Source organism: Rhamphochromis sp. 'chilingali' (genome assembly GCF_963969265.1).
Source record: "Rhamphochromis sp. 'chilingali' genome assembly, chromosome: 22".
In the NCBI taxonomy this organism is placed as follows: Eukaryota; Metazoa; Chordata; class Actinopteri; order Cichliformes; family Cichlidae; genus Rhamphochromis; species Rhamphochromis sp. 'chilingali'.
In genome coordinates this window covers 5,349,412-5,410,359 of record NC_137950.1, presented here as the reverse complement: position 1 = coordinate 5,410,359, position 60,948 = coordinate 5,349,412, and the positions used below count along the sequence as shown (strand labels likewise).

The following is a 60,948-nucleotide window of genomic DNA, read 5'->3' as shown; positions in this document are numbered from 1 at the left end:
ACAGTCACCTCAACACATCTAATTATAAGTCTCATTTTGGGTTATACTAAATAAATTACTACGTCCATTTGTTAAACCATGGTCAGTAATAGAATATGCTCATTGTCACCAAAACCTTTTCACTCCAGCCTCAAAGGAATGTCACAGCAATTACTGCGTATGACTATAGCCAGACCCTTTGACACCAAGGGACAACCTTTGGAGCTGAGAAATGAAGCCAGTGTGGAAGTACAAAAAAAATAGTTCTTCTACTGTAATTTTTTTGCACTTCCACTCGTTCACATAGGGTCATGTTCAATTTGGTCAACTTTGCAGAATGAAATATGTTTAGAGTTTGGTACAAAAAAAGGGGGTTTTGGTTTCTGTGAATAGTTTTTAAGATGAATAATGATACTGAAAATGTTAGCAGACACTTTTATTCCAAAAAATAGATTCCCTAATATTTGTTATGTGTGGAGTTGTTTATTTTCTCATTTACATTCTGCTCAAATCAACTGGTTGTTGTGTTTGTTTCATTCAAAACATGTTACAGGGGACGTTGCAGCATGCCTTCTCATGGAAAAACTATGCGTCATTAGCACTAATTAAATGGTTGTAGTGTTTCTCACGTTTTTCATGTGTCTGGAGTCATACATACAAATCAGCAAATAGCTAATATTAGGAGAGAAATCCGTATCCAAATCTGGGATGTGGTGTCTTGCTGAAAGGTGAACTTCAGTCCTTCGTCGTGACTCATTTTTGCTGTAGAGAAGCGACTTCTTACCATGATCCTACCACCACTGCGATTGTAGTAGTCAGAAGATATGTACAGCTTTGTATTTACCAGATATTCTTAATGGGGGTGGGTGTCAGTTTTAAAGTTTTATTTGATTGTGCTTTGCCCGACCCTCTTTGACTTTAAGCGTTACAATAAAATAAGTTGTGTTCAGTGTTTGTTGAGAATATTTATCCCCATAAAAAAAAAAAAAAAAAAAACACACCCCGAGTTCAAATGTGGTTCAAAACTTCAAAACACACAGAAAAGGGTGCAAAAATATTTATTGCTAATAAACCTGTAGTCAGTTGGTGTATATTTGCTTTATATTTACAATAATAGAGTACAGAGGAATGGGAATGTGAAAGAAAAATCCCAACCACTTAAATAAATACAAAGGGACTGCCACTGAACAAGACTACAAACATAAACCAACTCCAGCAACTCCTATACAGTTGGACCAATGATTGCAGTGAGAGAAAAAAAAATCTATATAAACTTTCATATATATTTAAATTATAGTCAGTGAATCTTGTCCTGATGCATTCAGCTGTCGCGCACTGATTTTATCTGATTTTTTTCCCCAAGACTGCAGAAACATCTTTGATGTTAATTTCAAAGTAACACAAAGCAGCAACATGGGTGAGCACTTTTTTTCTAATGCAGACAAGCACTTTTGTTCTATAGCTTGTTTACTGAGCAACACTTCCATCTGTGCTGGAATGATAACGGAGAGGAGGAGCGTTAACGTGCAGACTGAACGCCAGACTCATTCCTACGGTTTTGTTATGCAAGTATTACTCGTCATTATGTAGTTGTAGTTTAGCCATTTAACATCACATTTATGCTTTTGGCTAGCAACAGTCTAGAGAGTTAAAACAGTAGCTTACACAGTCATAGTTCTAGTGTATGCATGAAAAATGCTCATTTAAAAACAGTATTTACAGTAAGGAAAAAAAATACAAAAAAGTCACAGTTAACTGAAGTGCATGGAATGCAAACTAAACATGAAATTCAAACTTCATAGCATGTTTTTAATAATAAATGATCTGTGTTTGGTGACCAGTGTGTAGTTGTTACTAAATAAGTCATTACAGAGCTAAAATATAGTGGGCTTCTAAACATGCAGCAAGGTAGGGGGACGTGACGTGTCACTGTCAGAACTCCTTAGTGTCTTTATTTTCAAACAGGTGGAGTCTCTGCTCCGCTGTCAGCCCTTCCTTCAGACTCTGGTGGGATGAAGAGAGAAAAAGCAGATGCTAAATAAGTTTATGATGAACCCAACTCTGGACACGTGTGCTGTTTCTGAGCAAGCAGTGTTTCTCCCAGTGTAAACCTGATGTCACCCAGTGAGTTATCCCTCTCAAATAGAGTGTTAACACACCACACTACAACTGATAGCAAACCCTTCTTTAGCATGTGTGCTATGGAGTCCCAAAACTGATAAAAGGTTGCATAAAATGGGTTTAACTCAACTGTTTTACGTCAACACTTTTCCTTCACCTCGAAGTTTCTCCATTATAACTTATACATATATAAGTTCTTTTAATGTTCAGCTAATTGCACATATTCAAAAGCAGACGCCAAACCTCTTTGTTCTCACTGTTAACTTGCATTTTATTTTGCTCTTTTCACTGTAAATCATATGTTGCTTTTTAAGCTTTTACTTTGTGCACATTGAATTAAAAGTATAACAAAATGTGCAATAAATAAAATGACCATTGTGATTGAAGTTCATATCTTGGCCAACATTTTATATTTGATTTTACATTTACCTTTGTCATGAAGTCACTCAAACTGAAAAAGCATTTTCCAAGCTAGGCAGCTTCACATCAAAGCACTGTGGCAGTTAGCAAGGCTGTGACCTCTTTACTTCCTCCCTTATTCATTCACAACTTCCCTTCATAGAGATCGTGCTGGTTAGTCGCCAACCGCATCTTTGAACTGGGAACTGATGCATTGGTGCATTAATAAAATGTGTTTAACCAACAAGAACAACAAAATATTGAGTCGACTAGATGCAGACACTTCTAGTATTATTTTACTGTGAACATTAAACTATTACTAAGACAAAAACTCTCATGTTAACAAGTCTATTTAAAGATATTCAAGCAAAATTACTTTTTGATTTTATTGAGAAAGTGAAGATGAAGGAAAAGTTTTTCCACGTTGTTCTTGTCATTTTAATCATTCACCTGCCTAACAGTGCTGATTAATTAAGAGTTCAGGTGCATCTTGACTTGTCTGACAAACAGCTTTTTATTAGGTTTGGGACTTCATTGTTTAGCACTGTGTAAGTAACCCCCTCATACAATACAGTTCATGGCTGATAAAGTGAAAGGACCCACATATTAGTAATCAAGCCCAGTGATAAGTCACATACACAGTCACTCTACCAAACCTGACATTCATTCTTCACCACCATGCAAGTGTGGAGTATTTGTGCATACTAATGTGCAGAATCTGATCTTTTGAGTGGCTTGAGAGGTGGAGGACAGGAGGGTGTGCTTATCCACCCATGGGTGCGTCTGGTTTGGTTTACCTAAAGGAGAAGGGGGAGGAAGCTTACACGTCGTCAGCAGCCCTAACTGTCCCAGGGCATGTCTCGACTCACAGACTGAAGACAGAAGGGGGAAAACACACAGGCAAGTGTGTGTAAGACTACTGCGGTGTTTCATTTGCAATACAATGCCTACAATGCAGTTCTGATGGGAGTCACGACATGGATCAGGAAATTGCAGCCGGTTTGCATGCAATGCTGCATGCAACTTAGCAGGTGACCTGTAGGTGGCAGCAAGTCACTGGAAACAACTTCTCAGGCTTTTGAAGGCTGGAGTTAACCACTTTCAATATCTGCTGTTGCTTGAGCAATGATACAATGGGTGATAGAGTTCAATGAGAAAACCTGAATTAACACATCTGATAAAACTCTTTGCATGCCCCTTCACAGGACACTCACCTTTGACCTCATGGTGCGCTCTGAGCGTTTCGCTGCAGCAGCTGCCATCTTGAGGATGTCAGGGTTGCTTTTGGACTTCATGATATCTGGAGGAAAAAATGTGTCGGTCACAATAAGATAAGAGTCTGGGTGCGAGTCGATTCCAACATGAGGTGTGTTTTGCGGCGCGTTTTCGTACCATAGCCCCCTCGTTCCACCTCCTCCAGCGCCGGCTCCCCGAGCGCCTCATGAGCCAGCTGCAGCTGGTCTCTGAGCCGGCCCAGATCCCGCTCTGCTTTGGCCTTGACAATGCTCAGCTCTGTGTAAATGTCCTTGTACTTATCTGTTGCATATTTCTTATCCTGAAAGCACATTGTTTGGCAGTTCAGAGAAAGGATTTATCTTTAGATCTGTGATGAATTTATGAGGGGGAAAGAAAAAAACTGAAATGTACTCTTTGGGCTGCTTGCAGTTCATCTTTGAGGGAGTTGATTTCCTGCTTCAGGTACTGGACTTCAGACTCCTTCACTCGCAGCATAACCTGGAAAACAAGACGAGGAAAAAATTATGCTAAAAATATGAGCCAAGTCACCTTGAGGGTGGAAACATTTCCTGAGGAGAGGCTATTAAAACCTTACTAGCAGAGACTCGTTTTCATACGTTTCACATCCAGGAACTTATGCGACTTGAACCTTACTTCTAACTCGTAGAGCTCCTTCCCCTGTATTGTGGTATTTGTGTCTCCCACTCCATCCTCAGAGGTCATGGAGCGCATCTTAGTGATTTCTGCTGCCAGTCGGTTGTTCAGCTCCTGAAAACATCCCACAGAAGCAAATCAGAAGACTCAGAATGACAGTGCACTTTCATGCCCACTGGGGCAGTTATAACACAGTTATTTGTGCGCTCAGGTGAGCAGTGTGCGTTTCTGTCGGCACCTGGTTGTGCGCGTTGAGCTCCTGGTTCTCTCTCTGACACTGCCTGAGGGCCTGTCGCTCTGCCTCCAGTGCCTGGGCCAGGTGGGCGTTTTCCAGGCACTTCTGGGAATACTGTTCCGACAACACCTCAATCTCCCGCTGGAAGGAACACAACTCCTCCCTGAAATACAATTCAACACCGTGCTGAGAGGAAAAAAATACTTCAGGAGTGAAAAAAACCTGAAGGTCAGGCAGTTCTTTAGCATCTGTTAGTTTGGGGTTAATGCTGAGTACTTTTATTTCAGAGCAAATAAACAGCACCAAACTGTTCCCTGCAATAAAAAAAAAAAAAAAGAGCTTCTCCTTTTATCCGGCATCAGAGTGAAAATAGAGAATGTAAAAAAATCTAAGCCAGTTTAAATGCAGTGTGATTTATAGTCAACACCTGCACTTCCACACATGTTCCTGTGTGAAGCATCACAGGGTGTCAAGCTGCTGAACACAGTGCATGCATGCATGTCCCAACAAGTCAGCAGTGACACCTGCACAGTCAGCAGAAACCTATTAGTACAATTATCTTACACTCAGAGTCGAGCTACACGAACCATTACTTTTTTCAGTCAACTCTTAAATACATGTGGAACATTTGTACAGACAATTTTAACCTTGGGCTCAATTCCAACAGTTTTCTCCTTTTTAAGTCATCTTGCGGATTAATCTGAATTTTTCCTCCTGTCCAGTGGACTACTTAGTCAACAGGAATATTCTTTTATGTATCCATGACGAGCATGATTGTTGGGATTTTCTCTACATTAATGAATTATTAAGGTCTGTGCCTAACAATATAAAATGAACTGAATTTTATTTCTTCTACAAAAAAGCAGTCTAATGCTTTGATAGCTAGCAATAGGTGTTCAGCTCAGCTGAGATTTGAGTTGAGGACAGCTGTGGCCAGAACATAACTCACATAATATTCATCCTATAACCATTTGCATGGAAGGCTGCTTTCCTTCAATGTCAGGGACATAGACTCAAACCGTGCCAGCCAAAATCCACCACTGCATAACAGACTTCCACACCGTACGGAGTAATGGTTCAGTTTTTACCTAAAATTGTCTTTATAAGATATTTTAAGTATACAGCGGTCCCTCGTTTATCGCGGGAGTTAAGTTCTAAAAATAACCCGCGATAAGTGAAATCTGCGAAGTAGCCTACTTTATTTTTTACAGTTATTACAGATGTTTTAAGGCTGTAAAACCCCTCATTACACACTTTGTTCAGACAGGAATGAACATTTTTACACTTTTCTCTCTTGTTTAAACTCTCAAAGTTCAAACCTGCTAGAAAAATAAGACCAGTATTATAGAATGAAACCAAAGGCACCTGCAGGTGACGACGTTTCATCGACATTGTTGTGTTTGTTGGGGAGAAAACTTACAAACACGGTGCAGCACTTCAGAGTCACGCTGGTAGTGATCAAAGATTTATGTAAATTTGACAAGCTGAACGCGTTCTGTACTGTACAGGAGACACGGCACGAGATTGATTGACAGTGGTCTACAGCCAATCAGGACACAGAATACAATGCACTGTATCTTGTCAAACAACTACTTCACAGCATTTTTGACATGTCCCACCAGGCATGATCACTGGTTCAGCCAGCCTGATAGTTTGTCAGCCCTCATCAGCTGAGATGAGAGAGGGGTTACAAACACTTTGGTGCTTATGGGTATGAGAAGAACTCACTCATGCTGTCTGCGGATCTCCTCGATGTCTGCATTCTCCGTATTGCTGTTGGTTTTGCGAGCCTTTTCCAGCTCCTTCTCCAGCTCTGTACGGTGGGCGTTTTTCATTGCTTCAATAGCTGAGATAACAAACAAAAAGTTTATTTTTAATCAAAACTTACTGTAACGCATTGTAAGCAAGTTATGATGAGCTAAAGATATAGTAGGAAAAAGATACAGTTGGTATGACTTTTTCTATTTACCTGCGATGGTGGCTGCCGTCTCCTCGGCCAGCAGCCTCTCCTTCTCCTCCTTCAGGTTCTCCAGCTCTCTCTGGTGTTTCTTCTGCAGCTCGTCGATCACTTTCTGGTGAGACTCCTCCATTGCAGCGAAACCTCTCTCACAGGTGGCCTGTGGCAAAAAGCGAGCACACTGCAGCTGTGAGTTTACAGGTCACCTGAACGTGGGACCAAAAGGTTCTCCTGATCAGGAGCTGAGCAGGAGGAAAAACCTCCTGGACCTTTATATATAATTATATGTCAGCAAAGATCATCAATTTAGTTATAGCAATTCACTTGCAAGCTTGAGCTTGTCAGCCATGAGCAAGTTGAGCCTGTGTGAGTACAAAAAGGATTAAAAGGAATGACAGGATACACAACGCACGTAAGAAAAGGGCAAAGACAATGAGAGAGATGTAAGAGAAAAAAAAGCTGCCATTTCCTGTCCACAGCACAATATCCGAGCTTCTGGAAATCCGGACTCCAAACAGCACTTGTATCCTACAGCTAACACACAAATCCTAATCTGCCTGGAGGCCAAATCTTTGGTGGAATGTGTGGTTAAGCTGACAATTATATAACTGGGTGTCTCAAACATTACATGTGTCATAGGACATCCCAATCAGCTTGCAAAACTGCCACTTCTGGATGGTGAGAATAAAGTGAGGGAGAATAATAATCCTCAATAAGAAGAGATTTCAATAGTCTTTGCACTTGCCCAACCTAAAACCTTGCCCTACTTCCGTCCTGCATTCGCTGCCACTAATCTGGGTGTTTGGTTGGTGGCTGTGCCCCGATCCAGGTCCTTCGGTTTGCCTGAAGTCAAAGAGACTATATGAGGAGCCAACACAAGTAAAACTCACTGGTGTGCTACAAAGCTGTGTGAATGATGAATTAAAATGTCATCTTCATAATGCAATCTTGCTACTATACTAGTCTGTATTGCTCTATCCAAACATACCTATTGTCATTGGGGCCGAGCAGCTCAGTTTTACTCTTGTCTGACCATATACAATGTTCTCCAGAGGCCATTTGGCTTCCAAATTTATAGCTGCAAATTTGAGTGGCGGTTGAAGGCTTTGATTTTTGAACAGGGGCTTCTTTCTTTGTTAACTCCCTCCTAGTCCGTGGCCACATAAAGCTGGCTTCACTCTGGACAGTGACAGTTAGCGGTTTCCAGCTCATGGCAGACTTGAGCCTTGCTGGTTCCTGGGCTGGTCCTCAACTTTCTGGCCAATTTCGTATCACGTGATGGTGATTCTAGGTGTTACTGGTCAATCCAAAAAATACTGGCAAAGAGAAATTACCAGCTGCAGTCAATCATGATCGCTAATAAATAACTAACAGTAATAAGCCTTGGTGTTGTCAAGTTAAAAGATATATTAGAACCTTTGTGACCACTTCTTAAAGGTTTTAATGAATATATGTTTATATTTGAGCCTTTCAGAGAAAATCCAAAATGAATTTGAAATTGTTCACCCAATTCTTGTTTATAAAGTGAATAAAGATGTATGCTATACAATCATTCCAAAAGAATTCATTATTAATAACAACACTCATATCCACGATGAGTGTAAATAAACTTTTGACCAAAGCCGTATGTCCATTCCCTCTTTTAGACATACAAAATTATAACTAGGTCCCGTTTGCCCTGTTAAAGTTGAATTGTGTTTTTCTGCAACATCTACTGAATTCATGGTGTCACAGATTTCATTATCACAGAACGTACTGTAGCTGTGATCGACAATTACTACCTCAAAACTGAAACTTAGCAGACACAACCCCAAACACTCATTCATGTAAGCATATCAAATTAAACATCCCTGCATTAAGTGCTCAGAAACTGTGTTTAATAAACAGGTATGGCTGATTGTGTTAATGTATTTGTTTGTGCCTCTGATAGCAGGATGATTTATGGGGGATGGTTTTATTTACTTTTAGCTCTGGTAGTTTATAAATGGCAATGTGAGGCCTAACATAGGAACAAATAACCATTGGAAGCCTATCCTATCTGGATTCAGGAGTTTTTGGAAGCATACCTTTGCAAATTAGGGTATAATAATGGAATTTGTATTAAACCTTCTCCAATACAAATCCTACTGAAAAACTAGGAGCTGTTGTCCTTTATGTTCAAGAAAATATCAAATAATTTCAGATCAAGATATTTATTCAGTGACGTCTTGTCACTGAGGGCATTTTCCCCATTGCAGAGGTGTGCAGTTTTGGGCAGCTCTTGGAGCCAAATGGGAAACCCGCCCCCAACCCTGTATATGAGGACAAGCCTTTATTATCTTAGGAATGGCATTTAATTTTTCTGCTTGAGAAAATATTGGGTTTCATCACAAGTGCTGCCAATTAGCTGCTGACAAGTTCAAGGAAAAAAAGCTAGTACTCAGTCACAGTATGGAATAAACAGTAGAAACGGCAAAAGGAAAAGAATTAAAGTTAATATTAATCTGAAAACAGAAATGGTCTTTTTAAAATTCTTAACTCTAAAAGACTTCAAGGTGCTGCAAAGGATCAGTTATTTGCTTTGTAACTAAAACTGCCGAGATTAGATCAGTAAGCACACTCAACTACCAATAGAGGAACTCATTTCACAGAACAGTCGGGCACTGACAGATTTCTGAAGCCCAAATTCGAGAGAAGCCATCAGCTTCAAACTCCAAGTCAGAGTTTGAGGCTTCAGTCTTGTATTCATTAAGGTAACTTTGACGAAACATCAACAAAATGGGTTCCTCAATAAACAACTAAAGCAGCATCAGTGATAACATAAACCTGCAGCAGGTTAGTTTTCATGCAACACAAAAGAAAATTGGTTTACGGAACAAAGAGCGAGAGATGGGAGTAGATGTTGGGGAAGGGAGGGGGATCTGGGAATGCCACAAAGGAAAACAAGGCATCACAGATGGAGGATGGCAAGGACAAGGAGCACTTCCACCTTCAGGTTTTCCAGGTCTTTCTCGTATTTCAGCCGCAGAATGGTTACGTCGCCCTGCTCTTCGCGCCGTCTCATCTCTTCGGTCATGACTGAGACTTGGGTCACCAGCTCTTGGATGCGCTCTTTCAGGGTCAAGGCGTGATCCAAAGGTACGTTGTCATCTGCTTCATTCCTGCCTGCAGTTGCTAGATTCATCATGCTTCGCAGCTCTTCCATTTCCCGGTCAAACCTCTCCAGGAGACGACTCATCTCCCTCTCGTGCTGCTCCTTCAAGTTCTCCATACAGTTCGTCAGCGAGTCAATCTCTTTTACATTCTCTTCTGAACGGAGACGAAGTGTCTCGTTGGCTTTTGCTATTTCCTGCCTCAACTTATCAACTTCCTGCTCGTAGCCATCTTTGACTTCTCGTAGCTCTTTCCTGTGCTCGGCTATCATATCATGAAGCTCAATGGTTTTATCGACTGAATCAATGGATTCTCCTTCAATCTGAATCAGAGTTTGAGACCCTGGGGCAGCTTTCAAATACGCCTCAGATAGTTGACTTTGAAGATCTGCCAATTTGGACTGAAGCCCACTGGCAACTTCTCTTAATTTTGGACAATTTGGACAATTTACGCCAGGCATCTTTACTTCTTCCTCTTTTTTCTTTAGCCCTTTCTCATACTGGACATTGAGCCTAATAATCAAGTAAGATATGTATGCTTCTTTGAGAGATTCACGCAGATGTTCAGAAGATTGTGTTTGTTGGCCAAAGCTTGCTAATGCCAAAGAATGGAGTTTGTCATCTTTATCAAGCTTCAAACTGGAGGCAATCTGCTTAAATCTCTGCGACTTTTCCTCCAGAATTTCTTTTAACTGTTTAAGAATCAGAGCATTTGTTTCATTATCAAGCCAGCTATACATCGATCCCAAATCTGTCACTCTGTCACTTCCAAAGTCTGCCTGCGAACAAATCCTCCTAATCAAGAGCATTAAGCTCTTCTCTGCCATCATCTGTTCTTCTACCCCTCTGTCACGGCTCTGTCCGTCTTCCTTTGATTTTGCTACAGTGGTGCCCAACAGTTGGCTCCAGAACTCTCCCTTTAACACGAATGACGCATCTTTTCCACTCGGGTAAAATGTCTCTTCCTCTGAAGAGGAAAATAAAGTGCTTTTTAATTCACCAAGCATACTCTCAACATCAACATCTACCTGTTCTAACATTTCCACAACCTGATTCATCGATGCAGACCTCATCTCAAACTCTTGTACTACTTTCATTAAAAGTCCTTTATCATCCACATGCTTCTCTTCTGCCTCAACAGATTCAGCATCCTTTTCATCTGTACTCATGCTCATTACCAACTTCTCTCTTAGCACCCTTATTTCATTTTCTGCTTCTTCTAGCTTCTCTCTGCTGACCTTCTCAATTTTCTGATTTAGTTCAACTAGTTGACTGTTCCTAGTTTCTAGTTCCATACAGCGCTGCTCTGTAGTCTGAAGGCTTGACTTGGTCTCAAATAACTTTGCTTCGGAGGCTTCAAGCAGCTCTTGGAGTTGCTCTTTCTCTGGGTTTAATTCGTCATCTTCATAATCTCCCTGGAAGCCCAGACCTTTCAGTGTGGCCTCTCTTAACTGTAGCTTCTTTTCAGTGTCTTTAAGGATGCTGCCAAGCTCCTCCAATGTAACGAGCGCTTCATGGAGCCTCAAGGACTTCTCATTCAACTCCCTCTCGTAATACTCCCTGTCTATGGCATTGGCTTGGTTTTCAGCCAGTTCAGCTTTTAGTCTTTTCAGCTCCTCCAAGACAAGGTGATGCTGTTTGCCACCTTGCTGGCTGATGAGTTCAGCTTTCAGTCTGTCTATCTCTCTGTCAGCCTCAGTCAGTTGATTTATTATCTCCTGACATCGCTGTTTCAATGCTCCATTTTCACTAGTTAAAAGTTCAATCCTCTGAGACAGCATTCCAATAGTTTCATCACTCGACTCTGAGTAGTTCTCAGTTTTGGACAGAAGACTGTAGGAGCCCTTTGGGCTTTCAAAACTTTGCTTGTGAACTTTCCCCACCATGTCCTCCATGGTTAGAAGACGAGCTTCATATTTGCGGATGCTCTCTCCAGCTCTAGCTAAACTCTTTTTTATGGTTTCATTTTCTAACTCCTGCTGGTGCTTCCAGGTCTCCAGCAGCTTCTGAAGTTGATGCTTCTCTGCTGTGTCTTGATTACAGCTATGTAATTTCAACACTTTCGCCAGCTCCTTTAGAGTCAGAGGATTGTCATGCGTTAAGTCCTCTAGTTCTTGAATAGCCTCTGTGGTGTCCTGGATTAAAAAGCTAACTGGTTTTTGGACAAGTTCAGGGGGAGGGCCTTCCAGGATGGATGTTTTGTGGGATTCAGAAAAGTAAGGGTCCTTGATGGGAAGGTGAGAAAGCGAGAGGCCAAGCTGTGCCTGCATATTGCGCTTTTTCAGCTCTTGCAGCTTCAGGAGCTCTTTGGTCTCCTGGTACTTCTTTGTTAAACTCTGCGCTTGAGAACTAACCAGTTCGGGCCTCTTCATCTGGGGCGTCACATCAGCCTCCAGACCCAAAGGTTGCTCCAGCTTGGAAAAGGGGACCAGACAGTTGGTTAACACACAGCAGGGGAGACACAAAGCTTGCTTATAATTTCCAGCGCTAACTACTAATTATTTCTCTTTAAATTATTATTATTAAATTAAAAAGTGACATTACATTAAGCATTCCCACATAACAATACCAAATTATGCAAATGAACAGATTCAAAACAAATCCAAAAATTTCTTTTGGTTTAAAGGTGTAAATTAAAAGCAACTGAAAGATTTAAATAGCTGGGGTTAGTTAATACCAATAGCATGCACATTTAATGGTTAAAGGTTACTTTAAGTGGTAAGTAATGCAATATTAGTTTCAGCTGAGTGGTTTATTCAAGGATAGAAAGGCATACCAGGTCCTACAAACACACATTTCACAGGTTTCACGTCCAAGTCTGAGAGGAGATAATGAAATGCATTATGCAGCTCAAATCTAATGCTTCAAACACCCTCCCAACTTTCTCAAAATAATTCACTGTCTAGAGTAAGAGCACTATACTTGAAATCTGCCAAAAACAAAATTATATATAATTTACATATATATGTATTTAAAACATCATTCAGCCTCACTCTGTAAGAACCCATCCATACATCAAAACACAGGCAAAGAAATCGACATCATACATTTATGTCAGTACACTTCTACATATAAAATTTGTTAAAAGAATAACAAATGGATGTCTTTATAGCAGTTAATAGAAGAATCTGATGTCCATGCAAATGAGTAGAATACAGGCCAAGAGGTTATTATTCCATGTCAAGACAAACATTTCAACAAGTGAAGCAATCGTGCCAGAGACTATGCAGGAAAATGTCACTCTAAACTCAAAGACAAAATTCTCTTCATGAATTCGGCAACAAACAACTGAAAAATGAATCAAAAAGAAAACAAGTTCTACTCAAGTTTCGCTTTTTCCATTTTCTATTGCTATAAATTCAATGATGAAGTCGAAATGCAAAAGAGAAAATTACAAGGAGAAAAAAAAATGCCATCATGTCACTTCCGCTTTTCTAATTTTGATTTCATGTTCATCTTTTTGTATTGATTCTATGAGAAAAAACTCAAATACGGTAAATGTTTAAACACACTTCAACATTATTCTTATATTTGTGTCTGTTTATCACTTTTCACATGTAATTAACACTTACAGTGAAATAACACCTCTCCAGAAACTGCAAAACTACAGTCCTTTGGTCCAAAATCAAGAAAATTACTCAAATAACTCCTTGCATGAGTCCTGATAAAGTAAAAACCTACAACACAAAGCGAGCAGATTAACTAGTATAAGCCAATTTAGTAATGAAATCTTATCGTTTTCCACATGCAATGAAGTCATGCAAAGGCGTTTATCTGTAGCCACGTTGTAGCTTCGTCAGTTTGGTTGCGATTTTCTCTCGATAAAATACAACATGCAGAAAATGTTACGAAATGAAGTAGAAACCACTGCTCAGTTAAGAATGTACTGATCGAGTTTACAACAGGACTTCCCATAAGAGCAGAATAAAGGGACAACTCACCGGAGAGATGTAACCAGATCGGTCATCCTGCTCTCTCTCCAGAGCCATTCTCAGCTGGATCTCCAGCTCCTGTTTGTGCTTATTTGAGTCCAGGAGCTGCTTGTGACAGCTCTTCAACTGTGCCTTCAGGTCCTCAATCTGTAAAAACGGCAGGAAGAATATTAGAATATAAAATATATAATGTAGTGTGTGTATATATTATTATATCCATCCATCCTCTTCTGCTTATCCAATTCAGGGTCACAGGGGGGCTGGAGCCAATCCCAGCTGCCATAGAGTGAGAGGCAATTTTGAATCACCAATTATCATAACCTCACTAACTGCAGCAAACGCCCAGTTATTGGTGCTGTGGGAGAAGGCAGAGTACCCAGAGAGGAGGGAGGAGACCATGCCACCCCCCACAGAAAGGCCCTGACCATATGGTTATTTGAATAGGAGACTTAAAGACAACCTGAATAAATGCAAACACGCATTTTTACAATGATGACTTCATTTATTAAAGAAAAAGCTACGCAAATTTACTTGGCCCTATGTAGGAAAAGTGAATTCCCCCTAAACCTAATAACTGGTTGTGCTACCTGGTGCACCAAAAACTGCAACCAAGCATTTGCAAAAACTGCAATCAGTCTTTCACATCACTGGGGAAGAAATTTTGCCCACTCTCCTTCTTGTTTGAGGTCTTGCAAAAGCATCTCAATAGGATTTCAGTCTTTTTTGTTTTTGTTTTTAAGAGCCCCACACCATCACACTACCACCACCGTGTTTGACTGTTGGTAAGATGCTGGCTTCATTGGATTCATCTTTCACTTGTTAAGCAAATACCTAAACTGTTACACTACAGAGTTATTATTCATGACTATGTTATACTGTATGCAGCAATCAATTCAATGGCAAGTTTAAATTTACTGAAGCTCTTAAACCGATTAAAACTAACCAAATAAAATTTAAAATGCATTTTCCCCCTGAAGCTTAAATACAGGCTTAGCTCTGTACTTGCTGACTGGATTCTTCACTTTGTATATTTGAATTTCACTCAAAACAACAGCAACAATCTAAATCAAACAAGGAAACATACCCCTTGCTTATAACTCTCCAGTAGCTGCTCCAGCTCTACAGTCTCTCTAGGTTGCACTGCGGTGGGCAGCGGCACCCTCCTTTCCTCCCGCATGGGCGTCTTCTCTACCTGTCGCCAGTGTTCTTCGATCACCTCCTCCACCATCTGCTGCCTCTCCAGAGATACGGGACCTAGCGAACCCGGAGGTTCGTCTCCCCTCTCATCGTCGGTCCTCCCTCCTTCTTTAACCGATGCAGGGTCTGAGCTTGTCACGTTCTCGTACCTCTTCCGTCTCTCCTCTCTTCTCCGACTGCGCTCGAGCTCCCCCATGTCTGCCTGGAGACTCTCGGCTTCCTGCGCCCGCTGTTGAGCCAGAGCCTGGGCTATGGGCCTGAACTCTGCCCAGTCAAATGTCTTAGAGCGGCCTTCTCGCCTGCGCTCGCGAGCTCGGCTCTTAATGACTCCAGAAGTGGCTTCTTTGTCTACAGATGAGGCCTCAGAAGAAGGAGAGTCCTGAGTGACATCTGGTCTGACGAGACCCTCTAAAGGAGAGAATGAGCCATGATCCTCGGTCGAGCTAAACGGCGAAAGAAAGCAAAGTAAGTTTCTGCTTTCCTGTTCTTTTTTCATCTCTAAACTTTGAAATCTATCTTTTAATGTATTAATATACATGAATATTACACGAAAGCATTGAGTTTCTTGATAACTGAGAAGCATGTTATAACTGTGACTTGTACCCACCTTGCCACATCAGGGGCAGTGGAGGGTCTGACATTCTTCATGACTGCCTGGATCCAGTTCCTACGTATGCCTGCTGTCATGGCAGACAGAGTGTGCACTCCTTCCTGCGTCTAAACATCAAAAAGCACAGTGAAGAACACACAGAGTGATGAGAAAGAGCGATATAGAGAAGAGATGTAGCAGCCAAAAAAATCCTGAATAGAAATCTCTCTTTATCGTAGCAGATTCATTAGCGCTTCTCTAGTAGCAAACCTGGAAAAGTAAGAAAACCCAAATAATCCCGCATCACTACAAATACAGTGATTTCTGTTTTTGTGCCTACAAACACAGCTGCAGCACGTTCATAGATGTCCAATGAACAACAGCAGTTCAGACTAAGTTATACACTTTCATTGTTTCGTTTTTACGTGCGCTGCTGCCATCGTTGATTGTTAAGTCAGAGTTGATGGAGCTGCCCCAACTTTCCAAGTTGGAAGCCTGACTTGAGGGGGCGTTCCAGTTAAAAAAAAATTCCAACCAGGAAGTTGGAAATTCTGACTTAAAGTTGAACGCACCACGTGGAGACATCAGCTCATGGAGCTGTGTGGTTGCGTATAAGGAGTACTAGCAAAAGTGCCTGCAGCACTTTCCAAAGCCTTCATTCAGTATTTAGTGGCGACTCAAGGAAAATTAATATAAAACAGAGAGATGTTAGTAATGTGCGTGTGAGACAATATTCAGGGAAAGTTTCTTGCAGATTGGAGGGTACATACACACTCTCTTACATTCTGAGTCACCAAGCAGTTTTTAAATTGGATCGGTGATTTTATGACTGCATTTATAGAATAAAGCAAACAGACAGCCTCACATTACTGTTCACACATAAGGGCTTAAGATGACCACTTGGTGGCCACTTTTTTTCAATGCCTTTGAAATAAAATAAAATGCATGAAATGAAAATGTTCTTCTTGTTTAAACTAAATACTGAGTGACAAAAAACACCCAGATGATGAGACAATATGACATTTTACTGTGGATATCGAGTGGAAAATCTGGCATTTACCCCAGAAGACGAGCAAAATTACATGTTAAGTATTGCTAATGGTTAAGTGCAACAAAATCTAGAATCAAACACACGAACTGTTACAATGTCATCACACTGAAAGATTTTTCCTTGAGCAGAAAGGTTTGAGACAAAACAAGCAAAGCCTCTTACATGAATCTGAAAGCCATAGTTTCGCTGAGCCTGGTATTCAGTTACATTGTAGCAGGTGGACAGGTCAATCTCACCATCCAGGTCAGAGGCCTGAGTTACACAGAAACAAAGACGCATTTTAAAGGTAGAAGGAAATAAAAACACAAGGTGTGAAAGAGAACAAATAAGCCCACCTCCTCTGCAATTGAATCCTTGTAGTATCTCAGGCTGTGATCAGTCAGCACAAACCAGTACTTCTTCCACTTGAGAAAAAAATTTACAGTTTAAAAACAGAGCTGTGTAATACAGCAAGGTAGCATAGCAAGTCACATATCGAGTGTCCACACAGTCCTATGTGTCAGTGTAGAGTTTGTCTCTTTATATATCTTATAAACAGTATTTTAAAGCTTCCTAGCACCACCCTCGTCTTTCAAGTCCATTGAAGATGGAACATCAAAGTGTGGCCACAGGTGTGTAAAGGCCATCGAACGCTACAGACAGACAGTGACTCAGGTTTTTGAACTCTTGATTTTTTTGAAGACTCCAGCAATCATTTTCATTTAGCTTTCAATGGTTAATACCATTTTCAGTTTCCTCTTTACGTTTCTCCTAATTAGCTAATAAAAATGGTACCTGGCCTTGCTCGTCAAGTTTCACCATCCAGCCTTTCTTGAAGTTCAGCAAGTCCGGCTAAAAAATACAGAAATAAATCGATAAAGAGAGGATACAGATTCTAAGAAAACGTCACAAAGCAACATGTTTTTCATTCATTGTTCTTTATTAATGTGTTGCAGCAGCAAACTACCACCACCCATCTTCATTTTAAAAGAAAGCATCAATAAGGACTTCAACTTTTCTCACAAACAGCGCCTAAATAAAACGAGAGGTAATGCAGTGGCAGTGTGTCAAATTCAAGTTCAATACCTCACTGCTAGCATTCAAAAATCAGCAGCAGCTAAAACACATGCTCACTCAGTCGGCTGCAGGGAGAAGTTGACCCTGCCAGCGGATCAGACAAGGATGAGGATGTAAATGTGGACCGCTGACTGGGGCCAACTTCTGCCACATGTGTTGCAGGGCTGTGCTGCCCACAGAACCCAAGTGCTCAGCCTGACACACACACACACACACACACACACACACACACACACACACACACACACACACACACACACACACACACACACACACACACACACACACACACACACACACACACACACACACACACACACACACACACACACACACACACACACACACACACACACACGTGAACAGTGACCACAGGAAGCAGTAGGAAGTTGTGACGGGCTCATACACACTCAGACATAGTCTCTTTTTTCCATCTTAGATCTAGCAGAATGAATTCACGCAGCATAACAAACTGCACACAGAGAGAGCAGGATGAGAAGAATAACCTGGAGAGCAGGGGGAGAGCAGGGGGCTGCGCCGCGCCCTGCAGCACGGGGGTTACAGCACCCTTGCACCACCACAACAAGGCCAAAGGAACATTAGGAAAGAAATCACACATTGATAAAGTTTGTCAGAGGTCACAGTTGGTTTGTATCAGATATTCCATTTAAAGTCAATCTTATTTCCATCAGACTATGGCTGATGATCAATATAAAGTCAACAGAACTTGTTCCAACCTTATTTTACCAGAAAAAGGCCGATGATAATGGATTTAGCGCTACGTCGTGAGCAGCAGCACATGTGCTAATGTTGGGCCTGCTGTAGTTTTACAAACCAACACATTAGGAGCATGAGTGAAATAAACAACAACATGACAAAACCAAATGCTAACGCTCCCATCAAAGCAGCCCTCGGCTCAAAAGACGACAGTGTTGAAAAAAAGGTAAGTGGAATTCAGTAATGTGGAGAGATTTTACATATTTAAAGTCAGAAGAAGGATCTGAAACAGTGCTGTCCTTGCGCAGTTGCCCGTTTACCTGCACAATAAACTGCAAGGACAGTTACTTTCTCCTGTAAAATGCTGCAGAAGGTTTTACAGGAGAAAGGTTGGATCTGAACAGCTGACTGAAGTCAGAGAAAGTTGATTCTGTTCATCTGAACGTACCATTATCTACTGGAGAAACATTTCACCACTCATCCAAGTGACTTCTTCAGTCTTCTGAAGAAACTTTATAGAAATTGTGATTTTAATCATAGACAGAAAGCAAAAAATTATTACATATTATGTTATATATTGATAGAATGAAAAAATATAAATAAAAAATCCGAACTGTGTATTAGACTGAGCCATACAGAAGAGGATTAGAGCCATTGGAAGAGGAGGGGGGGAGACCAAAATACAAATTGAGGACTTCTTTTGGACTTTTTTGAAATCTGACAATAATCTCAGAATTGTGGTTAAAAAAATAATAATAAAAAAATACTGGCCCTAATCCTCTCCCATAGTTCCAAGAGGCAAACTCTAGGGCTGAAAAATAAGTCTGCTTAAAAAATAAAAATAAAACTGCCAGTTCCTTTAAAGGTCACTTAAGATTTGCTCCAAAAACAGGTCAGTCCCCATAGACTCTCATTACATACACCATTTAGTTGGACTTTTGGGGTATTAAAAAAAAAAAAAAAAGATATTTTTATTTGGTAAGATTTAAAATTAGGGGCAGGGCTAGTTTGACTACTAGTGATGCTAGTACAGCAAGCGGACAGCTATGGGCTAAGCCTCATATGTTGCTTGGTATTAACTAGCTATGTCTATGTGTTGAACATCTGCAGTTTAGCTAAAAAAGACTGCTAGCTGACAACTGAGCGTGTCATGCTCTCATTGAACACTCATCCAAATAGGATACCCAAGATAAGTGTAGCCAAATGCTGACATTTAACCTCCAATGTGGGATCTAGAAACCAGCGGGTATCTTTACGGTGGCTTTGTGCTTCTTTTATTTACAGTGTACTCTAAATGCTCAGTTTCTGACATTTCCCCCCACTTAGATCTAAATGATGCCAAAGAAAGGGAGCATCCTTCATACGGTCACTTCAGGCATACAGTGCTGGTTGTGTGCTCCATCAACCTGTTATTCAAACCTACTGTTTGTGAAGGAATGAGCAGAAAGTTTTAGATAGTGGCTGGAACTGAGGGGCTTCACAAGACCCAGTAATAAAAATCAAAGAACTATTTTGAGCTGTGAGACTACTTGTAGTGCAAAAAGAGTAATATCAAGGTGGAAAAGAACAACAAACCCGTAACGCTCCACTTGCACCATCAGTGTTAATACCCCCACTAAATCTGTCTATAGAATGTTTTCTGTGGCATACTGTTGAGTGATGTCTGCTGAGAGTTTTCTCAATGTTTAATTCTCCTAACTGTGTTACCTAAGCGAATCACGCCTCTTAGGCTCGAACAACAACAAGCCAGCGATCTCTCTCTGCTCGGCTGAAGCCCTGGCACTGCGGCTGACCTCTGATCCTCCGGCTTAACAGAACAAGAGCAGCTTTGTTTACGAGGCCACAGACAGAACGCACTGACCTTTCAGTCCTGGAGCGTTCAGGTCTGAAAATTATTAGGACAAACTTTGAACCTGCTCCTTTATTCATCACCCTATTGAACCATATTCATTACTGGTTCACCGCGGCTTTTAGCAGCAGCATGGCGTGGCTTTAGCAGAGATTACAAAACAGTGAAATAAGACACTTTACTATTTATGGATTAAATATTAATATTAATATTCAACTCCCACTTCAGCCAAACAGTCCTGATAAACTTACTGTTTGCTACCTGCACAAGCGTCAAGCAAGCTTAAAACTACCTTTGCTAAGTTGTTGAAGACAAAACAAGAGTCAAAGTAATAAACTGGATTTAGACGCGATGTGTGGAAATGTGAAACTTCATGCGTACTCTTAGTTACTGTATATGACAGTTTTCATGTTGTTCTCCAGCTTAACTATATTTTAAGTAAATTAATAAATATCTTAACATATTTATTAATATCTAATCTTTATTTAGATATTGAATAATATCTTTAATATTAAAGTTGATTCATTTTTAGGCAAAGGTTTTCCCTAAAAATAATTCAAGATTAAAGAGGACTTATTGCTACCATTTCCTGCTCCATATTTTGTATTCATGGATTTGTAGCGTTTTATGAGTCACAGTGTAAAACATAGATAAAGATTCATTTAATGAGCCTTGGTTCTTCCCCTCAGTTCACACTGACTGAAACAAGTAGTGCTTTTCCAGCAGTACCTACTCGGCAGGGGGTTCCAAGCAATCTGAGGTGATCCGAGAATGTGACGTCGTCAGACTGCTGACTGAACGGCTAGTCAGCAGCTTCATTCGATGAGTCATGAGAGCATCCCCTTCACGAAAATCTAAAACTGTCATTTTTGAAACCAGCAACTCGGAAAATGGAAGAAAAACAAACAACAACACGGGTGTCCCCAAGTCTGACAAAAAGCCACAGACCGAGCAACACATATACCATCGCATACAAATGACGTCGTGTGATGTTTGACCGGGTTGCTATAACTACTCCACTTAGTTAAGTGTTACTTGATGTAATGAAAAACAAGCTGTAATGAGTTGTGATGCGTCAGCTTGCGTTAAGCCAATCTGAAAAGGTACTCACAGGGTTTACTTGCGCTGACATGGTTAAGCTGTACATACTCTGATTTTACCATGTTTAACATGAGCATCCACCCACTGTCAAAGTATACGAGGAGGGAAAGTGTTTGTTTTTTTAAAGGAAACCTACCAGAGTCCCTATAAACGGGGCTCTTTTAGCCCAGTGAAACGTCGCTATGAGTGGCTTTAAATGTAAAGCCAACATTGTTCAATGAATATAAACAAATTTTTCAATCATCTTATTTATTCATTAAAAATCACAAACAGTTTTTTAGGTAACTAATGTGTGAGACAAGCGTATAACACAACAAACGAATAATGATGTAACGCGGGATGACGAACTAACAATTCCCATCAACATGCTGAGCAAACAACAGCAGCTGACTTCTTATCATCTCCGCTGCTGCAGTGACTCTTGCCAATTAGTGAGTAAGGCTGGAAAACAAACTGCTCCCTTTGAGAGGTCAATTCTCCGACAGGAACACTTGGAGTTTTAGCATGATCACAGACTTTACAAAAACAAGAGAACACTCACCGTCATGACTGACTCAGTGGTCCTCCGGTCCAACGACTTGGCTCTTCTCAGAGGGGGCAGGGTAGAGGGAAAGTCCAGACCCTGACCCACGTCTTGCCTCTGTTCCTAAACAACACACGCATATAAACACCCTTAAAGAAGCTCTCAGCAACTTCCAAGAAACTACTGTCACTACTGACACCCACAGCCATTTAGTGAACTACAGTCAGCATTCCCATGCTCAACATCAACAATACAAGTGATGAGTAATTTATAACACTTTGCACTGCATCCTTCACATAGAAAACAGTCCATAGTACAGACGAAAAAAGGAAGCATAGATGCATGTTTGAGTTTTCTGTGAGATTTGTGTAAATTGGCTCTACCAGAATGTTTGCATAATAGTGCAAGTAATAAGTAGCGGGCAAATGTTTTTATAGAAAACACACAGAACAGGCAAGAATCACTGACCCATTCTTTTGTAATCAGGTCTGTTTGAGTGGGTATTAATGAGCTGTGGAGAAATCTCATGACAAACACTACTTTGTTGAGCCCATGTGTTTTATGAGGCCGAATTCGGCACTGAATCAAAGAGGCTGAAAACAAAAATACACACTGTTAGCATGAGGCTAAATGCGTCAGCTGGAAATGTGTGCATTGTTTCAACGCAACAATAAGGAGAACAGAGCGTTTGTGTGCAGTAAGAGACACACAAGCAGTCTTGGCTGCTTTATTTGCGTACGTGTACGCAATATTTTTATGGTGAAACAGATCCAGGGCCAAGTGGTGTCCGAGTGGGGACTCTGTGTCGGGTCACTGTCTTGCTAAACTCAGGCCCGAGTTGCTCAAACTTAGCGCAAGGGGCTAGGGTGGGAAAGGAAAATGTAATCACCAGGGGAATCCCACCACAGAGTGGAAACTGGAAATGAATACAGCAACCCCTGCTGACCTCTGACCTACAAGCAAAACAAAGACAGGACAGAGAGAGGGAGAGGACGGAGGGAAGAGGGTGAGGATAAGGGAAAAGAAAGAGGAGGAGCGGTGGGATAGCAGCGGGGCAGAGGGGGAACCAAAACTTGTCCTGGTAGGGCCACTGCTGAGAACACATCTGGCTTTCCATGTGATGTTGTTGAAAATCACTGTTTACACATATCTATTGTGAAGTGCAGCACAATATTGGCACTGTTGGACTGAACACACCCACACTCACACACGTTACCTCTCTCTGGAAGCGTCTGTGTTCACTTCGGCCTTGTCTGACTCTGCTTCTCCCCGACTCCTCCACCTCCATTTTTTCTGGATTCTCCAACTCCAAGGCCTCCAACTTCTCGATAACACCGGAGCGACTGCAAACAAATGCACACTTTGGTTAAACATGTAAGGCATTCAGTTTCTATAAATCGTCATGAATGGTAATGACACTGAAAGGCTCTCAACTGGCATGTTGACCTAACTTGTACTGTGTTAAAAAAAAACTGTTCAAGACGCTGGAATTGGGAATGAGTTAACTGGAAGAAAATTAGAGATTTTCTTCTACAGCAGCCTGACAAACATTTAGTCACTAATCAGATCAGTTGTCCTAGCTCTGGGATCATCTGCTTGTTTCTGTTCTTACAGTCTTGATGATCACAATGGACTTGTGCTGTTAAGACTGGTTGATTTACAGTACTGACTAACTCATAATAGAGTATAAATCTACAGGTCTGCTTAAAGCAACCTGTAGCATTATAGTACAAATGGATTCCTAATTCAAAAGTGCTGGGCCTCTCTGTGTGGAGACCACATGTTTGCAAAATTACCCCCCAAAAAAAGCGTCATTCTCCAAATACTTAAAACCCTGGGAACTTTTTCCCTTTGGCACTGATCATCGGTGCCAGATACTGGAAGCAGAAACTTGCTTATATTTCTGACCCTGCAGTCAAACAGCAGGTAAAGTTGTTGATGCGTTTAGAAAGCTTTTGCTGCTGCAGGATTAAAGTCATTATGGGTTAATCTTCAGGTCTGTGACACTGTAGCAGCAGGTTTTTAAGTCACGCCTCCTAAGGGGAAATGAAAGCTTGCTCTGCCAGTGCTGTCAAGAAATGTTTCTTTGGGCGAAGGAAAAAAAAATGCAAATACTTCAAATGTAAATGTAAAGAGTTGAGATGTTCCCAGTAAATAGTCATGGGTCTTTGATGTAGTGGACAGGCTGATCATCTGCAACAGATTACGCTAAAGAAACTCATTCACAGAACAATCTCTCAAGGGTAAAATGAGTGCTGGATCACAGATCTGAGAACAGCCTACGCTCGCTCAAGTCCATCTGCAACCTTCCTCAGTCTGTGACACACAACACCGCCTGCTCTGACACATTCCCACACAGGCCTTTTGTTCAATAACAGAAATCTGCATTACAGAGAGGAAGAGGGCAAGAAGCAGTGGGAAATATTATATTACTCTTTTGCTTAAATGCTGCCCTTATTTGGGGACACTTCTGCTACAGTCGCTGCCCTTAAAAGGGAATAAAGCAGAGGGGAGGAGGATGAGGACAGTGTGGAGGCCACCGTTTGCCCCAGTCAGGCTCACATGAAGTTGTCAGAAATACACATCAGATGAGGAACAGACAAGGACCAGGAGTGCACATGCACTTTCTGGCTAAGTGCTGTTGCTTCTGTTACTTCATTTCAGTTAGGAAAAAGAAAAGCACCACTTGGCACGTGCTGTCTTTTTAAAGGGAATTTCCTTGAACTTTAAAATATTATTCAAATTAAAACCAAATGACTGAATGTGAAACGGGGCGAAATGACAAAGGTTCATCTGTTAGGCAGGCAGGCAGGCCTGGACCATGTAAGCCCATCATGCAAGGACAAAAGCTCGTGCCTTTTGATAAACCTGCACGAGGTAGCCAGTGTGAATGATGGAGACTCAAAACTAGCAGAAAACTAACACAGTAGTGCCATGCTGCCAACACTGGGCCATGCAGTCAGCTGTAGAAAACCCTTTATGATCCTTCCACAAGTTTACCTTGTTGCGACATCTACTTCTAGATGGATCTTGCTGACCAGAGGCTTTGCTTCGATCATCTCATCCTGAGCTGAACTAACAAACTCGGCAGTGAATAAGTATGAACTTTCAGGAAAGGGATTTCAGTCGTAACGGGATTTAATGACATTTCTCAGTCAGGGACCACATCTTCGAGTTGTTGTGTCTATTTTCCATCCTTGGCCCAACACTGCAATGTCAAAAAATATAAAGCTGGCTGCTGTTGCTATGCAGATGCCTGCTGTGTTAATGTGCCATTTACATAATGGCACATTAACATTGGTAAGTGTTGGAAAGCGGCTCCTAGGCTGCTCCCCTGGTTGCTGTACAGACAGATGTGTGTTCACTTGAACATGAACTGGTTCAGGACACTAATAATGTTCAAGGGCCACTTTCCTCCACCTCCTTTTCCCTTTGGGCCTGGCAGGCATGGAGCTATCTGAATGGCACAGGAAGCTGGCTCTGGGAGGAAAAAGATGACCCCGCTACCCCTGTAACAACCTCACCTACTAGGTTTGTTTGAAGTGTTGCCCTCACTGGTGTCTGTGTGTGCGAGAGAGACCTTTCACAAACATAACCAGTCGTGGAGAGTCAGATTGCTGAACGGAAAGTACAAAACCTGCACTGTGTGCTTTTTTAAAAGGAGGAAAAAGTTGAAAGGCAGGGGTGATTGTTAAGGAACACATTTTCCCATAAAAACACGGGTAAAAAACTGATGCTATCCAATATAACGCAGAGAGCTGAGATTCTAAGAAAGCATTCCACTGACCTGGTTCATCAGGTTTAATCAGATGCTGATTAAACTGCTAGTTCGCAGCAGGATCTTATCACCTTTGCTTATCAACATGCTACCTGCATGCTCACATGTAGTACTTTTTTCAATCAAGTCCATCTGAGCACAAAAAATACAACTAAGACAGAGCTAGAGTTCATAGTTTGTGTATTATATTTAAATGTCTGTGGACAAATGACAACGCTGTGTGACTTAACCTAATCGTGATCAACTCCCAGAGAGCTTTATTGACAGTCAGGTTGGCTATCGACCGTAGCTACAACCTAGAAGAGGTAGTGTAATTTATTTTCTGAGATATTGGGAAGATGAGACAAGATGGATCCAAAAGACGGCACAATAACTGTACAAGGCTGCACAATTCACCATTTCCACTGATCAGTCTGACTGAATTTGTGACAAAATCAGTCAGATTGCATTAACAGCTGTTTGCATACAAAGAGAGACGTCTTGCGAATATCTGTGAAATCAGATTATCATTAATGTAAAATGAAAACAGCTCAGCTTCCAAATGCTTCACTTGTTGCTGTTTTGCTGGATGATTTGTATAACATAAGAGAAAGTTTAGAAGTCAGTGAACACTGACCTCCTCTCGGGGCTGAAGACGGCCTCTCTCTCCTGCCTGTCTGGGCTCCTGAACCGGCTCCTCTTCTCAGCCTTTCTAGCCTCAGCCTCCAACCGCCGAGACCGCGGAGTGTCGTGGTGGCTGTAGGAGTGACCGCTCCTCTGGGTGGCCGGGTGGCTGTCTGTGCTCGTCACCGTGCTGCCGCTGGCATCCGAGTCGAGAGAGCTGACTGAGCCGCTGATGTGAGAGCCGTTGGAGAGCAGGGAGCTGCCGGAGGGGAAGGGGTCGCTGGGAGCTGGTGAGAGGCAGCGCGGAATGCCTCCCAGGCTGGAGCAGGAGCCGGTCGGGGACAGCAGGTCGCTGGGAGGCTGGGGGGTGGAGCCGTGCAACGGCAGGCCGCCCCGGTCCACTTCATCACCGTTCACTGAGCCTGCATCAGAAGCCTGGGCCGCAGATGCAGAGTCCCCTACAGATGAGGAACAGAAGATGCCATGATGCCATATATTTATTTAAAATAAGATTAATTGAATACATTTGACTTAAAAAAACAAAAACCCATTTGATTAGACTCTCTACCTTGGAAACATGTATTTTTATGTCATTTTAAATTGCTTTAATTTCTTCTTCAATAATAAACAACCCATTATCTAGAAATCAACTGGCTGGGTAAAGCCTAATGAAAAACTTAAATGTGGTGTCTTTTTCACTTGGTTACATCCTTTTTGAATATCACCTTTGACCTTATTTATAATGTGTTATTTCTCCTTACCTGTAGGGGGCAGTGGTGATCCTGAAGGTAGCTCAGCAGCAGTCCAGACTGCTGCCCCTTCAGCCTCCCTCTGGTTCAGTTCTTCCTGCCAGATGATGGAGCTTGAATCTGGAACTTTTTCCGCTTCTGGGATACCAGACCCAGTTACTGCTACCTTGGCTGGACCCGGCTCCTGGATGTGAACGCACAATGAAGTCAAAAATGACGGCCTAAAGAAGGTGGCGCATGATCCTGACCTTTGAACGTTTGTGTTGTGAGGAGGATTACCTGGGAGGTGGCAGGCTCAACTTTGCGTTTCTTCTTCTGGTTCTGTTTGTTGGTTCGGGGGTAGACAATCAGCTGTTCACTCCACCTGCAGGTGTGTGCGTGCACAAACACACATGCCCAAAGATTTCTGAATATCAGACATCAGCATCCAACCCTGTGACAACCCATCAGTAATCATATCTGGACAAATTACCCATTGATGATCTCCTTATTCTCTCCTCTGATGTAGTACTCCTGGTCAGGTGTGATGATGCACAGTGAGTTCTTCTGGCCCGTCTTGGGCTCTGCATCAATGACGTCTGTACACAGGTTCATGTTGACTGTGCCCTGAGGGAGCGTGCTTGGCTAGAAAAGACACAATATGAAAAAATGAGCAGAGACGTATCCAAATATTTGGATATTTATACACTGTGTAGGTAATCCAGTTTTCACTTTGGAGATATGGGTAACTGTTTTACTTTTTTTTTTTTTGCATGTGACATGTGAAAGATCTCTACTATCTCCCTCATGGCCAATCATTATGTTTAACATGCATGTATGGTACTCAGCACAGACCTACAAATTAGCCTCCATATTTGCTTGTGCTTGTGCGTCACATAGCTAAGCGGAGGGAAGTGTTAGGTTAGAGACCTAAGACCTGTTCATTTTAAAAACAGAGCGAGAACAAATGTGTGGTGTGCTCGCCCAGCTAAATACTCATATCACGTTCCAAAGGAAAACATGCTTCAGATCTCTCTATCATACTGTACGAACCCTCGGCTGCTATCGCCACGTCACTATGGTAACGAGTTGAGTCCTCTGTTATAGCACACTGAGTGAAAAGTGAAGGTAACAGCATGCTCAGTGAAGAACAGAGCTGTTTGTAGCATGGAGACTGATAGCTTTCAGCGTCATGGTTGATCCACAAAGCACAAACCACAGTCAAAGCTCTGACTAGGGCCATATTATACTGTTCACAGTAATACCGGTATAACGTTTGTGTTGTTTGTGTTGTCGGGCAACGATAAGAAAATGAAATATCGCGATAGAATATGGGTAAAACGCGCATGCGCAGTGCCTTTATTTACATACGCACATGGCGGCGACGCAGAACGAGAAGGGCGAAAGCGGATCGTTGAATGAAACAGATGAATCAGAATTGGTTTGTAAAAATGCTGCAACTTCAGTGGTGTGGAACTGGTTTGGCTTTCGTCCATCAGATACACAACAAAGCACTATTTTTGGTAGAGCATGCTAGCGGGCCGTCGTTATTACCGTGTTGTTTGGAAAATACGGCACACTTAAAATCAATCCTTTGATTTTTCTGAAAGTCGACAGAGCCCCTTATAATCCCGTGTGCCTTATGTATGAATTCTGGTTGTGTTTACCGACCTCGAAACGATTTTATGTACACGGCGCTCGAAACTCTGTCAAATGTTTTTGCTAAGCTACGAACCCGCACCGCTTGATGGATTGTCGGAGCATTATGGCTATCGTAGGCAGGAGCCTGGCCTACGTACTGTGCTTCAACATAATATTACCGTATCATGTGTGTATAACCTCTTTTTAAGTTTTGTGGATATTATACATGGTTATGCTGAGGATATGTCGGCCAATTTCCACTGGAAATGCCTTTTGGTTAAACTGTCAGCGAGGAATTTGCATTTGTACTGTTAAATTTTTATATAACTTTAATGCACATAAAAAACAGCTGCTTGTTTAAGTGAAAATACATTGATGGGTTTTTGGTTTTTTTGCATTAATAAAGTTGTGGAGTTGTAAAGTATTTTGTCTAGTGTCAATTATATCATCAGTTATATTGTTATTGCAAATTTTCAAATGTATATCGTGATAAATATTTTTGGTCATATCGCCCTGCCCTAGCTCTGACGTCACTTCCCTGTATGTTTTGTGTGGTCCGACTGCCATTTGAACCTGTACAGTCTCGTTAATGTCGAGAAAACCCTCCAAACTTCCTCTCCGACCTTCTCAGAATCCTGCCGCTCTGTTATCAGCCTTTGCTGCACTGTGCCTGCTACAGATGTAAAACAGGTGCTGGGTCTTTTTCCAGCTCCTTTTAAGGCCACTGAACACAGATCCAGCTTTATTAAGATCTATCTGTAAAGCCCTAGGGCCTGCCAAATATGGCAATTACATGGCGTCGTACCTCAGAACTGAGACGCTGTGGAAGAATTTCCTCTAATAGAAAGAAAAATGATCATGTGTGAAAATAAGGACCAAATGGCTGACAACTATGTGCAAGCCCACAGGGTTGCAAGACTAATGCCACATTAATAAATCGAACGATATTTGCTGTGATCAGAGAAGCTGAAGCCCAGCAGCGCTTTAAGAAGTGGAAAACAATTCTGAGTCGGTGTACTCTAGTAATCTCTTCTCAGCATCAGTACTTTCTGACTCAACTTTTCTACGAAACAAACAACTAAGCTCAGGAAACCTATCCCAGCTGTCTTAGGGCGAGAGGCAGGGTACACCCTGGACAGGCCAGTCTGTCACAGGGCTAACACAGAGAGACAACCATTCACGCCCACATTCGTACCTATGGGCAATTTTGTGTTTCCAATTAACCTATCACCACTAACTGCATGCCTTTGGACTGTGGGAGGAAGCCGAAGTACCCGGGGAACCCACGCAAACACGGGAAGAACATGCAAACTCTGCACAGAAAGACCCAGAAACGCCAGATTCTCAGATTAAAGCTCACAAAACCATTTCAACAACAACCAAACAGCAAATGAGAGCAGGTACACGGTAGGGCTGAACGATATATCGCATTTGCGATAATATCGCGACATGATCAAGTGCAATTTTCTAACCGCAAAGGCTGCGATTATACTCTGGACATGTCCAAATTCATGGGCTGCATCCTCCTGAGGCCGCATTTGTAGACCGATTACGTCACAGCGACGCGCCGAAGGCTGTCCAAATTACTACCATATCCCAGAATTCATAGCGCGGCCCAGCCAAACTCCAGTTTCCAGCAATGGCGGCCGCTACTAAGTTTTAAAATTACTCATACTAATCTTTCTGGGTCACAAAATAAACTTTTAACATATTTTCAGGCGAGAAAGTAGTTGTGTAAACATCAAATATCTGCTCGGTTTATCAAGATATCCCATATTTGCAAAAGTGCTTCGACGTTTTCAGAGGCGTCTGCTACCCACCAGCTCGACAGCTAGCCGGGAGCTCGAGGGTTACTGATGCGGCCGAGAACGGCACAACTCCCGGCACATCATTTTCAGATCACCGCGGAGTTTCGCTGCTCGGGTTAAACGTAATATATAAGTCACTTAGACAACCTAAAAATGTTATTGTTGGGCTTTTTTCAGTGTTTTGTTTGTTCGTGAGTAAATCGGTTTGGCTGAGATTAAAGTTATTAGATTAGATAAAATAAAACTTTATTAATCCCCCGGGTGGGTTCCTCCTTGGTTTTCACACAGCTGACTAAACGTCAAACAGAAAACTTATTAAACAGAAGTATGAGACAGTCGAGAATTTACACCAGTGTCTGGTTATATTTTAGATAGCAAGAAGCAGACGGCCGAGTTTATTAAACTCCACCGAGACAGCGGTGACGCTAATCAGAACTAGCCTTCTGATTAGCTAATCAGAAGGCTAGACCGTCAGAAGGCTAGACACGCCTTTAAACTTTAAAGGCGTGTTTGTGTGTGTGTTTATACAATTGCTATTATGTTTGCACTTTATGTGTAATGTTACTGACTGCAGAGATCAGTAAGATGTATTTTTTATTTATTAGTTTTATTTATTTAATATTATTTTTAATTGAATGACTGTCTAGTAGTTCACAGATGTCGAAAAACTGAGTGTGGTAAAGCCACTGATTTTTTTTATGTATATTTCTGCAATCTGCACATTGTACTGACTTTCATTTTAATGTTTACACCAGGGTTCCTTGTCAGCACTTTATGCTCAGATGTTTGTAAGCTAAAAATAAACTATTGTGTATGTTCAAATATACTGTTGTGATTGAAGAAGTTAAATAAAAATGTCAGTCATCAATTCATGCATCACCTCATGTCATCATAACAGAGGTCTGTCTTCCAGGAAAGAACAGTTTAAAATTAATGTAATATAGTATTGGCCATACTATATGATGTATTGCTTGTCTTTGTTTAATAATACAGAAGACAAAGACCTTAAAAAATAATCGCATATCGCAATCGCAATATTGGGGCAAAAAAAATCGCAATTAGATTATTTTCCATAATCGTTCAGCCCTAGTACACGGATAGTTTTAAGAATGAATGTTTTATCTCTGCTTTAAGGCTGAGGAACAGAAATATTGTCCCTTTAATGGGTGGAGACTTATGGGTCTGCACCAAAAAGAACACGGTCTTTCTGGTGCAGCACAACACACGAAACACATAAATGTAATGTTGCTCAGTTTGAACATTTTTACTCATTCAGCATGCAATTATTGACATTTATGGCCTTTATACTGCCAGGTCACTGAGTTTCATACTCGTCCTATACACCTGTGGCCATTAAAGTGATTCAAACACCTGATTTTAATGATCTAAATGAAGGAATGAAACATAAAAAAAATGCTCCACCCACACACCCAATAGTAACTAGGCCACAACCTAGTAGCTGAGGCCTAGCAGACTCTGATCAGCTCTAGCAGCCTGCATCTCTGCTATATTTTAATGTTATAAAATTTGGGAGTTTAGCATGGAAAACTCCTGGATTTTACCCTCTGTTGGATCCAGCCTCAATCAGCGCTATTTTATGCAATGAAATCATCTCTCTTTGCCCAAACACATCCAAACTGTTTACTACATACGTAAGTGCACCACACCGCAAACATAACTACGCTTCTTGCCGAAGCATGACTAGGAATCATCAGCAGCATGTCTGCAGGAAAAAAATGTTTGATGGGTGCGACGGAGTACTTCATATTAGAAGTTAGTGATTTGTTGGTGTGATACGCATGTAGTAACCTGTTATGCAGGAAACTTTGTGTTGTGTTGGGAAAAAAGAGAACATTTTATAAAATAGCGCTGATTGCATCATGCGAAGATCTGCTTTGCTGGCTGATTGCACGACTCGCTACACCCGGCCTGGTGAGGTAAAGCTGGAGTGTGAACTCCAGCTTGTCGGTCTGGTGACTCAAACAGGGTCTCCTCTATACAGATCTCATTCATAAAGTGCTTTACAAACCCGAACATTACAGATAACAGCTGGATTTTCCCGTTTGAGTGCAGCTAGCCAAAATCCGTAGAGCCACTTACGTCTAAAGAGACAGTGAAAGTGGACAGTATATCCTCAGCTTTAACATAAAACTCATTGCTGCAGCCTGGGGCAGCACAAAAGTGATCCATTTAAACTGATTTTTAGTTATAGTCTCCTTATTTTCCTCTGAGTTATCAATTCTTTCACTGGTTAGCTAACATAAGCTAATGTCTATTTGCTGCAACCAACTAAACCACATGACAACATCAGTTCAGTACTGACAGCAGATGGCACTAAACATACTTTTGAAACTTTAACATTAAGCACTTATTTCTTAAATCCAGCTTCACAGACAGAGTTGATGATGATGTAAATTAGCCTTTGTGTTAGCCCTGCGACAGACTGGCGATCTGTCCAGGGTGTACCCCGCCTCTCGCCCTTTGACAGCTGGGGTAGGCTCCAGCACCCCCCGCGACCATGAAAAGGATAAGCAGAAGCGAATGGATGGATGGATGTTTAGTGCTTCATGTCCTCCTTAAGAGGCTCAAAATTAGACGATGACTCCTGAAGGTTTTCCTGCCTGCTAGAAAATCCCTTGAAAATTCTGAAATACAGTGGCCTTACTGTTTTCCTATGCAAATACTGACTGTAAAATATTTTATTGAACAAAGTCCTCAGCAGCCTTACTATTTTTAATGTGTTCAGCATGTGGACTTTTAGGAAAAGCAAACTTGTTAAAACTGGATTTCTTGTAATATATTTACTGGTGTTTGATCCAGTAAGTAAGATTGATTTCGCTGTTCACTGTGCCCGAAGGTGGCTTTACTGTATTTTGTTGCTGCTAGGTGGAGCATGAACTACTGCAGTCCAGCTGATGCTGACAGCATAAAGGCAACTTGTTGCTTAGAAACTGCCCTCGGCTACTGGCACCAAAACAAAGGAGATGTATCTGCCAAGGCTACTATTCAAAAACAAATGAATTGTCCTGGGTTTGATTTTTACAAAACCAGGCCAATTCCATATCCTCCAATTGTGTCCGTCTTCCATGTGGTGACTAATTTTAGCTTGGCTATGGGGTATTATTAAAAGAAACGACTTTCTCATACAGTCCTCTCGAGATCTCTGGCTGACACGACACAAGAAACAACAACACAGAGAAAACGGCACTCAAACAATACAACCCACACGAGACTGACAATTAAAATGCTTCATGCTAAGAAAATGGACTTTTAGGTAAAATCTGTATTTAAAAAAAAAACATTTTATGTTACAGCCCCAGCCCAACAGTAAACTTTCCAGAAAACTGTTAAAACGGCATGAAAAAATAAGTGGGCCAGCTGTAGAATTGAGTGGAGTACACCCACTCCATAAATGACAAATCCTCCAGGAGGCTTTTTACAGGCAGAGCCAAAGGCAAATCCGCCACAGCAGGCTCTGGAGAGAGACTGCTGTTTTATGTGCTGCTTGTTCCTCGATACAGTTCCCCATCATCAAAACCTTTAACACAGAGAACCCTAAATGTTAAAACAACCATGAACTGATTGAGATGTGCTAGAGTGGGTTATTCTAGCAGCACTGGTGACAGAAATCCCAGTTTCCCTTTCTAAAACATGATGTAAAACAGAAGCAGCTCTGGATTAAAGCGGTCACCTCCTGACCTCTTCTTCAGCGTGTTCTCATGGTCATTGACCTTTTAACCTAAAAGCTTTCAGGGTGGTCCCACTCTGTGTTAGATCTTCATGAAAAATGTCTCCCTTTCCATTCATTTACTTGTTTAAGAGTGACGTTCAAGTATGGGAAGCATTATGATGGGCCAGCATCAGCGGAGCAGGGTGCTTACTGTGGCAGGCTGTGTGTGAGGAATGTCTGGGTCTGGGGCATATCTGACGTTTCCTCTGTGGGTTTTTTTCCCTTTTTTTTTTTTTTTTTAGGGGCTAGTGCTCCTTTTCTCTTTCTCTGTATGGTCCCGGAGCTGCAAGTACACTGCAGTTCACCAAATAAGGGCATTAAAGGAGGAATGCTGCATTAGACAGAAAAGCATCTTTCCCTCTTTTCATGGAGAAAATAGTTCAGCATTAAGGGTGTACTGCTTCAGATAGACCGCTGCCTAGATGGCGAAAAATATCAGACGACGTCATTGCTCCAAGTTAAACGATCTTGGGATTCAAGGAAACCCATCATTTTCCCTCTTACTTTATCTTATGTACAGTATATACACTGTTCCAGTGGCAGACGCTCATATTAAACGCAGCCAAAGAGTTAAGTCCAATTAATCCTTTTAATCCCTGAGATTTCAGTGAAAGGGGATACTCTTAGTGGCCGTCTCCAACACGCAGTTCTGGCAGTGAGCACAGAAACCTGCCTGTGTTACCTGTTGTTTGTGTGGAGAAGCCAATCAGAACAAAGCTTGCTTATATGTGGGTGTCTGTAAAGCAAGAGGAACTAAACAGTCGAGCAGAGCATGATTTCTGAATATTAAAATAGCCAGAACATTAAAAAAAACTATATATTTTGTTACTAATTCTTGTCTAAAATATTAATTAACATTAGTTATTATTATTCTGCCCTTGAAGGGAAGGAGTGTGTAATCGATTCTGTCTGTTTGCTAGCAGTCTAGTGTCCGCAGTTTTCTAGATATCATTTTCATATTTTGTGTGACGGTAGATACCAATAAGAGCTAGTCCTGATTTTATCAGTGTGAACAGTGGGTCAAGGTCACGCCGAACGTGAAAAATCAGCAGAACCTTAAGAGATAATATACTAGGCCTGGGAGGACATGAATACCTAGGTTGGCTTAGTATTTGACCTTGACCTTCATTGTCAGCGCCCAAAGTTCACCTTGAAAAAATTTCAAGAAACCATATTGAGTAATATATCATACGAAAGGGCACGGAGAGCACACTTTACGCTCTACGACATCATAATGACAGCATAACGACAGCATAACAGGATGTCATCATATTGTACTAAAAACAAAACATGAAAGGTTAGTCTATCCTTTGCCCTTTGGGGCGAGTTTCACTCTGCGTGGTCTTGTTTTTTGTTCTTTTTTTTAAATTTTACCGGCGTGTGGTAGGATTTTAGTCAGGTTTCCAGTCACTCCAAATGTTTACTTGTCCTTCCCAACTAAACAGCTTGTTTCAGACATTGGAGGAACTGTGGCAATTCCAAGGATTTTTTTCTAGTCATACTGCTGAGCTCTACAGTGACGGAGAGAGACAGCGCTGTATTCTATAGTCTTTACGCACATGTTCAGCACTTTGGCTAGTGGCTGCTGTTTGAAGTGCTTTATAAATACATTTGGCTTGGCTTTGCAAGTGTGTGTGTCAAAAATCTGTCTTGTCTGTTTAGCAGAGAAGCAGCAACAAGGAAGAATAAAGAAGAGGAAGGGTTAGCATTCTGCATTCTGCTGCTCAAATGCAACAAGTGGTCTACAGTTTAGAAAGTATTATTTATAGTCGAGAATGCCATATAGTACCCTGTGACTACACAGTGCAAATTATTGGTCAATAGTTTTACAAAATGTAAAACCTTACACAGCATCTCCACCTGACTGAATGAGTGTGAACCATAATTATAATCAAAACTATTGTTTTAGTCTTAGTCAGTAAAAAGAAACAAACACTGAACCCTTCTGAAGCATCTTGATAGCAAAGCTATAAAATAAGGTTCCAAATGTGTCGTTTTCCCTTCATGCGACAATAAAAGTGTAGAGAATGCCATCAAAACAGTTAAAGACAAAGAGCGAGTAGGAGTGGCTCATCTAAATCTCTGATACAACAAGGCCAGAGAAAGTCAGAGAAACAGGAATAAATGTCAACCTCAATCACATCATTTCAACCCTCCATTGGTGGCTTGAGCTACTCTGTAAACAACCATGAGCCTGATGAGTTTGAAAACAGTAACGGTTGTCATAAGCTCCGAGGGCTTGGAGAGTTCCTATCTTCAGGGGTCTAGAGCACAAAGCGGCCACTTCCCTGACCCACTTTTCCTGCCTTGTGGAGCAGATGAAAAGACCAAAAGACAATGAGGCAGACAGTTTTGGAATCCCTGTTACAATGAGAGGAAAACAACTGCACACCAGCCTGGGTGTCGCTGGAAACACATTACACAGTGGAAACGTGCACACGCACGCTCACAAGCACCACATTTCCTCCCATTGTCATCACTGGCAACAGAAAAGAGATTCACCATGTGCTGATGTAAAGTCAGCTCATCTCCCTCCCCCTCACTGTCCTGCTCACTCACAAAAAGAAAGATGAAAGGCAAAGGTAAACACTCGTGTGACCTATGATTTCTACAGGATACATGAGAAAGTCACTCTCTGTGTTTCCGGCAGGCTGGTTGGTAGTGTGCGGCCCCCAGTGTTTACTCACAAGCAGCCTAATCTCCAGCCTGATCGGCTGGTATGGGTTTGGTCACCCGTGTCGCATTCCCCTGGCGCTACACTAGCACAAGGCGCAGGCTCAGAGCGGGCAGGAGACACTTCCCAGCCTTTTACTCTCTATAGCTTGGAAAAAAGCTATAGAGAGTAAATGTTTAACTCAAAGTCTCCACAACATTAAACATGCACCTTTACTTATTTCAATGAAATGATTCAGTTCTATTCGCTCCTCTGTGAACTAGTGAGGAAAGTTTCTAATGCGGTTTGAGATTTTCAGCACTGCTAAGTGTTTTTAATCAACCTTCAGTATCAAGACCACATTCCCAGACAGAACTGAGAACACGCTACAAACAATAAAACACTAAATGTTTCTGCTGCACAGCAGAAGCAAGCGAAGCAAGCAAACTTCCAAGGAGAACGTCTAAAATTGGAAATGTGGGAGTCAGAAATCATTAAGCCACATCACATGATTTTAGTAGCTGCATTACTTTTGACTACGCAGCAACAAACCATATGAAGTGCTTACTAACTGCATGCTTTATCCACAACATGCATCAGAGTCATTATACACACACAAGCAAGCATGGGGTCTAAACTGAGCACAATTTATTGGATGAAGTGAAAAACCATCCATACAAATATTGACTGATTGATTTAAGAATCTTTTAGAGTTTTCCATTGTTCCTGTAAATGATTAGAACTCTTTCTGCTTGCATTTAAATGTTTCACGCTAGGGCTGGGCCATATTATACCGTTCACGGTAATACCGGTATAATGTTAGGCAACGATAGGAAAATGAAATATCGCGATAGAATGGGAGTAAAACGCGCATGCGCAGTGCCTTTGTTTTCATACGCACATGGCCGATTGTTGAGTGAAACAGATGAACCAGAATTGGTTTGTAAAAATGGTGCAACTGGTTTGGTGTTTGTCCGTCAGATACACGACAAAGCAAATTTTTTTGCAGAACATGCAAGCGGCCGTTGTTATTGTCGTATTTGTCGGACTAAGATGCTCTTAAATCTGGGAGTAATCTGGGTCCTAAACTCCGTGTGCTTCAGGTCAAACAAACACTGCAGCATCACTTAGAGTTAAAAACTGTCTAAATTCTTTCATCTTTAATAAAACGATCAGCATTGCTGCTTTACCAGGTGTAACTATAAAGTTTAACTTCCAGGCATCCATGAAAACAAAAGTTATTACATTTAACGGAGTTAGAAGTTAGCAGGAAGCTAGCGGAAGTTAGCTCGCTAGTTTCGCTAGTTACCTAAGCATGATATTGCATGTTCTGACTGAGAGATTTCTGAAAAAAATCAAACGTACAGCTCTGCTATCACTTCCAACATAAATGAAGACAGGAAACTAAACAGCAGTGACGTTTGTAGGGTTACTGAAGTTGGGCTAGCTGGTATATAATGATGTGCTACGTGATCGCTAGCGACACAGCTATGTTAGCATAACATAAACAGTGAAGCTGGAGGACGAACACTAACACTTTTCCACTTATAAAAGTTAACGTGAAGGTTCCTCATGGTTAGAGACAAATGCAATCGCATGTCCGGATGCTGTAAACGGACCAAACTTCAGTCAGGAGAACAACTGAGATAATCCATCCACAATACGAAGTTAGTCATTAATATACTGCAACAACATGGGAATAGAGCAGCTGCCAGAGAATTCAACATTAATGAATCAATGGTACAGAAGTGGAGGAAGCAAGAAGAATGAGTTTAATAAAGTTTGATTTATCTGACTGCTTTGTTTCGCTTAATGTGCCTTATAATCCCGTGCACCTTATGGTCCGAAAAATGCGTACTGCACCTCTTTTTAACTTCAGTGGATATTATACATGGTTATGCTCAGGATATGTCAGCCCATTTCTACTGGAAATGCCTTTTGGTTAAACTTTCAGCAAGGAATTTGCATTTGCACTGTTACATTTTTATAAAGCTTTAATGTACATAAAAACCAGCTTCTTGTTTAAGTGAAAATAAATGGAAGGTTGTCTTTTTGCGCTAGTAATGTTGTGGAGTTGTATTTTGTCTCGCATCAATTATATCGTCGGTTATATCGTTATCGCAAATTTTCAAATATATATCATGATAAATATTTTTGGCCATATCGCCCTGCTCTATTTCACGCTTTAACATTTCTCAACTGCTAACCAATAACAAGTTGCCTTTGCAGCTGTGTTAAAATCAGCTGGTCTGTGGGTAGCTTATGTTTGTTGTATGCACTGCTGTTGCTTTTTGCTTCGTGGTGCAATTATAATATATAATTCCTCCAAGTTTCTAAGTAAAAAACAAAGTTGTTTTTTTTAGCTTGGTGAGGGGAAACAGTTTTAAAAACGTTCCCCTACAGCCACCATCTGTGCTTTTATGCTGCTTCCCCCCCACCTGTTTCCTCATCAACGTGAGCTCCACTCTTACTCTCCATCCTGTTCAAGCCAACTTTTCACCTTACTGTTATCCCGGTCAGGTTGCATACCCCAAAATCTTTTACGCTGTGCAGCCAAATACCCAGGTAAACTGACAAACACAATACCAAATTTGGCTCAAGTGCCTTTATTTTAGCCAGTCTTGTAGCTTAGTAGAGGAGAAGCACAGTTTTTCATTTTCTGTGGCATCAAACACTGTGCACAACATCTGAATAACTGTTATACTGAATCTCGGGTCTGTCTAGACAGTTTATGGTTGATTTCAGTAACATAATCACTGTTGCCAGCCGCAGCTTCCCACACAGTTGCAGCAGAGACAGTGTCATCCACAAATGCCAACAAAGTCATCTTCTAGCTAGCACATCACCTTCACATCTGCACCACTTTCTACATAGCTCACGTCGGTCTTCATAAACTTTTTTATGTCCTGACATATAATCAGGTTAAATGTCACATGTCTCTTAAGTATACTGATATAGGAGGGTTGTTTTTAACCATATTGCAAAGCCTTAATGAGCAGTTTCCAAAACATCTGTATAGACATCACACAAGAGTATAATCAAGTAAGATCAACAGTTATTGTAGGAAATGCTCCTCTAAAGAAAGAGAGTGACAGTGTTAGTGAAAGCCCTGATGGGTCGAGTGAAACTCAGTGAAAACTGATTCAGCAGCAAAGCCTCAGTCACAGCAAGCTGACTTTTTCAGTGTCTTTTGAAGTAGGAATCACACATACCAAGAAATTGCACTACCCCTAAACTGTACAACTACAACACGCAGACATGGACACCTGCTATGCCCTGAACTTTAAGATCTAAAACAATTTTGATTTTCACCTTCACAGCCTGGCTTCCACGCCCATACAGAACGGAATGCAGAAAAAAAACATCCTTTACTCACCGATTCGTCCAGGGCAAAGCGCAGACAGCCATGTTCGTACAGCACAAAAAATCTCCGTTGCCATTTCTGTGAGAAGAAATTAGGTATTAGTGGCTAGCCTCAATTGTATCGACTTAGAGGCATCATACTCAGTACTCCTCTTTCAGGGCATTTTTGGTAACTGGAAGTAGATATGCAAGCATTAATGTCCATACAGTACATTGTACGAACATTTTATAGAGCAACATGCAGGACTACAACAAATGCCCTTACCCGAGATCTCTGCATAGGATTGTCAAAGTCAGTTCCTTCAGGAGCCAAGCACAGCCATCCACCATAAATAGGTTTGGCCTGTAAAAAGAAAGAGGAAGAAAAAAACAAAACAGCAATTAAGGTAATCATTAAAACTGGAAAAGAGTGGGAAATAAAGGCGATGGGAAGGAGAGGGAGAAGGTTTTTTGGATGTTGCCTCTCTTCATGCATTGCATTTTATACACAAAACCGCTTTGCGTGTCTTTTAATGTAATCAGCTCAATATGATGACATGCTTCAGTGCCTCTTTAAACCCATGTGACCACAGTAGATGAGATTCATATGACAAACTGACTGATGGCGTGTTTGACTGAAAAGTACCTCAGTGAAAAAGATGGACAGAACTTCCATATAAACACCAAATGTGATCGCAGTTTTTTGTCTGCTAGTAGCAACAACTAAACTGAGATGAAGCTGGATGTGAAGCCAGCTTTATCACCTGTCGTTTTATGCATTTGAATACTGAAAAAAATTATTTGTGTATCGTGTATGTAAAGCCCAACTAAGGATAAGGGTTGGGAATTCGCATCAGCTACAATCTGATGAAACACCTGGCGACGCATAGCGTTTTTTTTAAAAGCCGAGAAATGCGCCGTATTTGATAGCTTGCTGCGAGACCTCACACTGTGCACATCTACTGCGGGTGTGGTGCCTGTTATCGGACCCGGAGTTTGCAACATCCCCTAAAAACCCGAAGAGGAGAGTCCTGGCCCCTAGCCCTGCCAGTGTAGCAGAAATGATGACGGATGATGATGGCAGCAGCAGCCGTTCTTCTCTGTGTGAGTAGCTTCATGTTGTTCGTGTGTAATTTACGTTGAGTAGGCTAACCACGTTATTACATTAATGCATGTAAGGTGAACTAGCAAACATCATCATAGCTACATGCGGCTGTCTTCTTGTTTGATGGTAGATACTCCCTTCACCCTGGCCAAAAAGGCTAAAATGACCAAAGAAAAAGTGGAAAACAGTTAAACATGAGAGGTTTTTGGACAAAGTTTGTGTTTTTTCCATTGTTTAAGCACTGCTTCCAGCCAAGAATGATACCATATATGCCCCATAGCTGCAGAAAAGGCTAACATTGTTATCTTTTTACCAAAAAACAAAACAAAACAGCTGAACATGAGTTTTTGGCCCAATTTTGTGTTCTCCATTCTTTAAGCACCGGTTTGAGCACCGTTTAAGCACCGGCACCGTTTCAAAAGTACCGGTTTGGCACCAGTATCGGATAAAACCTAAACGATACCCATCCCTACTTGTGTATATTGGGTGCAACCAACAAGTTGTGGAACAACATTAAACTTATTATCAACGACACCACTAGCTGCATTCCTCAGAATTTCATCATCAGAAGAATTTGGTTCATTCTAGTTGGCTTGGAGTCTGCCACTATGATTTCAGTACAAAAAATTTAAATGATTTAATATGCCGCAACTATTAGCTTTCTACGTGTAATACTATTTTCATGTTGACTAAAAAGGCATGGAGCGTGAACTGTAGCAGATTTAGTTCACCCAGAGAAAAGGTGCGGCTCTTACACCCCTCCGTCCTGCAACCAATCGATTGGCTGAAGAGCAGATCAAGACCATCTCTGGTTCGCCACACTCCGGGCCAAAAGTGACATCATAAATGCTGGCTCAAGCGCAGCAATGACAAGCATAAACTCTGTGTCACACGGTCTCTGTGCTTTACACGTTATTCATTAACAAGCGTCTCGCATACAAGCACTCACTCTCCCACCTCCTCAAAAGAACCCAACCTAAAAAGATTTTTCTGGAAAGTAAATGCATCCAACTGCTAGTGTGTTATTCCAATTCTCCTCCATGTCACTGCATGCCTACCATAAATCCATACGTGCCTCGTTCAACTTGCCTTGGCATGCCACTTAGTTGAATTTTGGTGGGCTGAACCCAGTATAAAGGATATTTAGCATGGGTAGGTGTGATACAGGTCAAATCTGGGGTCAAGAGCTCAGATCTTCATACAGTTAGACACTCCTAATGTGGTTCTATTCATTCACATGACCAGCGTTGATTTGTTTGCACATACAGACATGTACACAAGGAGATCGCAAAATTCTTGTCATGCAACAACACGGATGTGGAAAGTGTAAACATTGCATTTGTAGCAGTGCATTGAGGGTTTAAGGCACAGCTATGGTCACGAAGCATGCCTCCCATGGAGTACTTGTCACTACCCCCTTAGACTGCAGTGGTTGTCCAGATACTACATGAGGATAGGAACTTCAGTTTATCTTTGGACTGGTGACAACACAGGGAATCCAGCTCTCACCTACAGAATAAAACCCACGTGGTAGCCGTCTGCAGCTGTAAATCCAGCTTAACTTAGGCTTTAGTCTCTGTGATCACTTACTTTTAACACACAACAGAGGTGCTGACATCTTTTCCTGCTGTGCAACTATTCATTCTGTTCTCTGCTCAGAACTGCTGTCTATCAGGACCTAAAAGTACTTCCTGGACAAACCTTTAATCATTTCTATAATTGTGCCACCGCTTGGCAGCATAAACATAATTATATCACTGACTGCACAGTGTTGTGTGATGAGTTTCACTGACATGCAAAATGAGCAATCACTGACACAGATGACAGAATGTTGGCTTCACCATCACTGTTGCACAAAGGTACATGGGTTATCGTTAAAAAGCTCTCTAAATGTTTCTTCGAGCACTGCTTCCCCACAGAAGACACCATATATATATATATATATATATATATTTTAACAAAGCAAAAAGGCTTCGACTGCATATCACAGTACTGATTTTTTCTGATTAGGGTGTTGAGAAAAATAAATTAAAAAAAACATAAGAGAGATGCATTGGTGGTTGCCAACTAGCTTTAGTTCGTTTATTTTAGTCTAAAGCTAGACAAACAGACTCCAAACTCCACAAAGTCTGACGACAGGGATTAAAAAAAATGGATGAGAGGAAAACATATCATTGCCATTTGAGCGTCCTTTTTAGGTTATTGAGACAGCTAACGGCTAACAGTAGTTTACATTTACTTAAAGCTTGTAACTTTCAGGGCTCAACATATTGCATTGGTCCAATGGCCTGGAGCAAGTTAAATAAAACAAAAAGAAAAAAGTCAATTCACTTTATTTTATTATTATTTTTGCTTCATTCTTAACACAGCAACAGCATAATTTAAAGACGAGGAAAAGTAAAAATTTACAAAGCAGTAACCATTGTTAAAAAATGAAAACTTTTTCCTGGTGCTGATACCGGGCACAGGTCAACTTAAGCCTGGCCCGACAAACAGGTGGAAATCATGGTTTATCCACCAAAAGACCCAGGAACTGTCATTTTACAGTAACTGTTATTCAGGAAGTACCCCACTTTCCCAGTTCGTCGAACAGAATCAAGATTAAGCAAACACACCCTCCACATGCCATCCTTTGCAATACAGGACAATTGGACTTTGTCAGTCATCGCTCAGAAAATCTCGTGGTCTGCTCCGACGTAATTTCGAGAAATGTTTGCAGCGGCTGGTTTTGAGGAATGCCAAGTAACAGAAGCTACCAAAATGCATATCATACTCTAATGATCGGCACATCCTGTTCTCTAAAAGCTGCTGCAGCTTTAGAGAACACTAAGCATCTTGCTGAATTTGAACTGAGGCAGTGTGTCCTCCAACTGAAATGCAGATAGAGGAATCGAGTGGTAGTTCTAACTGATACTCTGAGAAGTACGTTTATTGCTGTTTTCACTGTCCCAGCTTGTTGGTGACAAAAACAAATGCAGCTGGGTGCGACACCAGGGGACCCATGTGAAAGCCATCCCACTATCACAGCAGTGATCCTCCACACAAAAGACTGGAACAGAACTGACAGGCACAGAGCCGTGGATATGATCTCTAGCCCGTTGGGTGTGTAGTGCAGCCTGCAGTCAGTAACTGCGTTGGAACATTTGGTACATGTTAAACCTATAGGCTGGCTCATAAGCTCAAATAGTGGGATGTTGAGCAGCTGCCGGTGGGGAGCTCTACTCTATTTCCCAACCCCGCACTTCCTTTCTCTCCCTGTGACTCCTGCTCCCACTCCTCAAGTCCCAACACATCCCAGCTCGTCTTTCTCCGGGTCTCCCACGTGTGTGTAAACCTTCGCCTGACTGCATGCTCCATCACTGTCTTGCCTCCCACCAACTCTCCCTGAAAACACGATCAGTTTTCTCCAATGGGAAGAGACCGCCAGCTCCAGTCTGCGAGCACAAAGTCACAGATTGAATGCTGTGACAAAAGACGGGGACCTTGTCGGGGCACACAAACTCCTTTGGTGCATGCCGACTGTAACAAAAGAATTTGAGGCAAACTCCTCCCCCAACCCACCTTTTATTCCAACAGCGCTGAACCGAGTGATTGTTTATACTGGACACTATCCTTCAGACATTCGGCTCTCATCTCTTTGCATAACTTTTCAATGCGGGCTGCGTGTTTCAAAGCTGAATCTGCAATCTTCAGCTGCTTTTGAGCTCTGAATAACTTTATTTAATTTAGGACTGAAATTCACTTAGCCAAATCAGCTGGTCACGGTGTTTTAACAGCATCACGCAGCTTTAGTGGAGCCTCCTTTTCTCTGGGTTGTTGAGTTCATCCCCTCAGTCTCTGCCTGGATCAGTGTCTCAACACTGGGAACAATTTTATAACTCCTAACCCTCATCTTGGACCTGCTGAACAAGACTCAGAAGTTTAACACTGATTAAATGGTGTTACATAACACAGCTTTAGGCCAGTAATGACCTGGTGTCTGGTGCGGAGGGCTAACTGGTTGTAAGACTGTCCAGAAAGCATCCTCACAAACCTTACTAATGCAACTGAGCTCTCTGTAAACTGTTTGAATAGCTGAGACATTGTCCCAGTCGCTTATGGGCGACTGGGACAACAGAGATGAGCAAAGACTGATTTCTAGAATGCCAGAGAAGTAAGACTCTCTGGTTCCTGTGGGAGAGAGTGCGGGCCAGGTCACAGGGAGATTAAAGGAAGTGATGTAACCATTACTCAAACCATCCAGACTTGGGGGTGTAAGAGTTAACATCCAAAAAACTCTTTTTAAAAAAAAGAAAACAAGTGCATGCCCCCCACACACTCGCACAGAAGATGCTGACGTTGCTGTTACAGCTCTTAAGCCACGTTCACGGGCCCATCTGGGCCTCATCATCTGGGATCAATTACAGGATACAACAGAGACTAAACTGATCTGAGCGCGAGGGACTGAAAAAACTCGCTCATGACATGATCTCAACTGAATGCAGCCTCACTTCACAATCCCATTCAATGATACCCATGTGGGGCTGTGAAGCTGTAATGTTTAAGTATCGTACAAGCAACAAGTGAATATAGGAGTTGTTTTTTGTTGTTGTTGATTTTTTGGCATTTCTGTAGTTTTATTCCACTGTGGTGTGAACTGTATCATTGTTTCCACAGGACGTTAATCTAGGTAGTGGGTTCACCACAGTGGACCCAAAGAGAAGAGAGAGAAAAAAATCAATGTAAAATGCTTCTGTTCACTTCTGTCCACTATGATTCTCTTCTTGTGAAAATTAAGAGCTTGTTTTAACTAAACCTAACAATCAGTCCTCAAACACATCCTGGTCCTGGAACGTGACAAATGCAGAACTTGCACTTCACTAAGGCTGAGCCATCGGTCAAATGCTTGGTTAACCTGAGATTTCGACTTCCAAAGATGATAAATCTGCGTAATCAGGACAGAACTACATTTTTGGGGCTTTTATGATTTTCAAGAGGCATGCAGCCAAGGCTTGGTGAGACTGGCTAAATTGGCAAATACACCAATTATTTTCTTAACTTACTTCCTTTTCATTTGAATTGGGCTGTACTTGAAGTTTAAGGTCATCGCAGTTGAATAAATGCTTTACTAATGTTTACCACAAAGGCGGTAAATGTTAAAAGTACAATCACTGACCAAAATAATTGTGATTATGGTTTTTGAAATAACTGAGCAACACTACTGCTCACAACCACCGTGGAAAAGAGGTGTTAGTCCCAGTGTAGGCACCGATTCTCCAAGTCTCTGGTCAAACACAATTTTTCCAATACACATTCCTTCAAATAGTCTTTTAATAAAGGTCATGGCTGTCTAACACTTTTTTTCCCTAATTTTTTCATTTCAGACATGTACTCGAGATAGCACAAATGAAGCATTTTCATACTCATACTATTCTTGTAACAGTGACAATAAAAATCTATTCAGTGACTCCTGGCGCCCCTCGGATAGGTGACCGTTAAAAAAAATCTTTTTTTCCCCTTTAGATTTTCACCTGTCTGTATATTAAGGAAGTAAAGAAATCCTAAGAGTTCTTATGATTCAGCCAAAATAAACCTCCTTGACTTTCTCTACGCAGACACTGCAATGCTGTCTCGCAAGTCTTTCGGAGACTGGTTGCATCACAAGCCAAGAAAACTGTTTCTTTATTGACGTGATCGTTAATCAGCTCGACTCATCAAGAGGGCTGTGCCAACCTTTTGTCGTTTAAATATAACACATAACAGCTTTATAGCAACAAGCCTGTCACCGCCAACCTCAATTCTTCAAAGCTTGATTAGCGACCAGTAAAATCTCTCTTTTAAAATTTTTTTTTAGTTATTTTAACACTTTGACAGAAAAAGCTTTTAAATCATTAAGCCTTCTGATCTTTTTTCTTACCTGGGTCAAATCCTGGTCTGTCAGTAGGTGCAGCTCCCGGGGTTTGAAGCAGTTCTGACATTTACTTTTGTTGAAGAAGTTTGCTTGGAATTTCCTACAGGGATTTTCTTTAGCGATAGACATTATATTTCACCTCTTAATAATTATAATATTTTAAAAAATGAATAATTTCCGTGGGGAAACGCAGAAGGTGGAATCTCGCTGTTTTCTTGTGCGTCTCTTCTTATCCTAACTTGAAAAAAGCCCCAGCACACCGATGCATTGTCAAGCTAAAAAAAAGAAAGACCAAACCAAGAGTTTAACAGTTCTGGGACGACGTTCAAAGCTTCTTTTATCGCTTTAGCTGTATCCAATTGCTGCCTCCCAATAAATAATTAGCTGCCATCAAGCCAGCCTTCTCATCCTTCAGTGATGAATGCCTTTCAGTCCATGGCCTGCAACCACAAAGCGTAGCGGCAAGAAGGTGGCTAATATCCTGTTAGCTTTCCAATGGGTATCCAGATCAATAACGTGATGGTGTGAGCCGCAAAAGCAACATTTGTACACAGTTATGGCCTTCGAGCTCCGGGAAAACAGTGTCATTTAAGTAACAACGCACTCCCATATGAAAGACTCAATCCAAAAGGCGGCTCACAGTCAGACAGGAGGCTACTATCCCGTTCGCAGCACTCAGTCCATGCGAAGTTCATCCAGTGCTCCTTGCTAAGCTAGCCCAGTTAGCTCGCACACAGATAGGCTAGCTAATGAAATCCTTCCCTTGCTGGCGTATTCAACTTTTTAAAGAAAAAGACTCGATCAAAAAAATCAAAAAGCTTCATGTGCTTTCCTCCCAGGTGGGAACACAGTATGCAGGGCGAGCACCTCTTGGGCAGTCACAGATGCCAAAACGAGTACTTAGGGCTTGGTTCCATAACTAGCCTGGTTAGCAGCACTGGGTTTATTTTCTTCTTTCCCAACGGAGCAAGGGGGGAGAAGACAGAAGAGAGAGCGCAAATACACACAAGCGCCTGGAATTCTACGTGCTCTCGCGATAACTGCTCACTGCCGCCACCCACCGAAAGAAGACAGTAAATGAAACGTTTTAGTTATACTTGGGGGCGCAGGCATAGTCATGCTTATGTTATTGAATGTCAAATGTGATCCTTTATTAAAAATAGAATTAATACCACTATTAATACCACTTTAAAACAAATGAGAAAACCCCGTTTTCTTTTCTTGATTTGTGTAAATTGTGTACAAATTTTGCCAGCTCAACACAACAACAACACACAGTTCAAAATATGTATTGATAGATGTTTTTGTTTTCCCCTATTTGAAAAAATTGACAACAGAATAATATATAATTTGGGAAAATGTGTTTCCTCGAAACAGCAGTACAATGCAAACTCTCTGAAGACCAAGTGCAAGTCACACTCACTTATCGTCCATCCCCTCAGGCTGGCAACAAGGAAACATGCCTTAGATGCTGCGCGCCACATATGTGTGTATTAATGGCTGACTCAAGCAGAGGCTATTATAAGCAGTAGGTTCCAGTGGACAGCAGCAAGTCAGACACACAGAGAACAGAGCTGTGTGAATGGACAAGGGACACTGAGGGAGGAGAAAGGCCTCGGTTACCTAACTAAACCCTGAAAACATCAACGGCCAGTCTTGCTGAAGGATTAGCTCCTGGTCAGCGCTGTAAGTGAACCAATAATAACACAGATTATAGGTTTGTGCATGCCTGTTGTGTGGTTGCTATAGATATGCACTTCACAAGCTGACTTAACCTCCAATTGTGTGTCAGTCCAAACATGGGGCTAAGCTGGGAATTGGATCTCTGGATCATCAGTTTTAATATGGCTTAGGGGTTTCCTTAATGTGTTTTCCTCAAGTAAAGCAGGAAAAGTAAGGTTATTTAATTTATTTATAAATTATATTACATTATAAATGTGAGGCTCCCTGGCTGCCCCCCTTAGGGTATCCTATGACACTATCCTGGAGGTGACATAGTGCAAGAAAATTCTGTGGCGGCATCACGGCCAGAATATATTTAGCTGTTCTCCATAAACTCACTTTACATGGCAAGTGTGTAGCAAGGCCTCCAAATGCAATCTGTTACCCCAGGACAGTTAACACAGTTATAACAGAAGAACACATTCAAAGCAAATGTGCCTACTATATTGGTCTCAAAGTGTCTTTCAATATAGGGAAGGTACAAATGACATTTGTCATTATAGGGTATATACTGATCTGCTTTTCAGCTACAGTTTAGAAGAGACTGCTAACACCACCCTCACATGTGTGCAAAATTATAAGTTGGATCAACAGCTGATTATCTCAGCTTAGTACTAAGACTGGAAGCAGGGTGAAACAGCAAGCTTAGCCCGTCTAAAGGTAGAAATTTAACCTACAAATACGAATGTACAACATTTCTATTTAACATATTAGTTTGTATGTAAAATAACAACAGCAAAATAAATAAATAAAATGAAATAAAATAAAGAGAAAAGAAAATATATGTGGTTTTTCACTTAGTTACTCCAGATATGCTGTTAGGCTTTAACTATTCTTTCAGTGTTTATGGATAATGGTTATCACATTTACGTAACATGTGAAAAATTTCCAGTTGGAGATCAGGAGGGGGTACATACTTCTGGGAAGGTTTCATCAGAAAGGACATCTGGTATATTTTGAAACCATATATTATACGATATTATATTATAGTTTTTATGCGTACTCTCCCCACACTGACCGGTCTTTTTTCTCTGCTACAGAACATGGGCCTCCCCTCGGTGATAGTGCTGCCCCTGCTGATCGTTGTGGCAGCAGGCGTGTACTACATCTACAATGAGATTTTGCACTTCATGTCCAAGTCCTTAGTACGAAACAAAGTGGTGGTGATCACTGATGCTGTGTCTGGGGTGGGGACCGGTAAGGGATCCAACTTGTGTTTTTATTTTTTAATTTTACTTTGATCTGAACTCAACATTTAATGAACATAATCTTCTTTTCCAGAGTGTGCCCGTCTCTTCCACAAGGGTGGGGCCAGACTGATCCTTTGTGGGACTGGCTGGGATAAGCTGGAGTCTCTGTATGACTCTTTGACAACTGATGCTGACCCCAGAGAGGTGAGGAATTTATCAGTTAACTTTTAATATGGCTGTTTCAGTAAAATTAATGTCTGTTATTATGTGCAGGAAGCTTTTGCAATAAGGTGATAACCCTTAGCACACAGCAAAGCCTTCTCCTACTATACCAAAACAAATGACCAAAATAACTGACAGGAATTGACATGTGACACCAACTTGGCTTTTCAAGTTTTACAGTTTTCTTAATTAGCAGAATATCAGGTTTTGTCCTTGTCTTTACCGTAATCCTGCTCACTCACCACCTCACAGGTCACCACTTCCTCTGGAGAACACAATAGCAGGATATCATGTCAGACAGCAAGTAGTGCACCACATGCCTTCTATGTACAAGCCCAAGCACATGGATGTTTATGGGATGAAATCTAGTATATGTATGACACAAAGCTGAAACCTTTCTGCTTAGAGTTATGGTTGCTATCCTTGGAATATCCTTTCTTTTATTAAGGACTGTGTTCTTGATCTTTGAAGACAGAATGGTGACAGAATTACTCAAAAAGCTCAGTTAACCCTCATAACCTCTTTCTAATGCTTTTTAATTTGATATGAAGCCAAGAATAGAATACTAAATTTTGTTAAGTGAAAATGGAGCTAAAAGACAATCTTAACGCTAATATGAAGCTCGTGATTAGCTTAGCTTAGTAGCCTGTAAACCTCCAAGCAGGAGGAAAACAGCTTCAGTCTATCTAAACATAGCTGTCCATCAGTTACACACGTGTTCAAATTAAACTAACCCTTGTTTATCGACAGACATTTGCCCCAAAGTTGGTAATTCTGGACTTCAGTGATATGGACAGTATGGAGGACGTGATTGCTGAGGTGGTTGAATGTTATGGTTGTGTGGACGTGCTGATCTGCAATAGCAGTATGAAGCTGAAGGCGCCGGTTCAGAGTATCTCCTTGGAACAGGACAGAAATATCATGGATGTTAACTACTTCGGCCCAAGCACTCTAGCCAAAGGTGGGGTTGGCATTCTTAGAAATCCAGTAGCATTTCTTTGAGTTTGTTATTATTAAGATCTTATGAATGATATTTTTAAAAATGCGGCAGGTGTTCTTCCAATGATGATTTCAAGACGATCAGGCCACATTGTGCTGGTCAACAGCATCCAGGGCAGACTGGCTGTTCCATTCAGAAGTTCATGTGAGTTCCCGGCAAAGGTCACTACAACTCTTTAGAAGTACACTTAGCACTGAATAAAAACAAGAGCAGTGAGCAAGATCTTTGCAAGTAATACATTTTTACTTTTTATATGTGATTCCATTTTAAATCATCTTTACCTAATTATTTAAACATATATGGAATTGCTAGTTAATGGTTAGGTATGCCTAGGTACAACCTATGGCGTCAAAGGACAAAACAGGCAACAATTGAACAAAGTATGCTGTATGGTATGTGTGGATTTCTTCCGTGCTTGCCACACTTCTTTTGTGAGTGTATCATTATGCGTGTTTGTGTTCATACCTGTCAGATGCCGCGTCTAAGCATGCGGCGCAGGCCTTCTTTGACTGTCTGCGAGCTGAAGTGGAAGAGTATGGAATAATTGTCAGCACCATCAGTCATACCTTCATCAATGCTTCTGAACCGCCGCCTGTAGAGGAACCTGTTCCCAAACCAAACCCCGTAGCTGAATGTGAGTAAAACAGTAGCAATGAAGCATTAAGGTGACTGAATGGTTCATGGAATGAATGCATGAAATGTTCCTGTTATTGTGGTGCATAGGCAAAACTAAACAAATCTGTCCTCTCGCAGTTATTGCCAGACAGCTCACCCACGATGTGCGCCCGTCGGTCCTGGCCAATGAAATAATGCAAACCGTGAACAGGAAGAGGAAGGAGGTTCTGCTGGTCCACCCCATCCCCAGGGTGGCTCTCCATCTGCGCTCCCTCTTCCCCCCCTTCCTCTTCGCTGTGCTGGCTGCTGGAGTGAAAGACTCAGTGTTGGCTGAGCAGATGCAGTAGAAGAAAGGCTAGTGTGTGCGAGAAAGAGATGAGCAGTAAAGCTCACTTATTTTTTTGGGGGGGGGGGATATGCCAATTAAGTAAATGTATTAAGGACTATATCCTGAGGATTCCAGATGGGTTTGTAATAATAATGCTGAACAGATTGTTAATAATGACCAGTAAAGCACCTTAAGATGCAACGATAGAGGCCTTAAAGGTGCTTTTTGGAATTACCCTCTGCAGAAATGAATGACTATCACCAGGGGGCAGTGTTTTACCTGTGGCTGTATAGAGATACGTGCTGCTGTTTAACCTTTTAAAGTATGAACCTTGAAACAATTACCAGAAAATTCTCGTTTTTTGGGGGGGAATGGAGTTTTTATTGGAGCTCCTGACATATAAGTTTTAATTTGTATCATATTTGCTACATACAACATTTTTTTGTCATAATTTATTGCTTAAAAACATATTGTGCAATTTATTGTTTAAGTTTTTCAGAGGAGTGGTGTCATCACACTGATGATGAAGAAGTTTAAAAAACTCACAAAACCTCTTGTACTAAATATGATACCTTAGGAGCTAAAGGGTTAACTTGTAATATTTCTTTTTTCTGCCACTTTAATTCTTTGTCCTATAAATAATGGCTACATTAACTTACTGCACCATCTAGTGGTACAACTGATCTTACACAAAAGTACTACAAGCCCCTTCAGTTTCAAATGATAATGCTCAACACAACTCATCAATCCATTTTTGTTTTTAACTTTCTGAAAAATAGGAATTTCTAAATGAATGAATTCATAATAGTTGCTTTTAGACACAGGATGTTTTTGCCCATTTGTGGCAGAGGAAACAAGGTGTGAACCCATTAATCTCATAAAGCTTGAAAGGCTAACATGATAGCATTTAATTAGAAAGCCAACAAGCTGATTTTTGATAAGATATAGTCTCTCTCGCATCTCCACCAGCAAGCATCCAGCTCTTTGTCTTCACTGCTCAACAGCTTGTGATGAAAATGAAATTATATCAAATCAAATCACTGACCTGGGATGACCTCAAATGTTCCTCATTTATTGTAATTATACGGGTTGTGCTTTTTCACCGTATCTTATGTTGCCTGCCTGTTTATTCCTCTTAATTTAGACATTAAATTTCATGTATAGATTAGAGTGAAACTGTACTGATGCCTGCAGGGAAATGGATCTGATTAAGTGCAAGTCAAGCAGGAAGCGCTTTTGATGATTACAAAACCAAGAGAAAATGGAATAATTGCAATAAATATTAGTCTTAGCTCACCATGTTTCCTGTCTTGTATCTTGCACATTGGCTATCTCATCCTATTAGCAGATAAGCCCTTTTCCAGAAATGAGTCTTCCCATAAGAAAATATAATGCATGATGGTGGTGTTCATGAGCTACACACACAAAATTCATGAAATGATAGAAGAGTAAAGCGATTTTCATCATATAACCTATTTCATTTTATTATTTTTCTTTTTCATGCAGTCATGGTAACAGGTAATTACACTGATCATTAATATATCTTTAGAAAATGCCACCAGACCGTATTCTCATGGAAGGGCTGGTCCTTGGGCCTGACTTTTGTTTCCTTCTTTCAGGTCCTAATTCAGTGCTCCTCCCATTTCCTAAAGGAAATGAGTTCACTTTGTTGGGAGTCTAAATAAACTGTTTTCCTCCCAACATCTCTCTCTCTTTCTCTCTCTTTCTCTCTTTTTTGAGGTGCTATCAGTACAAGTGGACTTAGTTGAATTATTATTTTGTCGATCTCTCTGCTTGTTGTGTTGTGAATGAACTGGGAATAATAAATGGGAGCTGATATACACTTTTTGGTAAAATATTATCATGTTTATAGCTACAAATCAAATCTGGGAGACTCTGCGTTGCTGCAAGAAAGATGTGCATCCAAGAAGAACTGAGCGGGTTATTAATGCATTATATGGGTCTAAGGATGATTGTTGCCAGTTAGCTTTTTGATTCATGATATATAGAAGTGGTCTGGACCCACAAGCCCATAATGCCGATTCTGCTAACTTCAATACACAGACCTGCCAGAACCTAACAGTAAGTAATGTTTTGTGTTCTTCTGCAGACTGTTCAGGTCAGGTTTACATGGAGTAATAGTTTGATGTAAAGTGGCTGTAAATTTAAGAGTAACTTTATATGTTCTTCAGTTCAGTCTGTCATTTGATTACTTTGACACCCCCCTCCAAAAAATCTTTAATTCCTGGACTTTGTTTAAATATTACCTTTAAAATTCTTGTTATTACTGATATTTTGTTCCTAATTATTTGTACCTGCTTGGTATTCTTTCTTATTTGAATTTAATGTGAACTGGTGTTGTGCTGCTGGAATCATAATTTCCCTGAGGGACCCTCCCCAAAGGATTAATAAAGTTCTATTCTATTCTATTCTATTCTATTCTATTCTATTCTATTCTATTCTATTCTATTCTATTCTATTCGTCTTTGAAAATGCACATCTGACACCTGGCCCCTTCAACAATGTCTTTACAACATAACTATAACATTTACTTATGAGTCATGGAAGCATTACGTTATATGAGAAAGATGCGTAAGTGGGCACATGTATGTAAAAGTCAAACTATAAATGAATGTATTTCCCTGTGCATCCTCCAGGTGGCAGCAGCTCATAGTTATTATGAAACCACCACATGACTGGCGATGAGCCTCCTTTCATAGTTCTTATCCAAGGGAAAAATCGCCCCAGCATTTATTCTGATGAAATATTAACTCCCTCTGTTAATTTCTGACTTATGAAATGTATAATGTATAATAAATAGACACAAATTCATAAGCTGTGACCTATTTTTCATCAATTTTGTTTTTTGTCACATCTCACTATGCCACCTCTCCTCCACTGTTGCAACAACTGTTTTTGCTGTGCAATAGAAAATAAGAAAACCAAAACCAAACAAAAAATCCCACAAAAAACAAGAAACCATATGAATTCCAGTTTGTTAATAACACTGGTTATTCCCTTTAAAAACTGCTGCATGACAAAGACCTTTTTCATGATGTTTACACAGATGTCTTACGTCTAATTACATGCCGCTCTTGGATTTATTGCTCTCATCACTTCAGGGCTGCAGGACACGAGCTGCTAGAATGCTTTGGGATCAATATTCACCCATGTGCTTGGAACATTTGGCACATTATATCAGAGACAACACGTCATACAGGATGTCCAGTTCTTCTTGTTACAACCGTGACGTTAATGAGGAGTAAATCCAGCAGATCTGGTCGAAGCAATGTGTGTGTGGGAGGAAGGGAGAGAATATGTGCACCAAGTCCAGCTGGTATGCGTGAGTCTGTCCTCCAGGTCACTCTCCTCTGGGGAGTTCCACATTTTTTTGTCTCCGGGGCCTCCGGACAGGAATGCCCCTTCAGTGTTCACATGAATAAATGCAGCCCTGACACATTTCCACATGTCACACAGGAAGGATTTCTTTAAGGCACTCAGCTGGAGTCACCAAATTGGCATTTGGATCAGACACATTTACATACGTCACATATGTCATGTATGTTGCATTGAGTGCAAAAGAGGCCAGCTCTTACATATGAATAATTGTTTAACAAGAGTTTCCTGGGAAGACTGCGAGCGCGCTGCATTATATCAGCCATAAAATTGTCACATTCATTTCTGCTTAAAGGTTGCTCAAATGGAAAAGCATCAAAGTGCACGGGGCTATCTGTGAATGATCTAAGCCTAATAGTTTCTCTCAATCATCTGTCTGGGCTGGGTGAGCAATATGTTGATAAGACCCAAACAACACGGCGGGGATGATTGACCTGAAGCGATATTCAGAGAGATGCATCCTGTATGCAAGCCATGACTTATATATGAGAATCACCTCACAATGACGTCTGCTGCTCAGAAATGCTCTTTCCATGAGCGGGGTGATCACCCTTATCAATTTTTTAAAGCCCGGGTTATTGACACTGTCCTGACTTATGGAGGTTATGCAGAGGCCATGGTAATGATTCCCTAAGCTTCCACATACAACACCAGAGGGGCTGGCTCTTACTCTAAAATATTGGATGATAGCAGATTTTACTGGGCCATTGAGCATTACTGTAATGTCTTCTTTGTCCATCTGGATATTTATATTCTCCTCTGTGACATGCAAAACAAGACATATTGCAGAAAAAGGGTCAAAAATGACCAGTGAGCGTGCATGCTTTTCAATATCGATTCAGTATTATTATTTACAGGATGCTGAACGGGTTTTCCTCAGCTGAAGTAAAAGCTGCACAAAGAAGACTCAGACACCACAATCAACTAGCTTTTTATTTGGCTTTGCATTTACTTGGATAGTTTTAATCTTTCATTAATGACGAACTTTACAAATAATGGCGTAAGTCCAGCTGTGACAGCCATACATCAATTAGTGTAACATACATCTGCACAAAAAGCTGTTAATGAATTGCTAGTTTGCAGCATCAGTTCTTTGCAAGCACTCATTTCTCCTAAACACCCCTGGAGTTGACCCACCACCAAGAGAAGATATTAGCTCTTAAGGGAATGTGAACAGCCATCAGTCTGAATAGATTATCTATAGGAGGCAGTTAATGTTAATATGGTATAATAGAGTGGCAACACTACTACCACAAATGTGCAGGTGTCATAGGCGTGTATACTGGAAGTAGATTGTCAAAAATCCATCCGCTTATCCTTTTCAGGGTTGCTGGAGCCTATCGCAGCTGTCTTAGAGGCAGGGGTACACCCTGGACAGGTTGCCAGTCTGTCGCAGGGCTAACACATAGACAACCAATTTAGAGTTTCCAATTAACTTATTTTCCCACTAAGTGCATGTCTTTGGGAGGAAGCCAGAGCTCCCGGAGAGAACCCACACAAACTCCACACAGAAAGATCCCAGCCTGATGGTGGAATTGAACTCAGGACCTTCTTGCTATGAGGCAACAGTGCTAACCACCGTGTTATCAAAAACAACAAAAAGCAATTATGACAGTCAGCTCACACAGAGGCTATTTTGAGCAGATGTATATAGTGAAGTTTGGCATGTGACATCACGTCCAACAACTTATGTTGTTTAAAGGAAATTATCGCTGCTGTTTCTTTCCTCACAGTGCCTATATTCTGCTGTTGGGTGCAGCAATCACCCCCAACTATTTATCTGATACAGCAGCATCAAATAAATAGTAGGGAGATAAATAGTTGTATTAGCTATAAGTAATTAGAATTTTTAAAGTCACCAGTATCTATTTCAAACATTTGATCATTTTACATTTTTTATATTTATAGTTTTATTTTCACTACTCTCCTCATATCCATCTCATCCTTTTCCTCTTCACCTAAAACCCTCTCTCCTGAAGTTTGGATTTTAACTAATCCTACAGAAAGACGATTATTTATTCTTGATATTCTCACAATTCGTTATTGACAGCAGATAAGAAATATTCTACCCACTGTGGACAGCTGACAAGAGCGGCAAAACAAGATAACATTATAAGCTAACAGAATGCCAGCTAATTTTAGACTGCAGTGTCCTAAAGGGCCAAGGTACTTTCAGGAAATCATATTTATTTATTTGTATATCTACTAATCTAATAATGTAATAAAATAATCCTCATGTAAAAAAAATAAGTAATTCAAATACTGGTTAAGTATTTGAATTGTGAAAATCTATTGTGAAAATCTATTGTAATCAAAAGATAGACTGCTAAGCTAGCGTAGTTAGGCTTTGGGTAGCTAAGAAAGACTAGAACGAAAACTGGGGGGAAAATCTACTCTTTGATTTATTCAATATAATAAACTCCTCTATAAAGATAAAGAGATAAGCATTCAAACAGATGTTTACATTTTGTCAAACAAGAAAAAAAAATAGTAAAATAGCTTTAGCTACACTTTTGAAGTCTCAGCAATAACTAGCTAAGCTAATGTGCAGATGCTACATTTAGGTTTAGAAACAGTAGCTGGTGAAAATCTTTGTAAAATGGATTTTTACAGCCTACTTAAAACATGTTTTAACTAACTGCAAACAACTAATTATGTAATCTGTTTGTTCCAAACATTTTAGATAAAAAATAACAGCTGTATAGCCAGATGATTCAGAATATAACATAATGTGTTGATTTATAATTATTTAATTTTTTTTGTCACTTTGTTTTGTTTATACATGCAGTTGCCATTAGGCCTATTATAATTCAGGGGCATTTGCAGGACTTTTTTTTTTTTTTTACATTGGCTGGTACCAAGAGAGAAACATTAACATATTAGGGGCCAACAAGAAATGAGAAATAATTACAGAGTGCAACACATTTTACTGCACAAGAGTTTAAACTTTAATCTGTATTCGTTTCAAGTGTGTTTACAATGCAGGTTTTGGTTTAAGTACTCCATAATGCATCGAAGCAACAAAAACGACTATTTTTTCAAAAGACAGTGAAAAGCAGTAGGACAATTAAAACTACAACGCAGGGTGGCAATTTCAGAATATAAATACACTAAATAGCATCTGCTGAAAAATAAATAAAGCTACACCTATAACCTTCAAAGACTTCAAAGAAAAGATGAATTTACCCACCAACTAACAAACTCTATTTATTGTTTAAACCTGATTGAGCTCTAATAAACATCTGTTTGTGTAATATTTGGTTCCAAATGGAGAATTAAATTCACACAAAGGGGAAGACTTTGGACAGAAGCAACCAGTCATCCTAAGCAAACTACACAGGATTAAACTATTCTTTCAAGGCATTATCACAGCATCACGTCATGTTGATAAGGGATTTCTTTAGTCATAGAAGTCTTCCTAATCCCTCAGTCTTGTTTGGTTTAAAGATTACACATATTTAATCTTAAAGCGAAAGTTTGCCTTAATCTCCCATAAATCCCAGCAAGCGCTACTTCCCACATATCCGTGCACTTCAGAAACAAGTTTCTCACAGACGCAGGGTTTTTTGCAAGAATACGGCCAAGCTGCTAGTTACAGATTAGGGATTTTTAATGTTTAATCCTTCGATTTTCTTGCTTTTGAGACAGAAAAGTATTATAATGTTTCTCATGACCCTCAAATCAAGAGGGAGCGCAGATATAATTATGTTACCAGAGAGATTTGAATCAGCATTACAGCTGGCCAGGCGAAAGCCTTCAGTCCTAATCCAGAGTCTTTGTTCTGAAAATAGATTTGGGTTAATTTGACAAGTACAGAGTTTATGGTTTCTTTTTAAAGTTTAATTGTGACCATCGGTAACAGTTCTCTTAACGATCCCACTCAAAACTAACTGAAGATGTTAATAAAGTTCGAGTGTCTCTATTGATTGTCTGTCTATTATCAGTCAATGTATTGGGTAGTAACTCAATGTTCAATGTCAGGCGCTGCCACTGCCTTGGCTTTATTGCTGTCCTTGTAAATAATCTACTCTTTTCGATTGCACGGACAAAAAAATGGACTGTGTTTGTAACCTAAGCCCGTTAGTCTTTATCAGTGTGCAGGGCTCATGAAAAAAGTATTTGAAAAGGTGCTACAGGGGTAAGATTAGAGTAGGAATGGCTGTCTCAAGACTGAAGAGTTCATGCAAGACTGTAAATTAAAAGTTTGAGGAATTTGAAATGAAAAATTTCTTACATATAACAAAGAATTCTTTCAGATTCTATTTCTACTTTTGAACAGATTACTGTTCATGGAAATGATGCAGGAATGACGCTCCTCATTCTAGGCAATCAGAATGTAATTTCTGTCATGATGAGAGGGTAGGGACTTTAAATGTAGGGAATTTGGCTGATAAAAGGTGAGAGCTGGTTGATATGATGAGAAGACGCTGAGATTTTTGTTGGAAGTGACCAGTAGGGACAAGTAACAGAGGTAAGACTGAGAGGGTTTGTGTGCAGAGGAGGGATTGTGGATGCAATGGACAAAGGATGTTGAATAGAGAGCTGCCAGGCAGGAGGAAAAGAAGAAGACCTCAGGGAGTAATCATGGATGTAGTGAGAGAGGACATGCAGAGGGTTGGTGTGGCAGAAGAGGATGTTAGGGATAGGCTGAGATGGAGACAGATGATCCTCTGTGGCGAACCCTCAAAGGACAAGCCAAAAGAAGCGTTGGCGTCTTAGGCCTGTGAATAGGGTCTGAGGTGATAACTGGTTTCTGCAAAAATATCCCTTGTACGGTGGTTCAATTCAATTTCACATCAACAGTCACATAAAGGTGCGTATATTATAAGGATGAGACAAAAGGCACAGTTTTAGAGATCCAGACATTAATAACAGCGTATGGTTAACTGCAGAGTACAAACACAGTGAAGAATCCTCCAGCAGCCTAGACCTATTGCTCCATAACTAAGGGAGGATTCAGGGTCACCTGATCCAGCCTAATGCTTTATCAAAAATAACAGTTTTAAGCCTAATCTTAAAAAGAGAGAGGGGGTGTCTGTTTTCTACAAGCAAACTGAAAACTGGTTTCACAGAAGAGGGTGTTTTATTATCCTAGGAACCACAAGTAGGCCCACAGAGAGTGAAGTGCTCTTTTAGGGTGATATGGTTATATGAGGTCTTTAAGAACAGATGGCGTCTGATTATTCAAGACCTTATATGAAGGATTTTACATTTGTTTCTGGATTCAATCAAGAGAAGCCAATATGGGAGAAATATGCTGTCTTATTCTAGTATTTTGCAGTATTTTGGACTATATGAAGGAGTTTTTAGGACAGCCTGTTAATGAATTACAATAGTCCAACCTAGAAATAATAAATGCAGGAAATAGTTTGTCAGCATCACTTTGAGATACTGAAGTTTAAAAACAGGGGTGCCTCTAGAAATAAATATAATTTAACACACTGCACAAGTAAAGATTTTCACCAAAGCT

The 60,948-nt window shown here is 40.9% G+C and overlaps 2 protein-coding genes across 5 annotated transcripts; one reads left to right on the top strand and one right to left on the bottom strand.

The window, feature by feature from the left end:
* Window positions 1–1,021: 1,021 nt before the first annotated feature.
* On the bottom strand, window positions 1,022–48,006 carry LOC308390821 (myosin phosphatase Rho interacting protein). 3 transcript variants are annotated; one of them, XM_080873116.1, is made up of 25 exons: window positions 47,012–48,006; window positions 40,297–40,374; window positions 40,045–40,110; window positions 27,330–27,481; window positions 27,137–27,221; window positions 26,870–27,041; window positions 26,122–26,566; window positions 22,944–23,070; window positions 21,746–21,850; window positions 17,256–17,312; window positions 16,817–16,885; window positions 16,644–16,733; window positions 15,449–15,558; window positions 14,729–15,284; window positions 13,654–13,791; window positions 9,550–12,126; window positions 6,594–6,741; window positions 6,353–6,470; window positions 4,628–4,787; window positions 4,390–4,503; window positions 4,147–4,233; window positions 3,892–4,054; window positions 3,714–3,799; window positions 3,297–3,371; window positions 1,022–1,983 (listed from the first exon to the last, which is right to left on the bottom strand). In XM_080873116.1, exons 1-24 carry the CDS (start codon window positions 47,132–47,134, stop codon window positions 3,339–3,341), a joined length of 5,859 nt encoding a protein of 1,952 aa, XP_080729242.1. In that variant the 5' UTR covers window positions 47,135–48,006; the 3' UTR covers window positions 1,022–1,983; window positions 3,297–3,338. The 3 variants fall into 3 exon arrangements, with proteins under 3 accessions (XP_080729242.1, XP_080729241.1, XP_080729243.1); XM_080873115.1 differs by lacking the exon at window positions 3,297–3,371; XM_080873117.1 differs by lacking the exons at window positions 3,297–3,371; window positions 9,550–12,126 and having other exon boundaries at window positions 47,012–48,003.
* Window positions 48,007–48,560: 554 nt separating this feature from the next.
* Window positions 48,561–53,530, top strand: dhrs7cb (dehydrogenase/reductase (SDR family) member 7Cb). Of its 2 annotated transcripts, XM_080872589.1 has the most exons (8): window positions 48,561–48,691; window positions 49,620–49,676; window positions 49,768–49,924; window positions 50,009–50,121; window positions 50,890–51,100; window positions 51,191–51,283; window positions 51,612–51,773; window positions 51,893–53,530. In XM_080872589.1, exons 3-8 carry the CDS (start codon window positions 49,771–49,773, stop codon window positions 52,099–52,101), a joined length of 942 nt encoding a protein of 313 aa, XP_080728715.1. In that variant the 5' UTR covers window positions 48,561–48,691; window positions 49,620–49,676; window positions 49,768–49,770; the 3' UTR covers window positions 52,102–53,530. The 2 variants fall into 2 exon arrangements, with proteins under 2 accessions (XP_080728715.1, XP_080728716.1); XM_080872590.1 differs by lacking the exon at window positions 49,620–49,676 and having other exon boundaries at window positions 48,575–48,691.
* The last annotated feature ends 7,418 nt before the right edge of the window (window positions 53,531–60,948 follow it).

Coding starts and splice junctions, on each gene's coding strand:
- LOC308390821 (XM_080873115.1), bottom strand. CDS start 47,134: ATGTCTATCGCTAAAGAAAATCCCTGTAGGAAATTCCAAGCAAACTTC. Junction 16,734..16,816: donor AGGATTCAATTGCAGAGGAG/GTGGGCTTATTT, acceptor TGTGTAACTCAG/GCCTCTGACCTGGATGGTGA. Junction 4,788..6,352: donor GAGATCCGCAGACAGCATGA/GTGAGTTCTTCT, acceptor ATTGTATTTCAG/GGAGGAGTTGTGTTCCTTCC.
- dhrs7cb (XM_080872589.1), top strand. CDS start 49,771: ATGGGCCTCCCCTCGGTGATAGTGCTGCCCCTGCTGATCGTTGTGGCA. Junction 49,925..50,008: donor TGTGTCTGGGGTGGGGACCG/GTAAGGGATCCA, acceptor CTTCTTTTCCAG/AGTGTGCCCGTCTCTTCCAC. Junction 51,284..51,611: donor TGTTCCATTCAGAAGTTCAT/GTGAGTTCCCGG, acceptor CATACCTGTCAG/ATGCCGCGTCTAAGCATGCG.